The sequence below is a fragment of the Bidens hawaiensis genome, unplaced genomic scaffold, assembly GCF_021521415.1.
Source record: "Bidens hawaiensis isolate Kalapana, Puna unplaced genomic scaffold, B.hawaiensis_p1.1 tig00014333_1, whole genome shotgun sequence".
Lineage (NCBI taxonomy): Eukaryota > Viridiplantae > Streptophyta > Magnoliopsida > Asterales > Asteraceae > Bidens > Bidens hawaiensis.
Window position 1 is genome coordinate 4552 of NW_027492231.1, and position 61027 is coordinate 65578.

Consider the following 61027-nt stretch of genomic DNA (forward strand, 5'->3'; position numbering starts at 1 on the left):
GTTGTATATTTGTATGTGTTGATCATTAACCGCTTTGATCGGCCTATTCCGAAGTTTTCATTGATCCATTAGATAAACACGGGAGACCTATTGTTACGATTTTCTTGGTTTGTTTGCACATACACGAATGATTATTTGTTTTTGCTCGATTTGGAGCACTCTATGAACTATGAGCTATGATCTATTTAGGCTTGATCACAATCTGTTTACACACTATGTTGAACACCAGTTATACACATGTTGCGTGCAGTGCTTTGTTATTATCTATTTATATCTATTAAACTTGATTTCTCACCGACACGCAAGTGTTGACGTTTTATTTTAACACATGTTCAGGTTTGCTGTAGCTGCTTTTGGAAACTCGAGGAAACGTAGGATGTTTTCTTTTACTTTGACCTAGTTTAAAATATAACAAGACAAATTTATGTATTTGAATATTATGAGTTATGATATGTGATTTATGTTACTTTATGGTGTGTTATGCGCATGCGCAATGAAATGTATTTATCAAATATTGACACCCAAATAGTGTCACGAGTAATGAAACAATTCGTAGCGCCTCGATGTATAATCCGCAATCGGTCGGGGTGTTACATTGTGAGGAATAATATTATCAAGAGTTTGGGTTCCATGATGGTGAAGACTAGTGTTTGATTTTGGTATGTGGGAAGGAACCACGAAGGTGCTCATGAATTTATAGGAGGCATTTGTCCAATGAAAAATAACTATTTTTGTTAGTTTATTTTATGAAATCATTAGTTAAAGGAATATTGGATTTTAATAATCCCAACTTTGTCCTATTGGCCGGTGTTAAGCCCAACTTCAAAAATAATTTCTGATAATCCCAACTTTCAACTTATTTTCCAATAATAATCCCAAACTAACTAAACACTAACCCCGTTAGTTTTTTATTGACTTGGACTGCCTATTTGACACAAATGTTGTGACTGCTTATGTGTCCCACACATACATACACCAAAACCATAGTCTCTTCCACCACCACCCACCTCCTCCTCCACCACCACCCATCATCTCCGATTTCTACCACCCTAATCACATCCGCCTCCGCAATGACATGTATCCCTCGACACCACCATTGTTCTGTTTTCCCCACCATCACTCTACGGTGGCAACCACTAACACCACCATTGCCTGAAACGCGAACACCACAAATCAACAGCAACCTCACCACATCCATCGAACTACCGCCGCTAATAAATTTTCATACAATAATTTTGACCGTCCGCTCCAATTTTAGATTCCACTATTTCTAATTAGAGCAGATTGTAACAAAATTGAACCAAATTTGATAGTGGGTGTTTTGATTATCACAAAATTATAGTCATTTGCATCTTTGTCTTCCCTTAAATTCATTAGGGCAATTTTGATTTTACTCCGGCGACGGGAAAGAAGAGAGTTGCAGCCAATGGAAGAAAAATAGGAGAGGGGTTTTTATGGGTGGAGGTGTGTACGGTTAAGGTGACGACATTGTGTGCTCAGGTCCACGACGGCCGGCAGTTGGTTTACTGGTAGCTGGAAAAGGTCGAGGAGAAGAAAAGATGGGGGGGGGGGGGGGGGGGGTCAGGGAATAAAAGGATGTGGTGATGGAGGCATGTGGGTGGTGGTGGTAGCAGATTGTGATTTTGGTATGTATAAAATTATAATACATGTATATAATGTATTTATGTATGTATGTGACACATAAGCAGTCCATGTTAGCATTTGTGCCAAATAAGCGGTCCAAGTCAGCAAAAAACTAACGGGGTTAATGTTTAGTTAGTTTAGGATTGTTATTGGAAAATAAGTTGAATGTTGGGATTGTCAGAAATTATTTTTAAAGTTGGACTTAGCATCGGTTAATAGAGTAAAGTTGAGATTATTAAAATCCAATATTCCTTACTTAAATTGTGTACCTTCTTAAAGATTAATAAGAAAGTGGGACCATCTATAGTTCTATATGACCATTTCTACATAGTCAAAATGTCCGCAACATACAAACCAAACCGATGCACTTGAGTCCGCGTGGAAAAATAAATTTTTTGACCGTGATCTATAGTAGTCATGAACTGCTTTTAATGAGTTTGAATCTTTCTTTTAAAGCTACCCTCTTTGTTTTTAAAGTGGATTTAGAACCACATTATCGTTTTAAAATTTGAATTAACCGTTGTAAGATGATTTTTTCCTACGAGTCACTTTTTAGTAGTGTACATTATAAAGGACAATTATCAAAAGCTAAATGCGTTAGAGTTCCCTCGTTAATGGCAGTTATCGCTGAAATTCGTCAATAGTGACCTATCGAAATATGTGTGTAATTTCATTTGCGACAGACTACCAACAAATTTACTAAGAAGTATCACAGGTCGACATCATTTATTGTTAACGGATCAACGGCAACATATGCTATCAACAAGCATATATATGAAAGAGCTTACATATGAAAGTGTTTGGATTTGATTGATTGTATATCATTTAAATATATGTTTAATCAAGAAAAGTTTGAATATATGTGATGTATAAAGTGTGACCGTATATAAAGCAGTACGTACATAAAAGAATCTTGAATCCAGATTGGCATTGATTTATTTTGTTCTTAAATTAATTATAGATAATGAACAAATTCACTGCTTTATACCATAAAATATATTTGCATTAATTGTTGACCAAACCACTAAGAATGAGGAGAAAATTTGTTAAGTTATCTTAAGCCATTATGTTATTATAATCATCATTATTAGTCTCTGATACCTTATTATTATTTTATTAGCAAAACCATGAAAAAAAAAAGATAAGGATGATCATCCAACGTTTTTGACAGTCATCATAGTTTTATTAATCTGTTTAGAGTTAGCAGACTGTTCACATATCAATGAATAGTTTGGGACTAGCCACATGTTATGATAAATGTTGACAACCTAGCTAGCCATCAACCCCAAATCCCTCATGCATGTCTTTAAAATCGACCTTCTTGGATAGACATAACTTTAGTACAAAATATTATATTTTTATGGGTACAAGTGAGAATTTGTTTTGTGTGTGAATCAATTATTAAATTATTAGTCTATGAAAATCGATCTATTAAAAAAGATCAAGAGTAACGCATCATTTTCGTTTATGATCTTTGGTGACTTATGACAGTTTTATCCTTTTCTTTATATTCGGAACCTTTGGGTTTTACGATTCTTACCAATTTTATCTAAATAGCTTCTTGGTGACCCGCTCACTCCCTTTTTTGCTTAGTAGGTAAATTTACCGTTTTTATCCTAATATTTTTATATATTGTGTTTTCAGCTTAAAATTTTGACAACCCCCCCCCCCCCCCGGTTGCTTTGTCCAAGCTTTGTTACTGGTTAAGTCAGAATCATTTATGTCTTTTTACCCATTTGGATGAAATGGAAATTATGATCAAACCTCATAGATGAAAAAATAAACATTTTGATAAACTTTTAAACCAACACCTATCCTACCCTTCATCATTTGATCGCCTCCTCTTCTACATTTCCCGCTGTCTTCCCTGGAAACAATTGCCACATAACTTTAGTACCAAAAAAAAATCATATTTTTTCATTTTCAAAATTTGAAAATGAGATTGATTATTAGAACAATAACTATTTATTATTAGAACAATGAGATTGATTTTAGCGTCAGAAATAAAGATGCAATCTAATGTAGTTAAGGATTGATTGTATGAGTTGTGATTCTAGACCGAACATGGGAATGATAGGGTGCATGTGCATGGGAACCCTATGAAGCGAGTAACGTGGATGGACGTGATCTATGTTCCAAAGTCAAACTCACATCTCATCCACACGTGAACTCACGTCATTTGCTGCTTCACATATGCCGCATCTCATGCTATAATTCATTTTCTGAATTCCTTTCATTCTTTCCTAATTATTCTCTCATCAAATTCCGTTATTCTTAACATGGGCCGGGCTTACATTTGTTATATTAGGCCTTGTTTATTATTGGGCTAAGTTGGGCCAGATTATTATGAGTTAAAAGTCTCAGGTCCACTTTGATGACCCGTTGACTGGTTAGAACAAAACTTGGGTTTATGTACATAAGAATTTGTAAAAATGCCCGTGATCTAAAATAAATTTGCAAAAATCTTGCTCAAATTTGGCTTGTTTGTAAACGAGTTGAGCTCGATCCAAGGTAAGCTTGTTGTTGAGTGATTTAAACGAAGCGTAAGCAGTTATGCTTATCAATTAGAACCTAGATTGCTGTCCAACCTAAATCTTAGAAAAATTTTACATTGATCTAAAGCCGTTGGCTCATATCACTCGTTTGGCCTGTATTTAATCTACTTATGAATTCTACATGTACATAAAATAAATTATTTTTTACTACTTGCAAGTTACCAGGCAAGCCAAGTCAAACTGATTCATTTAAGTTTCAACTCAAACTCGAGTGTTTGAGTTGAAACTGACTCCTCTTGATCGTTAAGTAGCCCTACTCTCTAGTCACTAGTGATGCAAACAAATTTAAATCAAAGGTGTCAAAGAGAATTCTCCAAAATGAACAAGCTAAAACCGTATTATGAAGAACACTGGACAAAGTTTTGACTGAACATATTTTTATCTCTTTTATTTAATTTGTTTTTATCACATAAAAAGGTGTAGTCAGTTATGTTTAAAATATCAAACTTGTTAATGATGATAAAAAAACCCGAATACATTTGGTTCTTGGCCCCAGAATCTGTGAAATTTTTGAGTAGGGTTCAGCGCGTCGAACACGCAACCTCTTCAGCTTCTAGGTCCTAGAACTTCGTTTTTAGAAGGATTGACTTTGCTATTCAAAAGGGGGTTGCGGCGCAGCTTGTTGTCCGTTTGCCTGCCACTCTATTGTAATCGCTTTATAGTAAATTATAATTTCTTAAAAAAAAAATTACCTAGAACTTGTTTTTAACAGTCACATGATAAATATTGGGTTTGACATCTTACTTATCTTAAATTTGACTTATTATGATCATACGTGACTTGCACTTGGAACCTTTCGTCACATGAGATGTTATAACCATACAAAACTTTACAATTAATAGACTAAATTTAACTTATTATTTTTTTAGTTTAGAATCTAACTAATCTATTAAAGCAAAAAATGTTTCCACATGTTATTCAAATATGTCATCTACATAAGATGCCAACTAATCAATTTCTATTTATATATATTCATATAATTAACTAATTTTTTAATTACCATTCGTTTAAATTAACTAAATTTTTATGTTAAATGATATAACAATTAATGCATTTATTACTATTATATTTATTAATTAGCTCAATTTTTTTGAACGGCCAACTAAGTAACGCGGGTACTTCGTACGCGGTCCCCATCGGCTAAAGGTAGCCCGAGTCGGCCACTAGTCCGGACGGACGGAGCCCCTAGCGGTCCACCTCTTGAGGGATTCACCGGATAAACCCCGACCCCCACGCCCGCCAAACAGCACGATAGCGAGGAGCCGGTAAAACCGGGTGAGATCAGGACTCGAACCCTGGCAAGCTAGGGTCATCCCTCATATCTCCCATATAATTGGTGGTAGTGAGATTTGAACCCCCTACCTCTCACTAGTAATGTGAGTGCTCTACCATTGAGCCACATCCAATTTATATTAATTAGCTCAATTAAACAAATTATGACTTTCTTAAAATTATATTATTAACAATTTCTAGTGGTGGCAATCTTGACCCAAACCATTTCAAATATGTCAATTTAGATTGTTTAAAAATTTATATATGTTGGTTTGGGTCATAGGTTTTAATTAAATGGGTTAAAATGGGTCACTTGAAATTTCGCATTCTTAATTTCAGATCAAATGGGTCGATAAATTTAAATATATGGGTCGATATGTTTGTGTCTTAAGGAAAGTTGGCAGGTTCGGGTTGAAACGGGTTTTGGATTGGAACGAGGTCGGTTTAGGTTTTGGCTTGAATCAGGTGTCGTGCCGACACGAGTTTTCGCACTGGACAGGTTGGGTTTCGATTTCTTTCGAGTTTTCGCACTGGACCGGTCGATTTCGGATTTTTTGTTTCGTTTTGGTCGGGTTTTTCAGTTTCATTTATGTCCGGTTTCAGTTTTTTAGTTCGTTCTGATCTTTTATCGGTTTCGATCAATTCGGTTAAGTTTTGGTTTTTTGTTTTGTGTTTGTCGACTTTTCGGTTTCGGTTAATTTGTCGGGTTTTTTTTGGATGATTGAGGACAACGGTGAAAACATTTTAGTTTTTTTTTTTTTACTTTTTTCGTTTTTCATTAATATTTTGAGTTATGATTTTTTATTGTTTTTTAGGGGTTTTTGATTTAAAAAACTCTAAAAAAATTCAAAAAATTTAATAATAACTCAAAATATAAAATAAAAACAAATAAAGTAAAAAACTAAAACGTTTTGTACGTCGTCCTCGTAAAAAAACGACTCGAAACCCGTTTTGACCCCAATCCGACCTAGACCCATTTCGACCCGGACCCAATCTGACCCGAACCAAAACAACCATTTTTCAATTGACACATTCCGACCCTAACCCGTTTCGACCCAAACCGACTCATTTGCCACCCCTAACAATTTCTAATTACCTCAATGTGGATGACATATTTGAAGGCATTGTGAAAAACATGTTTTGCTTTAAATATATATTATAATTATAATTGTTTCACATTCTATAACATATACTTCATGTTTAATTTCACATATAATATGTATCGAATATGCAAACAATTTTTTATTGACATTATATCATTTTTCAGCCCGTGTAATACACAGTTACTAACATAATAATAGAATATAACTTTAGAAAAGTTTTTTTTTTTTTAACTTTACATAGGTGTCACCTACTAAAATGTTATTAACTTCCAATTTTATTAACTACACCACACTCATCATCACCGTCATATTTTATAGTGGTAGAGCTAAAAATTTTATCTTATAAATTCTGTGTATTTTTCATTTCTTAAATCTGTTACTATCTAATGTCAAAGTTTTCAGGTCGGGTTAACTTGGATTACATAAGCAAAAAATCCGAAATTGCTCGTCTTTATATTAAAAAAAATCGCTAATAACCCCTATATACACAAATTCAATACCGTCACACACATATAGTTCTAAATATAAACATATACGCCTAATGACCTAATTAAGCTTAATTAAACTACAATAGCACATAAGTGTTAAACGCAATTATATAAACAATCAAACAAACTCGAACATTGTTTTTTTTACTCATATTGGATGGATGACTGGATTTGATATCGAAACCATCTAAATGATATTACTTGCTTGATCACCTGATTGGAGGTGTGAATCATGAGGGCTAGATTTGACGAACAGACATGTCATACTCGAACAGAGATGATCGGACATCGGAACGTATTCGTCGACAATCGGGGGCGAGGCCGCTAAGCAACTTATTTGTTTTTTTTAATTGTTTTTAAATGTTAACCGGACTATTGTGTCACTTCAATCGGGTTTATAATTTATAGTATTTTGGACTTCGCTTCAATATAGTTTATGGGCAAATTCCATTAGGTTTAATAATCTATATAGATTCTTAAAAGATTTTATATAAAAAATTAATTACTAATTAATTTTCACCTAAACTTTTCATAATCATGGGTTCCAATATTTTTTTTAAATGATAAGGGGTTCACTCGCCGAAAAAAGAATGGGCTCGTTCATTAATACAGGTTATACGTTATATATAAAACCAAAAATAAAGTGCTAGTCGTTCTATATAATAGCAAAAACAGATTGTTTTCGGGCGAACCCGAACCTCAATAGGTAGCTCTGCCACTGATATTGTTCAAACCCGTCACCATAAATATAAGTGTAGCGAGAACTCATACTAAATTTATTTCTTTATGAGATGATTTATTTCAATCATAGCTAACTGAAGAAACACTAAGTGACCCCGACAGATTAAGGATAATCTTAGGGTTAAGTAGATGTTTCCCACGAGGGTTAGGTCCGGCAAAGATGGTTATACTTCTCAACCTGCAAAACAGACACCGTAAGTTCGTCACTGAGAAAGGGGGGGGGGGTTCCTCCTTGTGACCACTCTCCGGCGTGAGAATCAGACTAGATTGCTCTGAATATAAGTGTATATTGAGAGAAATAGCTAGAGAGAAGATGATGATACCGTTCCAAGGTTTTGGAGTATTTATAGCCGAAGGTAGGTTTCCAAGCAGGTACGGCCAGCTGTATATAATATTCTTTTTCCACCAACTACGGGCTACGTTCGTGCCACGATGGGAGTTGGTGGGTAGGCAGCGGCTGATAGCGACATTTTGTACTGGAGCGTGCTCCTCCTCGTACTATTGTCGGTGAGCTGTCACCCTGTGATTGGTTCATGGGTCGCTTTTATCAGATCTTGTCTATTTGTCCATACCTTGGTAGGTATAGTACAAAAGATATTCTAGAAGCGTACGGACTGGCTTTTTTGGGCGGGAATATTCCCGCCCTGCTCATTCCTTCTTCAGGTGACATTACTGAAGTATAAGAGTTAGTGCCTTATGCGGTAGCCTTACTGTTAGTGCGGATAGCCTTCTTTCTTGGCTTGTACCCACAGCTGCGGGGACAGGCAGGGTACTGTACCAAGGGAGGCTTTCCTGCGGGAACAGCTGGCTTACTGCGTGTAAGGTCTTCATCTCTCTGAGCATGGTGGATCCTGCGGATCCAGTTGGTTTTTGCGCAGACGTACCTCTTCAAGGTGAGTCTTGCGGGTCCAACTGGGCTTTGCGGGGACCTACCTCTTCACTAACGATGTTAAGGAGCCGTTCATAGAATACCATAAAAACAAAATTTTAATAATATGAATTACAATACACTAACGAAGAAAGTAGTAAATTACAATTCTTTTGGAAATAAAAGTGTTACAACTATATGAAATGAAATTGTAAGAAACAAATAAAACAAAAATTATGGTTGAGGATACTTGCTCAACATGAAGGTGCATTGTGTTTGAATAAATTATGAAGTGGTGGCTTTTACACACACTTTTTGTGGATTTGAAACATATTGCGGATCCTCAAGAAAATCCGTATGTTTCTTACTGTACAAAAGTCGAAACAGTTTGTACTGTCGGAGTCGACATGAGCACCCGATTTGAACTCGATACTAGAAAGAAAGGAAGGAGAATAATAAAGACTTTGGGGGTTATGATTGAGAACTAAAAACTGAAGTAAATTTCAGTGAACGTCTTCAACCTCGTTGTCATATTTCAACATTTAGTGGATGAGACCAACAGTTCTTTCCCGCTAAGGAATGGAAAATCTTTCACATGTTCATATTTTGGCCAATTCAAGGTGAAAGTGGGGTCTCAAAGCTGCTGCAACTCGATCAGGGGATCCACTACTGCAACAACAGGTCAAGTTAACAGAAGGTCTTTCCTCCATCCATATGATCCTCTAGTATTGACCAGATGATCTTTACCCTGATCGAATGACCCTCTAGGATCTCGCAGGTGATGCACCACACAACCAGAGAAACTTTCCTCTAGTCAGATGATTATCCTCTAATGTCGAACAAAGGATCTTTCCACCGGTAGAGGATTTTCCTCAAGCGTCTACCATAGGTTCTTTACTCTGGTCATATGACAAGTAAAAAAAAAATATTAGTGTGGCCTTTGAAACGGCTCACGCGTGCGAGTTAAGATTTCACGTGTGACTCCTTTAAATGGACATGTCAGATGATCATTCTCTAGTGTCGAACAGAGGTTCTTTCCATTGGTAGAGGATTATCCTCTAGTGTTGACCATAGGTTCTTTCCTCTGGTCATATGATGGGCTAAAAATTGCTTAGGCGGCCTTTAGAGTGGCACACCTGCGGGAGACAAGGATTTACTTGAGGGTGACTAGCTCTTTATAATCCTTTTAAGATTTAGTTTCTACACCAATATGGGACAAGTTTCCGCTTCTTCCACTATAGTATGTCAAAGTATTTGACAACCTACCTTCAAAAACCCAACTTCGAATATTAATATCTCATTCTTCTTAAATTCATTTTGGACGTAGTTTGGTTTGTTGTCGATCTCTAACAAAATAGAACTCAAACAAAATAATTAGTGTTTATATTAATTAACCATAGTTACATTTATTTTAACTATGCTAAAATGCGAAAAATACATTTTCATTCTTACCGAAAAAACTCAATTCTTTTTCACAACTTTTCCAACCAACTTTAGTCAAAACCGTTCCCCCCAACCAATAAGACACTTTAACCAGGACGTATTTTTGTCTGATTTTTTTTTCTTGACGTAACACCAAACCTTGCGCTCCGGGCAAACTAACATGCAAATGTTCATGACCTCCCACATTGATGATACTCTTAGGGGTAAAAAAAGCGTATAGAGGAAATTTAACAAGATCGGATAAAAGGACCTGCCACGCTGCAACACATCATGGACCAGTCCTTCCTTAGGACACGGTCCTTTCGTCAAAATCTGGTTGGTGTCTATAATAAATTTCAAGTTAATGCACACATCTGTACATTGCATCAATATACAAATTGTTTTTTTGTTTTTTAATTTTTATTTTTCTTTCATTTTCACTGTTATATCGAAGTTCATAATCAAACTGAGAAAGTACAATATTATTAATCTTGAACGAACACATATCTTCCACTCTATAACATGTGAACACACCACGAGCACACTATTAACTAGCCTAAATAACAATATTTTGTAACCACACTCATATAATGCATACATTACATACAATAAAGCAATCAAATATGAATCAAGTGGAAGAAATATTAGTAATGAGAGCCAACGCAATGCTTGTTAACTCTGCAACATTCACTATATACCCTCTAATAGTATCCTTCATCTCCCCAGCATTCTCTTCAAATCCGTCCATACACGTGTCTTCATCGGTCAAAGCCGCACTGACCCAAGTCCTCACATTCCCCATTTTCTCATTAAATTCGGGTCCGTCCACACCTTTCATCTCAACCATTGATTTCTTAATCTCGTCCATAGAATCACTCATGTTCTCCAAACAATCCGCCACTGCCTCCCCGTCTCTCATACTCAAGTTCGGCCCCTTGGAGAGTTCACGCACAACTTTCGAGGTTGATTTTGCACTTTTTAAGCAAACGGACAAGGCCACATTGCCTAGCTCCATAGGGTTTACATGAATAGTGGCTGCGTAAGGTGAAAGTGTTTGATAGCACAAGTCGGCATACTTTGTGGCTTGACACGAGGATTTAATGAAGTTCGTGTTGGTGTCGGGGTCGGTATTGGTTTGTGAATGTAACCTTGAAGTTGCATAAGTGAAAGTGAAGTCATGTGAAAGAAAAAAGGGGATAATGGCTAGAAGAGATAGCATGGAACAAGTGAAAGGTTGCATTTTGGGTTGCAATGTGGGAGTGGTGTGGTTTGTGTAACACTATATGTATAAAGTTAAAAAGTGTGCTACTGTCCGACATGTGAACTAGTTGGCAATAATTGGTAAAGACAACACAAGATGATAAAATAGGTTATCATGTGATTCCTTTCCTCTCATTCTGCGGTTCATCCATCTCTATGTTTATATTTTTATATTTTGTTTTTTAATTCAGTGAATAAAAGTTGGTAAAACAAACAAATTGGAAGGCATAAATAACTTCTAAAAAGAATATTTTGCTCATATTCTATGTAATTTTTAAAAGACTTTATGCGTATCAATAAGACTTATGGAATTTTATGGATGCCAAGCTCGCAGCCATATTTCCAATGAGTACATCTACAGTGAAAATGAAAAATCTTTTATCATGTCATTGTCATATAAGACCATGAGGTGTGACTCACGAAGAGTCATTGGGAGTGATAAGGTGGCACGCGTGACACCACTAGAATACCGTGCCGCTCCCTCTTTAGTCATTGGTGATAGGATGCAAATGACCATGGTCTCTTCATTCTTCAAATCCTCCGATTAGCTTTTTTTTTTCCTTTCTTTTTTGTATTTCTTTTTTATTAGAGAATATTATAGAATATATTATTAGAGTTTTAGTATTATAGTGTTATCATAGTTAAGAGATTGTATTTGATTATGTTTCCTTGTATTTATCTCTCTTGTAACTCTATACATAGTTGATCAATAATACATTACACCTTACGGGGTTTTCATTATTCTACATGGTATCAAAACCTTAAGGTTCTGGCCTGTTTCTTTCTCGTTTTGTTTTCGTCCTACCTCGGGGATATAGTACACACAATATTACTTCTCTCTCGCCCTTCTTGTCCGACTCTTCCTCAAAGGAATAGCACACCTTGATGCCTGGTTCTACAATTTTTTTTTGACACCTTTGACTTTTCTCACCAAGTAACATGGTTATTTGTTTTCCAAATAATTCTCGATTGGTCCTCTCAAACTCAACCGTAGCCACCTCAATTTCTTGTTCTTTGAACTCCTTCTAGATCGCAAATTTTCTTCTTTTCTCTTTTTTTTACCCTCACTCTTTTGGTCAGGGTCAACTATGTTTTTGAGTTTTCTTGTAGTTAGTTTTCTTTGATTCTCTTTGTTTTTCTTTTATTTTATCTATTTTCTTTTCTTTTGGTCCAATAAATTTCCTTTTACGTAATTTGATTTTAGGAAAAACGGTTCTAACCCTCATCTCCAACTATCGATTGTTTTTTAAATTGAAATTTTGTGTTTTATTTTCGGTTCTACTGATTGAAAATTATATTTATATTTTATTTAGTTTTAGTATTTTCTTTGAAAAAAAAAGTTTTTTTTATTTTCTTTTTTAGTTTTAGTTTTATTCTTCGGAATATATAATTTTTTTTTCCGTCAAGTCGTTGCTTCGGCCGACTCAATCATAGCTCCTGCCATCGCAGTCGAAGCTCCTATCATCATGCTTAGCCGCCTGACCACGGTCATGTCACCAGTGATCTTCTTAGTACCTATAACCGATCGAGTTTCTGCTCTACGTGACAGCCGATCGTATATCTTCACAAGCTTTGCGCTCAAGTCCGAGCGTCCGATTTCCTACCGCTCTGACTGCGGGGGAATATTAGATAATATTATAGAATATATTATTAGAGTTTTAGTATTATAGTGTTACCATATTTAAGAGATTGTATTTGATTATGTTTCCTTGTATTTATCTCTCTTGTAACTTTATATATAGTTGATCAATAATACATTACACCTTACGGGGTTTTCATTATTCTACATTTTTCATTACTTCTTGTATTTAAATAATATAATAAATAGAATAACAGAGAATGAAGTATAACATGAGTTGAATGATGAATGAAAAGTTGAGATGGGGTTGAATGATGAAGTATAACATGGGTTGAATGATGAGGTTGAATAATGAAGGAAATGTTGAGATGACGCTGATATGATAAATGATGGAGAATTATAGGAAGTGACTACCAATAACACATCGCCTAAGCATGAGGGCATTTTCAAATATGGTGCTTAATGGTTTTATTTGAAAATAACATTAAAAGAGAGAAGTAAAACATAATTTAGATGAAGTGGCATGATTTTAGTGGTTCAAATAAACAAACAAATAGCCCGACGTGTTTGACCAGTGAGCTCAGAATAGACCAAAACGCCTCACCCTTTAGTGGCGTGGAGGCGTTTTCTCGCAAAATAAATAAAAAGAAAAAAAACAAAAATGAAGGGGAGCAAAAGACCCGCCCCATTTTATACATGAAATCTTCAATTTTAAGTTCTTAGTTCACACTTTAGTAACTACATGTGAACATGTCACTTTAAGTTCATAGTTCACACTTAATAAGTACATGTGAACATGTCTTTTTTTTTCCCAAAGCGTGGACCATTGCATGCAACTATGCAAGTTGCCACAATTGTGGTCACATCTTCAAATTTTGTGTTACTTGAGTCTTGAGTACACTTAATGGGTTAACCTCGTTTTGGGTATAAAATTTGGGCTTCGATCCAATCTGGTCCAACATTTGGATCCAGAGTCTAGACCCAATCACCCAATACACTCTTCTATAAGGAGGACAATCTTTCAAGACTATCTTTCACTCTTCATGCTTACTGAACTCTATATATATAAGATTTATGAAAAACATATTACGTCTAGCCGTTCTAGCTCAGTTGGTAGAGCGCGTGGCTTTTAACCACGTGGTCGTGGGTTCGAATCCCACGGATGGCGTTTGCTGCAGGTTACTTTTAGTTTATATTTGTCTGCCTTCCATGAGGTTTTTTTATATCAACTTTTATTGAATATCATCACGCATTTTTATTGATTTTATATACGTGTAATTATACATTGAAAAAGAGTGTATGTTATATGTCAAAATGGGCCAGTGTCCCAAATCCAATGCCAAAATTTCATACCATCTACATCATGTTTACGTTAAATACATTTGTGTTTGAATATGCTTTGTTCTCAATCTCATAAACACAATTACACAATACAAACTATATGATTTCAAGTATGTGTAATGTATGCATTATGCATAATGTTGTCCATGTGGGAGAGAAGAAGGGAGAAGGTGTTACACAATGCACATGATGAGCCCAACACGCTATCGTCTAGAGCTAGACGATTAGATATTTCTCAAAAGAAAGATACATCCACACGATAATAGAGGTATTTAGGATCGTCCTTGAAAATCCTTAAGAATTCTAGGTCGCCTACCTCGCCCATACATTGGGGTAGGCCTGTTTGTACATTCATGCAAATATTTGTTATTGTAAATCTTTTGACAATAAAAATGTTAGAAATTAATCTGAGTAAGCGAGTGACATTAATCAATGTTCTGATTTTATAACAAATTGTTAGATCTGCTGATTTTATAAATAAATTAGGGGGTCATTAATTTAATCACCGATTTTATTAAAATACATACAAACACTAACATCATTAAATTGGTTTGACCAATCAATGACAAATTCAATTACGTACGATTTACATGTTAAACAATATATTTTTCGCCCCTCCCAGTTGCAATATATAAACACTGATCATAATTTAAAAGGGATTGCATTAAAGTTATGTTTTTGGGTTTATAATTAAAAAGGTACATATAGTCTAACCTTATGGTACGATCATATGATTGTGGGAATTGAATTAATTTCATGCACATGCTGATCAACGAATCAAATCGTTTATATCTATTTTTTTAACATATTTATAGTAACAATAATAATAATGGTAATTAATAGTAATAGTAATAGTAATAGTTAAACGCACAATTTCATATATAGCTGCAATCAAAGTAAACTAACGAGAGAAAGTGGAAAGAAAAGGGTCGCACTAGCTGCAATCAAACTAAAGCACTAACGATCAAGAATACATTTAGATAGAACATTAGTAATAAGATAGGGTTTTTTCAAAAATCGGTTGATCTCAGTGAAATGACTTAAATATGAACTACAATTCATATCAAGTCTTAGCAAAATCGGATACCCTTTCGTGCCGTATGCTTAGACTTTGCTGACTAGGCGCCACACGACGCAAAACGCCTCAATTTGTAACCCCTCAACTACGCATAACCTTACATTATGTAAAGTGTAGTGCAAAAAAGAAGAGTTGTTCCAAGCTATCATCCAACCATTTTACTTGTAATTTGAGGGGTTAACACCATAGGTTGGTTGATCTATTGTGTTGAGAAGTGAGGAATCATTATTAGTTGGTTATTTGAGAGGGGGGCACACTATCTTGATATTGTGTTATTTTGTATTGGGTTGGTAACTCTATCATAATATAGAGTTAATTAGTTGTTACGTAAAGACTCAATATCTTGAAATATCAAGATTAGAAGAAATTGCAAAGCTAAGTACTTAGTGTGTTTGGTGAAGAAGGTGATAACTTCCTTTGAAAAGTGAGACTTTTGTATTGGTGATCCCTACCATTTAGAGAGACGTTTATTAGAAAACTATCGAGCGAGGATCGGGGAGAGGACGCAGAGTGAATTAGTTAACATTCGCTTGAACCTTTATAAATCTAGCTGTGTCATCTCTAACCCTTAACTATTTACTTATGTGTTTATTATTGTAAGTTATGAAAGAAGTTTAACAAAGTTATTAGCTTGTTAATTTTACTACACCATTAATTTTTCTTTTATTTTTTTAATAGAACCGGCTAGCCGGATCATAGTCGGTAATACATGATTTTCTAGTTGTTTATCTTGTAAAATTTTTAAATACATGTATTATTATCAAATTATTATTTTTCTTTCAATATATTTTCTACTAAAATAGATATCATATGATTCATGCCATGTCAACTTGAGCACAAAAAAGCCTTTTTATAAAGAACTAATTAAGAAAAAGGTGGAAAACTCACATGGTCAGAAGAGGTTTTTGTTCCTCAGAATACGGTGTTTGAACTCTTAAAGGGGTTTAAATAGTTAACTAATTAAGTAACTTTGAGTTTACATAATTAATGATGACCTGCGGTTTTAAAAGAATATAATTAGAGAATTTTTATCCAGAATTACAAGAAACCATCATCTGTACGGAAGCTCCAATGCATCGACCACCATTGTTGCTTCATTTTACATCAACGGCCGCCAGATAATTTCCACTTCTTCATATGCTCATCCAGATGTACATCAATGAGGCTCACCCTAAGTTTTTCTTGTCTTATAATTCAAGTAATCATTAATGTTATGATACAGAGTGATATCACATTAATTTTTTTTAACGGAAAATGTTACTTCTACAATGCTATTACACCAATATATAACCGCACCCTTGTCCAGGTTTGAACACGGAACTTCTCATCTAAAAAATAATTGTCTCTATCAAATTGGCAAGCCTCATATTAATGTTAGTTGTGAATTTGACTGTTTAAATAAAAACGCTAAATCAAATATTTAGGCATTGTATTATATAGAAGGGAAAATAAATTGATCAAATAGGAACACTAGATGATGAAATTCAGGTTTAACATTTGGGATAACCGTCTATGAAATTTTTTGCTACAAGGCTATATTCTTTGAGATATTTTTATCCATTACTTATGTGTTCGTAATCCTAGGTCTCATATTATATGCACTTTTTAATAAATGTCTCATTTTGTAACTTGTTTGATTATAGATTATATCCAGGCCGGTAGTCCAAACATGAGTGCATTAACTCTTGAACTAGCTATTTATCATATAGCATATCCTGGCAATTAGGTTAATTATAAGTACTAAGTAGTACAATTATCTTAAGCTAAAGTTCATAATAAACATCATAACACTTTTATTATGTTCAATCTAGAATAGTAAATAAAATTATTGTGTAGTCAAGTATTTTATGGGCGCCGACGAAGTTGAAGACTAGCTACGACCATGCATTGGAGTTTACATGTTACAATGATGACATAATAAATGACCCATGCATTATTATAAACCCACGATTCTCTCTCAATGGAAAAATGGCAGCTCGATCGATCCGTATAACAAGGATCTCATCATTAACTAATTACACACACAATTTCTATAGGGTTTCTCAATGTCAACTTTCACTAAACTTTCATTACACTTTACATTATGTTTTTTATTATCACCATCAGACTATAAATATAAACCCCATCACATGTCATTTTGAATCCCCCTCAAATACCCTTTTCTCATTTCAAATTCCAAACTTATTAAACAACATCTACAACACAAAATCCTAGTCATCAAATGGCAAAATTCAACTTCTTTTTGCCATTTTTATTGTATGTCTTTATTGTTTTCTCTTTGGTTTCTTCGTCTTCACAAGAAGAAGAAGAAGAAACCAGAGGCAGCCTAGACTACTGGTGTGACACGACTCCTCACCCACAACAGTGCAAGTACTTCCTGAGTCGTGGGGGCTACCATACCCCACGACACAGGAAAGACTTCCGGATGTTGGTACTGCAAGTCGCCTTAGAAACGGCACATGACGCACAGACATGCAGCACCAACCTCCGAAACAAATGCAGAAGCAAACGAAAGAAAAGGGTATGGCTCGATTGCAACAAGCTCGTCAACGGCACCATTCTTCAACTCACCCAAACCCTTGACGGTCTCAAACATAACCGTAGCTCCGATTTTGACGCACAAACTTGGCTAAGCGCGGCCCTCACCAATCTTGAAACTTGCTTTTCGGGTTCTCAAGACTTCAACTTGACAAACTTAGTCTCACCACTTAAATCACATAACCTTACCGAGATGATAAGCAATAGTTTGGCTATAAATCAGTTCTTTGTTAAGCAAAAGTTAGACAACACTAACCAAGATCTAGATGGTGATTATCCGAGTTGGGTTACACCGGGTGACCGGAAACTGTTGCAATCAAATTCAATTCACATGAAGGCGGATATTATTGTGTCACAAGCTCGTGGGAGTCGGTTTCGAACCGTTCAATCAGCTCTTAATTTTGCAGCTGGTCTTAAACGTGGGAACAAGAGATATATTATCTACATAAGAAGTGGAGTTTATAGGGAGAATCTTGAAATTGGAAACAATCTAAATAATATCATGTTCCTTGGTGATGGAGCAAGATACACCATTATTACCGGCTCCCGGAGCGTCGCGGCTGGCTACACAACTTATAGCTCTGCGACCGTCGGTAAGATTGATTATAATTTAGTAATTAATAGATTTATTATTGGTTACATTCGTACGTAATACTATGATTAAAGTGAAGTAAAGTAGACGATTAATATTTGAAAGAGAAGAAAATATGCATGGTAAGTTGGTAACTACGTTAAGTTGCATGTTATTTCTTCACCATGCAGTTTACGAATCCTTTTTCATAAAACTTTTTTTAAGTATTAAAAAATACTTTGTTTTATATAAAACCAAGATTTTTAATAAAATCTATCTTGGGATGAAAAAAATCTAACAAACTTTTGTATTTAGACTTCTTTTACAAAAACAAATATTACAAGTTATTAGAAAAAAAAATCAAGTCATATAATTAATTAAAATAGAAAATAGAAAAACACAACCAATTAGTTGAATATAATTAAGTTGATCAAGAAACATTAGAATCTCCTAAACCATTAAGAAACACTTCTTATTTTCCTTAACCACCTAAACATTCAAATAAATATAATAATAAAAATTCTGCACTTATCAATTATTATGTGTTGTTATTCATGAGACCATTTTTCTAACTAAATCCGTAAAATATAGGAGTTGATGGTATTGGATTTATTGCCCGAGGTGTAACATTCCGGAACACGGCCGGGCCAGCGAAAAATCAGGCGGTGGCCTTCCGATCATCATCCGATCTCTCGGTGTACTACGCATGTAGCTTCGAAGGTTATCAAGACACTCTTTTTGTACTTGCTCAAAGACAATTCTATAGAACATGCTACATTTATGGCACGATTGATTTCATATTTGGTAACGCGGCCGTGGTTTTCCAAAATTGTATGATCATGGCGCGAAGACCAATAAAAGGGCAAGCAAATGTTATCACAGCTCAAGGTCGTGGTGACCCTTTTCAGAACACGGGAATTTCAATTCATAATTCCCGTGTTATGCCAGCACCAGACCTTAAGCCTGTGGTGGGGTCGGTCCGGACATTCCTGGGTCGACCATGGCAAGAATATTCAAGGACGGTATTCATGAAATCGTTTATTGATAGTCATATCAATCCGACAGGATGGTTGCCATGGGGCAATACAAACTTTGCACAAAAGACATTGGTTTATGGGGAATACGCAAATTTTGGTCCGGGTTCCTCTACAAGAAACCGTGTGAAATGGCCTGGATATCAAGTTATACGAAGCGCGAGTGTAGCCTCTCAGTATACGGTGGAGAGACTTATTGCCGGCAGGTCATGGCTCCCGGCCACCGGCATACCGTTCACTCCAGGACTATGACACATATTTGATTGTTACGTGTTCTTATTTATTAATTATTTGTGTACATTTTTTTGATTTGATATTGGAATTGATACAACTCGTATTTATTCAATGAACGTGTTGGGTTTTCTAGTCACTACTCACTTTTAGTGACTAAGCTTCAAATTTTCTAATTATATAAGCCCAAGTTACTTTTGCGGGCTAATCCAAAGTAACGATCTAAAATAAGCCGTTTGGGCCTTCACTTGGTGAGCTATGAGCCCACAGCCTATGATTATGTTAACGAAATATTTTAAATTAGAGGTTATTATATAATACTGACTATATAAATATTAACATGTATTTATCAAATTTTCTGTTCGTTCATTAAAACCGAACATAACCGGCTAGACCTTACAAATGGTCATGATCCTTTTAGCGTTTCATATTTCTCAAGCCAGATTAAGAAAAATAAAATCAATGGTTCTTTAGGATTCGATCCGGGATCTTTGGTAACCAATTAGCTTGTGTCATTGTTTAGTAAACTATGGTGTCAACCAAAAATTCGTGACATGCGCTCTACATACAAAACAAAAAAAAAACAAAATTTATTGGCGTCACTTGTTCCGATCTTGACTATGTGACTCTGCATTTAGAAGTGTCTAGTTTTTCCTCTAAGGTGATTTATATTGACATTAAGTGGAAATATTTCACTGTAAGTGTTAATTAAACAAATTAGTTTTAAACTTCTTTTTATTTGCTAATGTTAAAAAAAATATACGATAAGTATACCAGAAGTTGATTTTAAGAAAATTATGATTAAAGTTACATAAAGTCATAAACATTTTAAAATATTATATTGATTGTTTAGTTTTGACTTTTAAATTAGTATGCAACAGTTTTAGAAGGTGCCAAGGGGCAATTGCGGCGTCACAAAGATGGGTCCAACAAGTATTGTTGCTGCCGCAATATTATTGGTTGAGTTACGATTCAGCCATCCGCAATATTATTGGTTGAGTTATAGGTCCACCTTTCGGCCATCAATTTCCACGTGGCATTCTACTTTTAATTTTTTATTTTTCTTCACAGCAAAATTGTTTTACATTTTCACCTTTTGTCTCCTCTTAATTTACACTCTAACCAACTTATTACCTCTTAAAATAAGAATGACGGGATCCAATTTAAACAAGTATGATAAAGGTAAAAAAAACATAAAATCTTATTTATAATTGTCTTACAAAACCTATGTTTGTTATATAGAATGATTTCTCTATAATCCAAATGATAGTTTCTTGCTATATACTCGTCGCTAAATTAAGTAGAAAATTAGTAAATGAACAATCGAAGGAAATTATTAACATAAATATATAATAGTTTCGGTTTTATTTTTTATACAAACTAAATCAAATACATAAAAAGTTGTAGTTGCATACATTTTAAAATTAATATAATTATTGATTTATATTTATGATTATGACGTACTTTTGTTCTCTTCAAAAAAAAGTTAGCTTGCCTTCTTTGAGGTAACTAATATAATCCTGTGAATGCCTTTTGCATTCAACTTTCTATTAGTAGAAATGTTTATCGAATCAATTAGTTTGGATGATCCAAATTTGCGTTTTTCCAATTGTGAAATTATAAATTGACTAGGTTCAAAAAATTCAAATCGTGTTCACTTCGCATCAAAGGGTAAAAATGGAAACGACTCCCACTGCGAGTCGGGGGCATAAAACTCCTAGTCTTAAAACAACACGGCTTTACTAGCAACTACTGAATTAAATTTCGAAGAATGAACATATAAGTATGCATAAACAATATTCTTCTAATATACTTAGGACCTCTTATGTATTCATTAAATATCGTTATTAATATATTTATTTATTTATATCGCATACTCTTTTATACAAGATTAAAAAGAAAGGACAAAAAGGTATTGCGGAAAACACTATACACGCACTAAAGATCGAGTCACATATATATTAAATTGAAAATCAATTTTACAAGTTACTCAATTCGTCTCTCTCTACTTTTTGTTAAATTAAATATACTAATTCATATAATATGTGTATTATTTAAATAATTTATTAAAAAGGACTATAATAATAATAATGTAACATAATTTTAAGAATGATGGCCGCACGGGGTGGGAGAATGATTACCGTCGGTGGTGGAGACGAGGCTTATATGTGACGACCTGCACAACGGGGTCCGTTAATCATGTTCCGTGTTCCATATGTTTACTCATTTGTTAAAATAATAATAATATAACAATATATATCTTCGTAAATTTTATTCATATGTTTACATTATTTGTCTTTTACTAAAATGTTATTTACAATAAACCGTAGAGTGTATATAGTTTCCACAGAGACAATCTACACTATACTCTAATACAAATATACAACAAACTCATGAGATTTTTTGTAGATAAAAGATAGCTTATAAGTTCATTATAGAAAATTCGATTTTCTTTTATATACAACAAAAAAATCCGTCACTATATACACACACCAACCGTTGGTGAAAGTTTGTCCGAAATCTAAGCATGAATAACTGTTTTACCCGTAGATTTTAGAGACATCTTACTAAAGACTCGTTGGGTCATGGAATACAATGGAATTGAATGCATGCAGGCGGTTGAGTTATATGATAATATATCCAATTCATGTATATTGACAATCTTCTTTAATTCAAAATTGGATTTTGTGAGTCTAGCTAATATACCCCAAGTCTATGAATCCGGTTTGATAACAAGCGAAAAAAACTTCAGAATGTCGCATCCCAGCCTCCGGTTATTGGCAGATCACCGACGAAGTATGTACCATCTGAATCCAAATATTTTATGTTTTATTTTGTTTAACAAGATCAAACTGGAACGTGAAGTTGAAATGAGACAATTAAGATCGACTAATTAAGGTCTCAATCAGTTGCTGGTGTTAGTCGCCAGAGAGTGATAATATAAGATATTTAGGGCAAAATATCTAGCTTTGGCACCAATTCAGCCCCACACATCAGACAGTGACAGTGAAAGACAAAGATTGCCTACAACAAACATCTCTAGACTTTACTTACCTTTATATCCCATATTATATGTCATCATCTCTCATCATTAGGGTTTCTGTCTCTCTCTATACATACCTCCTTTTAGCTCACTTCTTCTTCAAACTCTTTCCCTTGGGTTATTGAACCACTTCGGAGGACAAGATTCGGTTCGACTCCCAAGGAACACGAAGCATCTTATTATTGTGTGTTCTCAATCGGATCAGTCAAATTCCAAATGCATTTGAAACTCTAATTTCTTTCAAACTTTGTGTTATCATATCCTTGGATCAGATTTTACTCAAGTTGCCCGCATAGATTTCGATTATTGTTCGTAAGCATCCTCTCGATCTCTAGTTCTTGAAACTGAAGTCTCATATCAATGATCATGTGTGTTTTGTAAACTGGCAATGGTGGTTTATTTATGCTATCAAGTGCTACATGTCATTAACTATTATTCCATTAATATTTTTTTAGTAACTTTTGGAACATTTTCATCATCATGAAAGTTCTAGCCTTTTTTACTTTTGTTTATAAGTTTTTGGTTGAGGTAAACCAAATTTCTCTATATATGTGAAATGGAAAAGGTGAATATCATTGAGAAAGCATTATATGAATATTATTGAGAAATGTGTTTCCTATTCTACATGCTATGGTAGATGAAGATAACCATATACAAATTAGCACTAAGTGTGCGTGTGTTTTTAGGTGTGTTTTATTTGCAAACTAATGTTTGAAGTATGCTTAATTAGTGACTAGAGCTTGTCATAGAATTAGCACTAAGCTTAATCATGATATCTTTCTTTGTTTCTTTCTATTTGAAGGTTTAAGTTATACACCGAAAGGGGAAAACATGAATACTTTTTCGCATGTTCCGCCTGGCTTTCGGTTCCATCCCACTGATGAAGAACTTGTGGACTACTACCTTAGGAAAAAGATTAACTCGATGACAATCGAATTAGATGTCATCAGAGATGTGGATCTTTACAAGATTGAGCCATGGGATCTTGAAGGTATACACTATACTAACAACACCATAATTAACTAACTACTCATATAAGAATGTGAAATTCAGGTAAACGTATATACATGAACTATGCAGAGTTTACCAACAGCTCTTCATTAAAATCAGATAATTAGTTAATTAATTAATATTGATATCCGAAATGGTTTTCAGTACACAAATATTATTATTTACCAATATCGCTTTGTTCCTTGTTTAAATTCTATCAAACAGAGCTTTGCAGGCTAGGCACGGAAGAGCAAAACGATTGGTATTTCTTTAGTCATAAAGATAAAAAGTACCCAACAGGTTCTCGCACAAATAGAGCTACAGTAGCAGGATTTTGGAAGGCAACCGGAAGGGATAAAGCTATTTACTCTAAGCAAGACTTGGTCGGGATGAGAAAGACTTTGGTCTTCTATAAAGGTCGCGCGCCTAATGGAAAAAAATCAGATTGGATCATGCATGAATATCGACTAGAAACAGATGAAAACGCAACAACACAGGCAAGTATTAAACAAAAGCCATTATTTTTTTTGGGAAAATCATGAAATTAGTGTTGTTGATCAACTAACTTACCAAAATGCTTATCTTTTGCCCAATTTTATTTTATTTTTTCTATTTGAAATCAGGAAGAAGGGTGGGTGGTATGTAGGGTATTCAAGAAAAGACTACCCATAGTGAGGAGAGCAAGTGAACATGAACCAATGTGGTATGATGATCAAGTCTCATTCTTGCCAGAAGTCGACTCACCGATACAAAATCATATTCTATCCAACTTAGGCAACAACGCTTACCAATACTCTTATGGTCCTTGCAAGAAAGAACTAGATCATCAGCAAAGTTACCAGATTACCCCTGGTCACCACCTCCAGCTCCCTATTCTAGAGGCTCCAAAACATCATTCAATTTGCAATTCTTCCATGCCCATTTACGGTATTGACATAAACCAAAGAAACATTAATTTGGAACCAGCTTCCTTGCTCACACAAGGCCAAAATTTTAATGATCAACTAGCGGATTGGCATGTTGTTGACAAGTTTGTTGCATCACAATTACTTAACCAAGGAGATGTTTCAATTAAGGGAAATCACAATCAATCTTGCCCGAATGCGGAGGAACGAATTGTTGTACCAGAAGATGCATCAAATTCCATCTATGGTTGCCATATAGATTTATGGAAATGATGGAATTATAATCTCCTCTCTCTTGAAACTATTATTAACACCTTATTAGTTCTTGTAGATAATAAGACGACCTAAATTGGCACATGTTTACGTAACCTTATTAACACTTGTACCTAGTTTCGATTCGCATAGTGATGTATTATTCCCTTGATTATATTTAGCACCCTTGGTCAATTAAATTATTTTGATGGGTATTATTGTCCTTGTTACGAGTATAGAAAGTACAGGGGTCACTTTGTAATTTCATGATAGTTATGACAGGGGTCGTTTTGGTAATTGTTGAATAGTTGGTGTCTGTTGTAAAAGAGTTAGTTGAGTTGTTAGCTGTTAGTTGTTAGGTCGTTAACAATTGAGTCTGTATAATAACGAATAGAACGACAATAATGGATTACGCTTGATTTGGTTGAAACCTTCCTCTCTCTCTTTCTCTGTTTCCTCTCAGTTTGTTGTCTTGCCAACATGTATGCTTCAGGTAAATTCCTTGGTCTCAAAAGTTTTAGTGGATTGCCAATCTCTGGTTTAAGAGCATTTAAGAAAAGGCTTGTGGCATATTCGTCACAAAGGGAAACTCTAGTTAACGCCAAATCAAATTCTTGACACAGTTTATTTAAGGAATCAAGTGTCAAATCATATTGTCTAAGGGATGCTAGAGCTGCCATAGCATTTTGATCCATTACCATAGCAAATCTAGTGGATATTGAAGCCTTTTATTCATGCCAAGTCATACCCTCAATAGTCCCTCCCATAGATTTTACAAAAGATTGATGCCATAAAAGTGCTAAATCCTCAAGATAGATTATAACAATTCTAACCTTAGCATTTTCAGGTGTGGCATCAATAGAAAAGAAGTGTTCTACCTTACACAACCACCCTTCAACATTGGTACCATTGAATTCTGAGAACTCAACCTTAGTGAACCTATTAAAGCCACCAAGATTATACCTCTGATCGACTGCATTTTGATGATTATTGAACTGATTAAGTGGTTGTTGTTGCGCTCCATTGTTAGCCGTCTGACTTGCTTTTAATTCTTGTAGGGTTGCCAAAACTTCAGCCATTTGTAAAGAATTTTGATTTAATTGACTCTTGACAGAATCAATTTCCAAATTGATTGTTGACAGTTGATTCATATTCATACCGGCTGTGGCTTCCAATCGTTGCAGAGCCCCATCATGAATATTAATGCGTTGTTCAAGGGATTGATTTCGAGTTTGAGTCGCCATGGATGACCTAAGTATGAATCAAGAAGGAATTGAAAAGAAACTGATTGAATTAGAAACAATTGACCAAACAATTGATCAATTGGACGGAACTGAATCGAAATTGAGCAAGAACGAAGTGTCTTCAGCAATGGAATTGATCGAAAAAATGATCAACTCAAAGAATTGAAATGAAAAACGGACTTGGGGATTGTTGCAGTGAATTAGGGTTCGTAACAACGAATTTAGGGTTTGAAATCAAAAGCGTCCAAGGAAGGAAAGCTCTGATACCACTTGATAGAATTGAAAAGAAACAGAGAGAGGAAGGTTTCAACCAAATCAAGTGTAATCCATTATGATCGTTCTATTCGTTATTATACAGACTCAATTGTTAACGACCTAACGACTAACAGCTAACAACCCAACTAACTCTTTTACAACAGACACCAACTATTCAACAATTACCAAAATGACCCCTGTCATAACTATCATAAAATTACAAAGTGACCCCTGTACTTTCTATACTCGTAACAGTCCTAAATCCATCAAATATATAAGCATGGGGCTGCTGTTGCATTTTATGATTACTTGGATCACAACAATTTCTGTTGTGTAATACTAATGGGCTTCATTATTATGCCTGTGATATATATTTGCATCTGCGTACGCTTCTATTTCATTAAACTGTTGTTTATTGATTAAAAAGAATTTTTGACTTTGTTAATGATGCTTAACGGGTTAATTAGAGTTTCTACCGTCTATTGTTGCAGCTATTAGAAGATTGATCGCTAGCTAACGATGCACTAATTATAGTTTTAGCTATTTTGAAAATTTTTTGTTTCGAATTTGGATTAATTTAAACTATTCCATGCTGCCCTTTTAGTTCATTATTAATAAAAAAGAAACACAATATGCTTGGAGATGAAGTTTGCCTCACATGTATGTGTGTGTGTGTGGCTGAGGTAGTGCTTGACAGTTACATAAAATTAATCTATAGAACTTTCTTTTGAACACAAAAGTTCATCTTCACAAATAGTTATGCATTCTTTTACTTAATATTACAAGGGAAAGCAGGTCTTGGCGGTTCTAGCTAGTTCGCCTAGGATGGAGAAGTGTTTATAGCTTAACCAAGGCCGACCCAGCCAATCTGCGGGGTGGGCAACCCCAGAGTCTCCATTTTACCGTGTTAGATTTTTTGGTGTGTGTAACTTGACTTGTTGACCATTGTTATCATAATATTCAATCAAACAAATTAGGAGGTGCGGGATGCACGCTTGTTTAAATTTATTATGATTTTAGGGGCGGAGTCCCTGTGCAATGGGGGAGCTAAGAGGCAACGCCCTCTTATCAGCCCCCAGAAGCAAGGTCGTGAATATTTAGAAATCATAAAAGAATATTTTGAGATAACATATTTACTGAAACCAAGTAAAATATATATAACATTTATTACTATTGATTTTTTAATTAACTTTTATAAATTAAGAAACAGAATGATAACAAGCAAATAAGAAAAGGCGGAGAAAAAAATCGTTGACACACAGAATTAACAGGTACATTCAGTTGCATATTATTAAGAATAAATCTGGGTTGTAAAAGAAAAGGTGTAACGTCCCGCTCATTAAAAATTAAAAACCTATATAAATGATCGATAAGTTATAAACATAAATCGGTTCCTTTCATATAAACAAGTTAAAATATGTTTTTCACTTTGTGAAAACACAAAAAGACCATATAAATTCTTCCAACAAAACTAACACTGGTCTCTTCAAACCACTTACATTCTATGATTCTAAAATAATGACCCAAAACTTCCCTTTTGAACAATTAACTTTGACCAGCAAATTCTTAAATCATCATCATATAAACAACACCTGCTAGTGCCATCAGCATCAAATAGTTTAACTTTGACAGTTCTTGAATGGTTGATCCAGTTGAAGACAATGTCTTTTGTGGCCTGATAATATTACATTCATACAGATTATTGATACTTTATAATATATGATCCTCACAACAAAACAAAAACACATAATAAGTAATTAAGTAAGCATGTCATACCTTTGCAAGTTTCCTAGAACACCACAGAACAAAGCATTATCAGGCACCGGCAATTCGGTTTTCTGCTCATGATCTTCAGGATTGATGATTCTTATATATGTTTCTTGACCAAGATACCATTTATCAAGATTTACCGTCCTAAGATTCCAAGCTCCAACATTATCAAGATAAACAAGAATTGCAGTCCATCCTCCAGGAAAAACCTGTTACATAAATCGTCAATCTTCACAACATTTAAATAAAACCGTTTATCTTAACACGCTTAAATATTGAGCTCGAGCTTGGCTCATCAAAAGTTCGAGCCAGCTAGTTCATTCTTTAATTTTCAAAATTTTGTACTTTTTACACATTGATGTATATAGAAGAAAAAACCTGTGTAGTAGATCGCGCAATAGCATCCCATCGGTTATATGAACCCCGACTGTTTTCTGTCCAATTCCCATATGCCATCCTGAATATTAGTAAATACAAATCCCATCAACATTTTTCAAGTCTATAAAAAGTATGCAAAAGAAGCGATATTAATGGAAAAATCAAAAATACATACCCGACAACAAAGAATGAATAACCATCCATATGAAAGCTCTGAACTACTGTATCATTATTCTGCAATATAATTTCCACAAATCCTTTATATGTTGCATTAATAATGGACTTGTCTACGCGTGGCAGTTCGTCTAGCGGCATTTTTGGGAAATCAAGTTTGTAAGCACCCTTCACATTATGAGTATCAGCAAGTCTCACTGGTGTTATTTTAGGATTAGCAAATGAGATCCCGTTAAAAGTAGCACGACGTTTTCCATTAATTGTTACAGGTGGAACGCTTCGTAACACGTATGTGTCTGTTACATTAATGGACCCGTAATGAAACGAGCCTTGCGGGTTGGGGCGGGCCCCACTAGCACTGTTGTTCATCCTGATGGAAATAATCTTTGATTAATAATGATTCTAATCACAAAGAAAAATGGTTTTTTTTCTATTATAGCTAGGGGTGTTAACGAGCTAGATGATTATGAGCTACTCAAGATCAGCCAGCTAAAGCTCGAATCAAGCCAAATTTAAACGAGTTAGAGCGTAAAAATAAGTTTGGTTAATAAGCCAGTCAGAGCTGGCTTGCGAGCCAACAGAGCCTATTATTTATGTACATTTTTGTATGTTATATTAGAAAAAGTTTTGTATAATTATAATAATAACTAGTTTTTATCCCCCGTATTACGTGGGTTCTTTTATATTGTTTGTTCTAATATTTATTTATTTTTTGAATTTATATATTTTTTATTGTATGAAAGTTAATAATATACTTATGGTTTGATAATAAATTGTTTTACAAATAAATGAGATGTTATAACCCGGTTTAAAAGCTATATGGTTTTGATGATACCCAAGATCCGTTTATATTTTTACTATAAAATTGGTTTTTTTAATTATAATTAATATTTATGAAAGTTATTAATATGCTTATGGTTTGATAAGACCCAAGACCCGTTTATTTTTTTTACTATAAAATTGGTTTTTAATTTAAGTAATATATATATATATATATATATATATATATCTTTTATAAAATAAATAAGATATTAATTTTTAGTATATCCTATTTTATAGGATTTTTACATCAACAATTTGTTGAGAATAATTTTTTATTTAATGAGATGAGAATAATTTTTTATTTAATGAGATGTTATAACCCGTTTAAAGAATAACTAGGTTTGGTAAGACTCATACCCATGAATTTGGGTCAAATGCATGAGAAACCTCCATTTAAAAATCAAGCAAATCTGGTGACTCCAAAAAAATGGGGAGCGACCACATCGCGACACGTAGGATTTTTATGTTTTCGTTTATATATTATAGATTATTATTATATATAATAAATAAATATTACGATAAAATAACAAAATAATATATATTATGTTTAATAAAATCATAGTAAACTATGGTTTTAGTCCCTCTAGTTTGGTTAAGATAACAATTTTAGCCCTATAGTTCTAATTTGACCTATTTAGCCACCGTTGTTTCGGTTTCAACTCAATTAACTCCAGCCCACTAACTTCATCCAAATTTTCTGTAAGCTTTTTGTGAAAAGACAAAAAGGCTTCCAAAGTATAAATAATTACATAAGTGGTCCTCTTGTGATGTTGGGGTATTGTTGTCTTTTCACCAAAAGTTAATAGAAAATTGGGATGAAATTCAAACTATAGTTACTAAAAAAACAAATTAGATCTATTAGACTAAAATAGTTATTTAATCAAAGCACAAGGACAAAAGGCGTAACTTATTCGATAATTATAATTATAATCACAGTATATATAAAAAAGAATTAAAAAAATGTGTTCAAATTGACTAATATATAAATGATAAACGAGCCAAGCTAGCTTAAAAAACTACTCACAAGCCAAGCTCAAACTCAAGCTCCTGTAAGTTAAATGAGCCAAGCTGGAGCATAGTCAAGCTTGGGCTCAGCCCGGCCCTGCCCATTTACTCCCAAGATTATACCTGACTGATAAGGCTTGATTCAATGCAAATGAATGATCATATAAGTCATTTGGAGGGTCGGGTAGAGGACCCGAGGCAGGTCCTTTGGAATTCGAATAATGCAAAACAGCAACACCCGTCACACGTTCCCAAACCGATTGATTAACGAATCTAGGACTTGCAACAATGTAATAATCACTGCTTGCATCTTGATCCATAGTAACTAGAAAGGAGTAAGACTGTCCCACATGAATATCAAAGCTACTATAGTTTTGTTGGGATGTATAATGTCCCTCAACTTCCGCAAGCAGCAAATTATGGTTTTGAATCCGGAAATTCAAAGATGTTGAAACTCCAACGTTGATCACACGAATTCTGTAAGTTTTTCCTGTATTATATATAAGTATTTGTTACAAAAGAGCTTCATATGTAATGTTTCATATTATAAACTAAAACCAATATATATCTACCTGGATCGACATTAAGCGTTGTATGATTAATACCATCTGGAACAATTGAACTATACTTAAAAGGTCCTTTTCCATTAATCAAAACTCCATCTGGCATACCGAGTTTCTTTCCAGCATTAAGGGAGGCTCTTAAGACCTTGATACACAAAGATAATAAAACTAACCATATGTTAGATACTGTATATAAACATATTAATATTTATCAGAAACAATATCGAAAACTAACCGAGTGATTTCTTGTATACCAATCACCAACTGTAATCACTATATCTCCATCAGGAGTATCAAAAGGCAGCGATATAACTTTACGGTTTGTGACAACAAAACCACCAAATCCACCTGCTGCTCTTTGAAAATTAGTACTTGGAACATAATAGTAACTACCAATCTGATCCTTAACTTGAAACCGGTATGTCCAGTTCCAGTTTGAAGGAATGGGACAATTGGTGCCAAGCACCCCGTCTTGCCATGAAGATCGACGCATTTCTATACCAGGCCTGTTTAACATAAGTTCACATGTGAAATACATACAAAGTTATAATATTTGGATTTTGGATATTTAATTTAAAGCGGCTAATCTATACATACCATGTAACGAGGAGGCTTTCATCTAATCTGTTCTTGACGTTCACAATCACGTTGTAATTAGTGGTCACATTAATTATTGGACCTGGAAATTTCCCATTTACTGCTATAACCTGTAATCAGAATTTAAATATAAATATGTACACTTTTGGAGGTAAACTAGCCAACCCGTTCGTGAGCTACTCAAGATCAGCTCATTAAAACTTGTACCAAGCCGAGTTTAAACGTGCTCGAGCCTGCGGAGCTCAAGCCTAAAACTAAACTTGTTTATTAAAGGAGCCCGAGGCTGAACATTTATCGAGCTCGAACCAACATGCAGCCTAAACGAGTCTATATTTTTTTTAATTTAAATTTTTTTCTAATATACCAAATATATATTACATATTAATATTTTATACATGTGAAATTATGATAAAAATAACTATATAATATATATTCTCTTTTATATAAAATTAAACTAAAATACATATAAAAATTAAATATAAATGTACAAAACTAAATATACAATAAGCAATAAACCAGCCAAACCTAAGCCGAGCTAGAAAAACTACTCAGGAGCCAGCCTCAAGCTTTAGAAATAGAGCTAGCACCGAGCTGAGCTTGGGCTTGGCTCAGCTCGGCTACTAATTACGTACATTAACATATCACAAACATCAGAAGCATAAACATTATGAAGAAATAATCCACCTGTTGAGGAACACCAAGTGGAGAAGCAGTAATATACGAGAACTCAAGTTCATAACTTGCAGTTGGATCGCCAGCAAAACATAATCCACATAGTAACAAACCAATGTGGAACCAAAACAGCAACATAGGACAAGACAATGACATGTTCAAGTTATCCTATGGTGGAATAACAAAGGTTTAATTTGGTGATTTTATAGAAGGTAGCTAGGTTGATTTAGGATTCCACTTTTCCATAAAAAAGTTTATTATGCGTGCTTTACGGTGTCATGGTGTTAGTATGTTGGCCTACAGCGATCATTAAGTGGTGCCTAATTGGCGTGATATGTGGCTGTTTAAAACTTAAATGGCGCTAAAGTCGTTACGGGTATAATTTAATTATCCATAAACAATTCATGATAATGATTCACTTTGGTTATCAAAAGTTGTGTTGTTATACTTTTTTAAAGTTTCTGATAAGATTTTATGGTTAGGGGTGTAAATGGTTGTTAGTTGCTCAAGATAGGTTTGTTGAAACTTCAAATCGAGCTCGAAATTTAGTTTGAAAGGAGCTTCTTTTTTTTTAACGAGCTCGAGTTTCATATATCGAACTTGTATAGACCCTTGAGCTTACACATTATATTTATTTAAAAAATTAAATATATCCTTACGTAATAACTATTATTTAATAATTAAATATTAAATAATTTACTTCATGTAAAGATAGATAGATAGATAGAATGAATAATTAATGAATCAAAAAACAATTTGGGTTTGAGACGGGCTCGAGTTTGAAATGCTATTTATGAGTCAAGCTCAAACTTTGGAAATAAAGCTCTAAACGAACCAAACTCGAGCACTTTTAAATTAGATGATCTAGTTCGGCTCAGCTCGGTTACCTGCCCTAATTTTATTCAACTTAATTGTGTTTACTAGAAATTACTATACTTGACTCTTTATGACATTTAAATTGAATAAAAGAAAGTGTAAATGTCAATGTAACTCAATCCTCATTAATATTAACTTCTTACCGAATTAGCCTAAAAACTAAACTAAACTTTTTAACAACTCAAAGACTAACGACTAACGAGTGAGTCCTATATAAGCGTTCCATTAACATTGATTATTGGGTCAACGGATGTTTTATGTTGGATACCAAATGTCTTTGAATTATGTATCCGTGGGCCCATTTATCTCGTTGGTTCAACTTCGTAACCCGAATCCATACCATATGTAATTTTGTATATTTGACGTCAAAAGAGATTTGTTTTAAAGGTCTTTAAATAGCTAGATTTAACTTACAAGTATTAATATTCAAATTTGTTTAAAGTTTCCTTGTTTGCTCATTGATCTGCAAGTGTATTTATTAAAGAGTTTAAGTTTATGACTTTTGGCCCGTGAACAAATGGGCTTCATGCATGCATAACTTTTCATATTTTGTATATTTTCTAGAGTTGAGAACATGTGAGGAGAAATATCAAATTAACACATTCATTTTACAAAATTGATGTTTCTTCATTCGTTTATCTTAAATTGAGAAAAAAAAGAAAAAAAAATTAAGAATACCATAATACATTAATGTGGTTGACTCTAATTTCAGTGTTGACCAAGGGGAAAATAGTCAATTTGTGCTGAATCCATATTCCACACATTTACATTTGCGGTAACAGATACTCCTGTTGCATTGTTGAAGAGGAAGATCTTTGCTGTCGAATATATTGCTTTTGTCGGATATACCCTTGATGTTATAACGGTCCGTCCACCTTGAGCAAAGCTTTCCACGATTGAATGATCAACCTGATATATAACAAATTTTAGTTTTATATTGTAACATACAAAAATTAATTTGACATGTTACCCAATCTAATCCGCCTATTTTATCAAACTTAATTGTATGTAGTCAAATTTGAAAATTAAACATTTCAAAGGAATAAATAATATACCAATAATCGCATGCTGAAGCTTTCTCCCTCTATCACAGGAACACTGCTTCCATAAACTACTTTTGTAACATCTGAAGCTGTTGATGATCTGCATACAATATTTTTTGTGTTAGTTATTAGTTTCGAATTGAAAATCTGTATATCTGGAGATGGAAATATTAAAAAATATTTACTTAGATTGATCTGCACAAAAATAAGTATGAGCAACTCCATCGGATCCTTTAGCGATGTAGAAATAGACAGGAGTTTGCTCAGTGCGTGATGTATCAGCAAGAACCACTAAACCAAATGGTCCGAAAGCTCCTCTTGAGAACGACCCGCCACTTGTGGTACAATTGTAACCCGTATCTGCCTCCTCCACTATCTGTTTGTCGATATCAAATGTTGCTACTATATCTAACTGCATTTATTTATTAAAAGAGTTTAACAATGTAAAAAGTTTACTATAATGCAAAACCACATATAACAAATTTCAAAGAGAAATGTCAAAATAGTATATTATACTAGAGAAAAAAGAGTGAATTATGTAGTTATTTAACCAAATTAATCGACAAAATTGAACCGAAATAACCGACGCTAATTTCCCTTTTGTTAGTTTTTTAAAAATCAAATATTAAGACTCAGTTTCAGATATACCTGATTCCAAAACCAAACTACAACAAACTTATTAGAATGTTTGTTATTAATTTTCGAATGACATTCATTATGTTGGACTAAATGTTTTGGGGTAAATATTAATTAATAATAAGTGGTTTAACAAATAGTTTTAGCCAAAAGTTTGAGGCCCAATGTTATTTTAGGCTAATTTTTCTAGGCCTAAACACTATAGAACCGAAAAACCAACCTATAACTGAATCGAACTCATACGTAAATTTTTAAAACAAAAAAAAACAAAATCGAACGATTTTCTAAAACCGAAGTTTCTGTTTTTCTTTTGTTTGAGCCCAAAACCGGCCCATACACGCCTCAATGATTAAATACCTGTGTAGCTAAGCCTACTTCAAGTGGAACAAGAGATCCTGGTTTCAGAATCACTTTTTCATATGCCCAACTTTTGGATCTCAACTTCTCTACTTCTTTGATTGGTCGTTGAAGAATATTCGTCCCAGTCTTTTTGTCAAACACTACTTCTCTTGGAATTGTCTATTTACAATTTAAAAAAAATCATGTTATTGCTTAATATACCATACTTACATAAACTAATATTAATTTTTATATTTAATTATTAAATAAGTTGTAATTTTCACCTGAACAGAGGACCATCCCTTCAAAATGTCAGCAGCCTCACTGTCGGTTTCTCCAATCCAACCCCAAAGAAGTCGTCTTTGTTTGTTTTGGTCGTAAAACGTCTTTGATGCATAGTACTTTCCATAATCATATCGTAACCCGATACCAACATCTAAAATCGGGTCATCAGGTGTCCACTTGTTACTAATCGGATCATACGTCCCAAGTGCATAATAATCATTTTTATCATCATCCAAACTCGATTTCAACACATGCTTAATACCAGGTCCATTTACCGACATGTCTAACCCATTTGACTCAGTTGTTGACACCGGATAAAAGTCAACACATTCCCACATACCCGTACCTGGAACAGCATGCATCACCTCATCCAACAACTCAAAGCTCGTAAAATTCGTCGTTTCATAAACTAGTGTGATACCCGTTTTATTAACCTTTGACCCTAATGCGACCCGCCATTTTCCATTTGGCCCGATCCAAGCAGTTGTCGGGTCTCTAAAATCCTTAGTGCCAATACCGGGTGGAGGGACCATAACCGGATTGCCGGAGTACTTGATCCAATCTATGAGGAGAGGATCAGATTGGTTGGCAGGGTATGCTAAGTTTTGGACCTGAACTTCCTCATCAGTGTCCCCGGTATACAACATCATGATCTGACCGTCAGGAAGGATTGTAGCGGATCCGGTCCAAACACCATTTATATCATACCATTGATCTGGGACCATAGCAAAAGGGAGATGATACCAGTTAATCAAGTCCTTAGAAATAGCATGTCCCCAAGTGATGTTGCCCCAAATTGCGGCATCCGGATTATATTGATAGAACAAGTGATACCACCCCAAGTGATACAATGGACCTGCGTTACATGATACGCCATTACTATCAACTATTACACAAATGAATATTATCAACGAAACACCGACGAAATCTAACAAAAAAAAATTAATGAAAACACACTAGGAAGATTGACAATTACCAACAGACTCTCGACAACAAATCTAGCCGGTTATTGTGGGACCTTATCGTTGGTAACATGTGGATTTGGCTTTTATAAGTTTACGTTCAAACTTTTCCAGTCCTTTGTCGGTACGAGAGCCAATTATGACAATATGTGTAACATCCGGCCCCTCGCAACACCAATATTGTCCGCTCTGCCCACGAAGAGCTCACGGATTTGTTTTTGGTTGCCCAAAACGCGTTGGTGATTGAAGAGGCAGGACATTTACTTATGAACCAAGGATCTCTCTTGTCCACGGCCGATGTGGGATTTGCCTAAGAGTGGGACGATGTTATGTTTACCAAGGGTGTTACAGTATGTTTATCGATAATCTCATGAAAACAAACTACTCATTTTGTGATCTTCAATGGAATACCTTTAACTATGTTCTAAACTGTTTAAAAGAATGGGTTTTGCAATTCAAAATGAAGTAGCGACACAACTTGTTACATTATATTTTCTTTTCTGATGTAATTGCTACGTAAAAATTTAAAGCCATATTTATTGACAATTAAATTATTTAATTAGAATAAAAATACAAAATTAGTCAGAAATGGTTCACATAAAAGTCTAATATTTTTGGTGGCGTCGTGTTATGTTGTGGTCCGTGGCAGGCTAAATAATTATGTAAAAGTAAAACACATGATCCACGATATAACCCTATTGCAAAGCTCTGAACACTCCACGTCAGCTCTGATTCGAATCCACGTGGTGGGGCTCCATTTGATTTTTACTATTATGTTTGAAATGTCCATATTTGTCGTAGCACGCGATATGATTGGATATCAACTTTCAATATATACCCCACTTTCCCAAAATATTACCCAAAATATAATATAATATGCAAAATAATAATCTCCACAAACAAATATATCAAGTATATCCAGCCAGTTTTCTTGAAATTACTAACACATCTTTTAATCTAGTGACTCGTATGATGATCCTAGTACTTATCTACTATAAGTCTATATCAGCCAAGCACTACGTATAAATGATTGTATGATTTTTGTAATTCTCTAATCATGATTTTTTATATTAAATACAATCAAATATATTTGGATTTTTCTTACTAACAACTAAGACCGGAGACCATCCATAATGAGGCATTATAAGGGCGAATAAAGCCCTTCAACACCCCCGGGCATTATTACAGCGTGAAGGGACGTGGACGTTTCTATAATAACGTCATATGTAGTAAAGAGACATTAACTATATATTACGTATGTTATAACTAAAAAGAGTGAGGATGATATGAACAATGCATCCTTAGAGGGCATTAACCATTATGTATTGTCGAAAATTAATATTAATTTGGGCCACACACTTCATCAATTCATAAACCTTGCTATAGCGACATTTATCTGTCCATTTAATGACTACAATAATTCTCAAAAAAAAAATACAACAACTATCTATTAAGTCCCACAATTTTTTATTTTTTATTTTTGAAAGGCAAATCCCGCAATTGTTAATATTTCTTACCATTACATATATCGAAATTTGTATGCTATTAATTCACTACTTTTAAATGGTATGACTAATTAGTTTCTTGTTTTATGTTACTGATTTAAGGGGGTGTTTAGCATTCCTTATTTTACTTCCTTGTGACTTATTTAAGTCATAAGTTATAAAGTTGTAACTTATGAATTATACACTCATAAAATTTAACTTTCCAAAACACCTTATAATCTATACATTATAAAAATATAAAAAGATAAAATAAAGAATCCCAAAGATCTCCTAAAAAGATAATAATATTTATTTTTCTTGAACCATTTTTCATAACGTGCCAAGTGGTTTCAAAACTTTTTGTTTAAAATATCAATCATGTGTAAAATTAAAAGCCATTTTTTGTTTAAAATAATGGATAAGGCAGCTATTCATTTGCGTGTGAATAACTAGAAATTATATCTTACCTTTCCACAAATATTGGTAAACAAGAGTTGACCACGTAATATTATTATTATAATACAAATAACTACTAATCGAATGTTTTAATCTTTCTTTAAGTTGCAATACCTCAAATAAATAAGTAAATAACTAATGAATTATTAAAAATGATCAAAGTTATAGGAGAACAAACATACCGTTTGGATCTGAAGAACAAATATATGGATCAGCAGAATTCATCGATCCGAAATTAGCATCAAAGGTTCAAAAACACAGATCAGTTATCGAACATTAAAAAAGTAATATGAATTTACATAATATTAAAGGACAACTATGCACACACCATCTTACATCTAATTTCACGTCGTTTCAAACTGCTAAGATTTTTCAAAGCTTTATTGTCTATACTCAGAATGGCCGGCGAAATTTTTCAAAAAATAAAATCACAATTTTGTGAAATCACATGGAGGTGGTGTAGCTGTAGCATGACCCTTTTATTAATTATGTCGAGTTTAAGGTTTCATAATTATATTACCGTTCATCCAGTTTTTGGGTGGTTGAAAATGAAAACCGGTTCTTTGCCAAGAGAGCATAGCATTAGTCCAAGGATACACCTCCTCCACGTCGGATGATAATAAGTTACTCTTCTCCGACACACCTTGCAGCACCCCTCTTGAAATGGGCATAGCCCGAGTCGAATTTAGGCGGTCCAAGTCATTGTCAATATTAATATTATCCGGTTGGTTGTGGTTGTTGAAAATGATAGCTATTAGTGATGAAAAAAGTAACATGGAGAGAAAGATTGCGGATAAGATGGTAAGGGGCCGCAGGCGGTGAGACAACGGTTGGTGGTGGCGGTTTTCGGCATCTGGCAACGGGGAATATAGGGTGGAGGTGGCATGTTCAAGATCGGTAGCCATATTGTAGTGAAGGAGGGAGAATAAGTTAGGAGTATTTATAGCAACAAATAGACATTTCTAGTATGTTGATTTTTATTATGGATAATGAATGGGTCATAGGTCAAGCTCGATAGTTTTGAATTCAAGTACTTTCACCGGGTGGTATTAATTATCAAATCGGATTCGTATTAGTCTTGTATGTTAACATCAAATATATGTCAAGACTCCGTAAATAGAAATGTAAATAGTCTTGTTACTTAGTGTGAGTATCGACACACAAAGAAAGAAAAGATGAACACGATATAATGGTTAATGTAATATATGTCCATGGCTACAACTATGGTTTATATTTTATTAGCTCAAGGCGTGAAGATTACAATTACAAAGCAATGTAATATGAATAACCACTAATAAATATTTTAACCCGACCCAAAGCCTTCATAACCCAACATTTGTTTGGTTAACAAAACCTCAATTTCATCTTGGTGTGTTTGTTTGAAGAATAAATCAACATTATAATTTGAATAAGCTACATCTATTAGTTTCATCAAGAAATTTAACATTTCTTTTAAAATGTAAAAGAATTAAGTCGAAGCAAAATCACTTACAAGTTACAACTAATGTCATTGTATTGCCAACCCTACTAGCGACACCGATCAACTTTATTTCAAATTTAATTTTTATTTGGAAGATGTCAATTCATTCAAGTTTTAAATATTTTTGGTAAATTTCAAAATCAAATTCTAATTACTTCAAATTTCAATTAGACTGACAAATTTCAATTAGCTTAAAAAATTTATAGGAATCAAGTGTAGGTTTAGATATGAAAGGGTTCGGTTAATTATAATTTAGCATTCTAAGTTTTAATTTTCTTCGGATATTTGAATTCTTTTGAAGACTTTTTTATTTAAAATTCCTTGTGTTTATAAGTTACTCGTATTAAATATATATGGCCATATTTTTGGTCGTTGGTTATTTGGATTTGGGTTACACAACAAATTAGTCACCTAATATAAAGTTACATAATAAAGTTGAATGGTAAATAAGAACACATGTTAATCATGAAAGAAATTAAAGAAGGTAAGGTTGGTAATAAGAAAACAATATGACAAATAGAGATTATGCTATACACTTTGCATAAAATTTACCTAACAAATATCCACAGTAACTTAGAAACGTCGTGTTTTTTTATCATAAATTTAATTTTATATATCATTTTATAATTACATGGTCTCCTTTTCTTTTTGACGTGCTAAAATGTTGATGTGCGTACACTGTACTAAAATTTCAGTTAATGTATTGTCTTCATCCGATATAATGCATGCCTATGCAAAGTTGTTTTCCTTCACCTGCCCCTATTCTATTCTTAATCAACAATGCATCCAACAACTATAATTTATAATAATAATTATTATAATAATACAACATAAAAACACATAACCATCAAATTAAATAACACAATTTTTTGAATATTTGTATGCAATTTGTTTGATAAGGAAACAAAATATACAAGATATATACAAGATTTGAAGCAAGCTAAGAGTCATGATATGATTTCCTTGGATATATTAATTTGGAGGTTTTTTTATCTTTAATTTCTTATAAGTTAACATCATAAATAAATATTCATCATTCGCAATCAGTCATCACTCATCAAATACCTTTTACCACCATCTTCACAAATTATTTTACAACAAATAATATATGTTACGTATCACTTGATTTATCTTTTAAAAAAATAATACTATATAATAGCTTTAAAAGTTAAGCTAAACGTGTAAGTAATCTTGTATTTTGCAGATTTCACGAATTCTTCTTTTCTTATAAGATATTTTGTTTATATAAGATTGCACAAGTGTTATTTAATTAATTTTCAACGCATACGTGTATTTCTTAACTATGTTCACCAGTTTGAGCTATAAATGATGTTGCCATCGACACATGCTTCAACCTAGTGACAAAAAAAAAGTAAAAACTTAGGAATATATATTAAGCATTATTAATCAATATCTGTCATATTTCGTACGACATTTCCTTAATAATTCAAGTTTGTAACAATACTTGGACAAATTTAACCTCTGTGGCTCTGTCTATAACTTGTTTGACTTTTCAATGTTCATAATTTGGTTGCTTATATTAATTAAATTAATATTCAAGTTCACGTTATTTTAAACAAATATTAAATGGTTAAATTGGCCGACTTTGAGTTTTGTAGGTGATATGCCGTGTGCGGAATTACCTATCGTTGATCAAACCTTTTTAAATGAATGCATCCAATAAGATAAAAATTGTATTATTAAAGTATGTATAAGTTAAATATGTTAGAGAATATTATAAAATAATATATTATTAGAGTTTTAGTATAATAGTGTTACTATAATTAGGAGATTGTATTTGATTATGTTTCTTTGTATTTATCTAATTGTACATCTGTATATGGTTGATCAATAATACATTACACCTCACGGAGTTTTTATTATTCTACATGGCATCAAAGCCTTAAGGTTCTGACTTGTTTCATTCTTTTCTTCTCATTCTCATCCTGCCCCAGGACGTTTGTACACACAATATATTATTTTCTTGCTACCGATCTATCTCATATTTATACGTCTACGGGCCAAAGTAAACGACACCGCTGCAACCGGTTTTCTTCCTGTAATTGAGCGAGTAGAACCCCTCTTTGGTTGGAGTTGATGCATGTGCAGCTTCTTATTTAATCATTATCATTTATTTTTCACTTTTAATAGATATTTTTAACCTTCTTTTTCTATTCATATTTTTCTGTTTTTTAAGTCATTTGTAAAAAAAAGGAACAAGAGAGAAACGTTAGAGTTTTTTGTTTTTAACGAATGGAAATTTTTATTAATGTTTTATTTAGTTTTAGTTTTAGTTTTTTTTTTCTTTAAAAGAAAAAAAAGTTTTTTTTATTTTCTTTTTTTAGTTTTATTCTTCGGAATATATAATTTTTTTTCTTTGCCGTCAAGTCGTTGCTTCGGCCGACTCAATCATAGCTCCTGTCATCGCAGTCGAAACTCTTGTCATTATGCCTAGCCACGCGACTACGGTCAAGCCGCTGCCGATCTTCTTAGATCCTCCTATAACCAATCGAGTTCCTGCTCTACGTGACAGCCGATCGTGTATCTACACAAGCTTTTTGCTTCAGTCTGAGCGTCTGATTTGCTCTAACTGCGGGGAATGTTAGAGAATATTATAAAAGAATATATTATTAGAGTTTTAGTATAATAGTATTACTATAATTAGGAGATTGTATTTGATTATGTTTCATTGTATTTATCTAATTGTACATCTATATATGGTTGATCAATAATACATTACACCTCATGGGGTTTTCATTATTCTACAAAATTTCTACATGATTGTATTTGATTACTGGAAATTGCTTACGTTTTTATTTATTTGATTATTTTGATTACACGGTCAGAATTTGATTAGTTTCTATAAGCATAAACCTGAATTTCTTATTTTTCACTCATTATGTGATTGCTATACGACCAGACACGAAGAAGAGGGAATGCTTGAGTGTTTGGTAGATACTGGCGAGGTTAGTCATCTTTGCGCCACCCTATTTGATTCTTTGAAAATTTTTACTTTTCTTTTTATGGATATTCGAGCAACAGGTCAGATGTCGTCGAACACTTTCTCTAGCCGAATACTCCTTACTTTTCATGTGATATCGTTAGATGATTTTTGATGTTCTTATTTTGGTCTGACTTATCTTTTTTAAGGTTACAAGATGTCTGATTTCGAAAACGTTTGTGTTCTGAGTATATTAATTTTGTATAACTTGATATCGCACTACGCATAGTGACGACGGACTCAAGTATGTTGTGAATAAATTTTTTTTTTTGTAATGACATGATTTTGTGTTTTCTATGGCAGTAAAGATTCCTCCATGTTGAATTGCTTATTATAATTAGTGAAATAATGACCAAACTTGATGCTCAGTATGTATGGTGCCATGATCAAGCAGGTGTTTGGTGCCAAAATTGATTTGTTCTATTTGTTGATTGCTATAATTTCAGTTTGGTAATCTATATGTTTGTGTTTCCCACAAAATGTTTGATATGTTCTAATGGTGGTGAATGATCATACATTCATATGCCAAATGAATTTGGAATATAATTTCATCTACTCAAAATGTTTTTGTCCTGTAATATGATCATTTACTGAAATACAATTTGTATGTCCATGTAATTAAGATGGACATTGTATCTTGTGATGATAACTTAAACCATGAAAATCACATACTTACTGCTCACATTAGTAGCTTGGCTACTTAATATATTCAAATTTCTTATTATAAATGTCTGGAATGATTTAAGTTTTTATTTGATTAAGCAATTAGGTAATTTGGGTGCAGTTAGGTTTCTAACTTATACTTCTTGAACTGCATACTTGGTAAACTTTTTTGGCCATTTTCATTTATATATGTTCATGATTTCTTCTTTAGCATTATAGCATGCATAATTTCACTCTTAAGTTTTAAATGTGAATGATTAATGAAAGTTTAGTTGTGTTTTAACTTATTTTGAGTTGACAAAAACTATAAAAATTTATAAAGTTTTAACAAATTTGTCATTAATGAGTTGTTTTGAATCGATCACATTTATGACAGATGAAGACATAGCCAAGATACATCCCAAACATACTAGAAGGTCGATCAAATCACGGTTACCTTAGCTTCATTTATCTCCAGGTAATATAGCTTTTGAGTTGTGACATAATAATTCTTATTGATAAATATTGTTTATAGATATAATTTTAAGTGAATTGTTTGTGTTTAGGAAAGAACTTGCATTGCTCATCACCTTTTTGAGCTAGAAGTCGTGGTAAAGATAAAAGACATGTATTGTGATGCATTTATGACTCATTTTGAAGTCCCTGGTGCAATGTTTTATCGGCTATGGAAGCTAAAAGAAGAGGAATAGGGAGAGGGTCCACCTTAATGCACTCCAGATTCATAAAAACCGGTCACATCTTCAGTTTGTGTTAAACACGGAATCAGGAATGGTGACATCAGTTGCAGATGTTCGTCAATGACTATTAGTTGCAGATATCAGTTAATGTAATGTAATATGCAAGCAACTTATATTTTGTATTATTTTTTATGATTGACGTCATACAACACACGGGCTTTAACCATCGTTAAATTATGTAATATGCAACTTTATTTATCATTATTTTATTATTTATAAAGTTATAATTTAAATTGTTTAACCCGTGTAGTACGCGGGTACCTAATCTAGTAGTGTATAAATTAAACAAATAAAGTATTAGAATTTATTAGATATACTTAGTCAAGAAAACTAATAGTTGCATATTGCATTTAACAGAAATGATTCAAGAACACATTATATGGAATTTAGAACAAGTGAATACATCAAATGATTGGCTAAAAGTTACGTTTTATTCTCCTCTAACATATTGTTTTGGGACCATCCATCAAGCATATTCATATTTAGGTGCTGCTAAACCGATGTATTCACAAGTTGGAATGATAATAAACTTAAAATTATCAAGTAACTTGAACTGACAAACCTGGACACCCTACAAACTCGAACCTTAATAGGGTCTTGTTGCGGGTTAGATTAAAAAAAAATAAAATATACAACCAATTAACCCGAAACTCAATCTGGTTGACCCGACTAACACCCGTAATCCTTTAGCTATAAAAACATCCCAGCTAGATTATAGATGTGAATGTGTGTGTTCGGTTCGTTCTCGTTGTGGTGGGCCACTACCATGTATTATTAAGGTAGATTCAATGCCAAGTATTTGTTTTCTCTCATTAGCATTAACATATGGATCAATGTCTCTATCTTTGAATCTCACTTGCGAGAAATATGCAATCTCCTGAATGTCACAACAAATAGCATATAGACGAGAACTCAAATGAATCTTTCTCTTATCAAGTGCAACCGACCCCAAGTAAACCAATAAAGCAATATCCATGTCAAGATGCTGTCCATTTTGCCCCGATGGATTGCCTATCAAGAAAGTCATGGTTTTGTTTCATCCGACGAATTGCTCACTCAAGCAAAACACGTCTTAGTAAAGAAGGTTTTCACATTCTTATAAGAAATGTTTTGTTCTCCATCTCAGCCGATGTGGTAGTTATAACACTTCTTTATAATTCTTTTTTCTTTATTCCACTCACAAAAAATATAAAGAATATATATAGAGAATGAATGTGAATCTCTATTTTTTTAGAATCATTGTAGTTTCTCTATAACCATTTTCCATTTTAGAAATCCTGATGTAGTGGTAATTTTACTGATTTCTCTAAATATATTTCTAAAATTTGAATATATCGGTAGATATAGAAAAAACCTGCTGTGTAAGCTATTCTTTCTAAGCAAACAATTATATCTCTAAAATTAAGACAAATGATTGTATTAAGTTTACACCACAAAAATGAGAGGACGATTTAGGTGGATCAGTCATCAGTGTAAGTCAATTAGCACGTGGGCAAGTGATGTATGTATGCACGCCAAGCTGTTTATGACAAAATGTGACAACTCAGGTTGGGTCCAATGTGTTCGTGAGGACCACAACTGCTTATCCACTCCATAATAAGATATGTGTATATGGATAATATTATTTCGAAAGATTAATATTAGTTTTTAAGATTATACTGAATGGTGATTAGTATATTCATATTATTGTCGGAAATTACGTACATGTTTTTGTTCATTAATAAAATTGTTTGGTAAAAGCCCATCATACAAAAGTCTCCAACAATTGATCAACGGGTATCGGAGAGAACACTTAACATAAGTATTTATATTTATTTTGGACAGGGTGTGCCATTGGTTTTATGATGTAAGTGTTAGCCCACCCTTATGTAACTATCTAGTCACATTGATAGTGGCCTACCTTGGGCATGGACCACTCATTTGTACCATTTAAGACATTATGAAGCATTAAGTTGAGCGAGTGCCATGAATTAGTGTCGGGGAAAGTTATATATTTCATGTTTCCAATGTGTTCTGTTATGAGGACGGCTAATAGATTTAGATGTTTCGTCGGTGTCGTGGCCCTGGTATTAATGTATTATAGCAAATGTCATGTTGTGCCCATAAGTTCGTTTGGTTGGCCCAGAGATCGTCCCGTTGGCCCGAAGACGGCTCATGAGGGCGATCCATGGTTTTGAGTTTTGACCCGTTGGATTAGATCCGAGATTATGTCAATCATGCTATAGAATATTGAGATGTTATCCCTTCTTTAGTAATATATCTTTCTTTTCAAGATAACATTAAATATAACGTTATTATACTGTTTTATTTAAAGAAATAAAAAATATATAAATTGTTTAATTCCTTCTTCTCTACTGGCCAACCTTATAGTCTTCAATTGAACCTTTTATCATCTAAAAGTCACTTACCGTATCAAAATCTTAACTCAAATTCCGATATGCCGGTTCTAAACAAAATGTTACAAGCCAAGTTTAATTTGGAAAAAGTAAGGTTGAACCGAGCCATGTTTAAGCTTTATAAATTTGAAAGATTCGGGCTCAACATCAAATAGGATCTAATTCGTTTACACCTCTAAAATTAATCGGCTACTTATACATGATAGATTATTTCTTAAAATATTCATACACTAAGCTTGTTTTGCGTAAAACACAACAAAGAAGGAGGAGAACATAAAATGCCGTTTTGCTAAATAAACCTAACTTTTCAATTGACAAATAACAAAAATTTACTAAACATGTATAAGCTTGCGATATTACTTTGTTACCTAGTACACTCATTTTTTTATATTACAAATCCAAACTAATAATTAAAACGTAGTATAATCGTATAGATATTTTGTAAAACGAATGACGTAAATTAAAAACATATCCCGCAAGTTGACTAGAAAAGTTGTAACTAGAAAATGTAAAATGATACAAAAACAAAAAAATAAATAAAATAAAACACAATTATGTCACACACATAAACACAGTGGTACATTCAGTACTTTTATGTAAGACGCGTGGCCAAGATTTTGGACATCATTAAAGTCAGCTCGTTCTTGTGGCTCAAACACCGGGCTAAGTTGGAAATGCTTGAGTGGTCCAGTTGATGACTGTTCAATTGTTCCTGGTCTAAATGATTGTTATGTATTATTTTGTGTTTTGTCTGATGATTTTAGTGATGATTTTATTGTTGTTTGTTATGTACTTTTAGTTTGGGTCTAGCCACTTGTCAGAGCGCAGTTAATAATATTACCGTTTAAAAAAAATATAAAAAACTAACTTAAAATAAAAGAGAAAAAATGTCACTAATCTTTTTGTGCTTAACTCAATTCCTAGTCATCTCCAAATTTTGTAAAGTATGATAAATTAAATAAAAATATACACTATGGATTTTAATTTCATACTTCAAAACTAAATTGTTACTTTTATCAAACCATAGAATACAATTTTTCAAAACTATAAGTTACAGAAATACGATAATCAAATAAGAAATTAGTATATATACATATTTTTTTTTCAAAAGCATCAATTGGGTTTGTGATGGGCCATCTTAGAGCAACTACATCAGGCTACTAGTCCCGAGGTTTGGATCCATTAGGCTGCAGCAAATTTAAATTCCACAGGTTGTGGAGAAAAAATGGTGTGGTTGAGTTTGTGCAACCGGACTACATACAAACGCCACGTTGGATCATATATAGAAGCATATTTTTAATTTTTAACCCACCAACAAATAGGAAGTTGGGCCCCTTGATCCACCAACAAAAGGAATTAATTTATATGAATAAATATTTACTAGCCACAAAATTACCATAAATGTATAAAAAGAATACATGAATAATTGTTCAACGACCTTATTTTTTTTTTCAAAAAGTTAAAAACAAAAATAAAACATTAACACTTACGCACAAAACATACATCAGAAAATCAAAATCTTCACCAAAAGTTCACACTTTCAACCGCAAAAAAATGGAAGATAACACTCCGTTTCAACAACTTTTACGTAATAACTCAAAATTTGTTTAATAAAGATATGAACATTTATTGATGGATCGATCAAAGATGGACCCGAAAAAATTGAAAACTCACTTAAGATTATGTGAAAAAAATCAAGAAAAAGCGTAATATTTGAGATTAAGTTTGTATTTTATCTAATATTTAATCTTAAGTTTGTTTTATAACAAGCCTACTAGCAAGAAGATGAGAAGAGAATTAGGGAGAGAATAAGCTTATATTATTAATTGGTGTGTCATATAATGAAATACCAATAGGTATTTATAAGGAGAGGAAAACTTAAGGAACAAGCCGATCTATATTTAGTAGATAATAATCATAATAATAAACACAATAATATCTATATTCATAACACTCCCCCTTGATTATCAACTTCATACCCTTTATGCTGCCTCATTAAAAACCTTGCCAGGAAAACCTAGTGGGACAAAACCTTAGCTAAGGGAAAAATAGTGCAGCGCGTATTTTCTCCCTCTGATGAGAATCAATTAAGCTCCTTGAGTCGACGCATCCCGATCCCATGAACCAGTTTCTTAGATGTTGAGGTCGGGAGTGATTTGGTAAACAAATCCGCTAAATTGTCACTGGAACGAACTTGTTGGACGATAACATCTCCACTCTTTTGCAAATCATGTGTGAAAAAGAACTTTGGCGAAATATGCTTGGTTTTGTCACCTTTGATATAGCCCTCCTTAAGTTGAGCAATGCATGCTGCGTTATCTTCGTGTAAAACCGTCGGCCCCTCGTCTTCGGAAGAAATAGCACAAGATCCACGAATATATTGTATTACCCTTCTTAACCAAAAACATTCTCGACTAGCTTCATAGATTGCTATTATTTCCGCGTGATTAGATGAAGTAGCAGTGATTGCCTGCTTTACTGAACGCCATGAAATTGCAGTATCTCCATATGTGAACAAATATCCAGTTTGAGATCGACCTGTATGATCGGAAAAATAACCTGCATCTGCAAAACCAACCAAACTTGTTTTCGATTGGTTAGTGAAATACAAACCGGAGGCAAGCGCGGGTATCTTTTCTAATACATGCTTTTTACCCGATTTCATACTTGTGATTTGAATGTACTCATTATGCCCCTCACTTATTGTCTCAACATGATATCCATTTAGACGAATATCTTTAAAGCTTATTAGATTTCTTTGAGACAATGGGGAATATAAAGCATTGTTAAATTTAAATTGTGTTCCACCAGGTAACACAACACAAGCTTCTCCAAAACCTTCAATTAATTTTGTACTACCAGATATAGTACTAACGCTTGCTTCTTTTATAACTAAATTAGAAAAATAGTTCCTTGAGAATTGTATGTGTGGTTGCACTGTCTATTAAACATATATCTTCACCATTAATAGAGAGTTTAGTTAACCACTCCATATGCTTCAAAATAAAATAAAATAAAGTTGCATAAATTAAACATTCAAGATACTTCAAGCATAAAAAAAATCAAAACATAACGTCTAGTGTGCTTCAAAACAAAAACATAATCTCAAACATAAAGTCTAAAATAAACATTAAGTAAATAGCATAACTTAAATCAAATCATTCATATGTGAAAAAATCACAAGCATCCAACTGGGTTGTATAAGCCAAAATATCACCAGAATCCAAATTAACTGGATCAGCAAGGAAATCATCATAATCCAATTTAGTTGCATCATTAGAAAAATCACCAACATCCATGTGAGTATCTTCATTAAGGTTTTTATGACCACCGAGGATATCAACACTTCCATCATCATATGTGAAATGTGTCTCAATTTCTTTTCCTTTGCCTTTGATGGATTGTTGGTAAAGCTCCACCAAGTGTTTGGGCGTACGACATGCACGAGCCCAATGGTTATTACTTCCACACCTATGACATGAATTTGGTGTAGTTTCGCTTTTCTTTTTACCCTTTTCATCATTAGATTTCTTTTCATTACCATGCCACTTTTGGTGGGCTTTTGGGTTTCTAAACTGAACACTATGATGATTCCCCCGGTTATATCCACGTCCACGACCACGTTGGTAATCACGACCACGACCGCGTCCACGATTTCCACTTTGGCCATTAAATGTTTCCACATTCGCTTCTGGGAATGGGGCTGTACCAACTGGACGAGTCTCATGATTTTTCATGATGAGCTCATTGTTTTGCTCGGCCACAAGCAAACAAGATATAAGCTCAGAATACTTGGTGAAACCCCTTTCACGATATTGTTTGTAACATCCCGAAACTTCTAAAGTAATATTTAATATATTATTTTGTCGGGTGAAATAAACGAGTTAGTGGAACGATAATAATAATAATAGCAAAATATGAAGACTAAGTAGGATAATTAGATGGGATTAGTTATGGACCAAAAGGAAATATGGGCCTTAGGTCCATGGGCTTAAGGGAGTATAAATACACCCTTAAACCCTAATCCTTTCCATTCCATCCATCTTATCCATCCTAATCTCTACACACTCAAAAAACACACACATACCTCCTACACCATATACGGCCGCGAGCTAAGGAGCAATCCGAGACCAAACCGAGCCTATAACTTAATAGATCTTGAGCGTGCAAGCAAGATACAAGATTTTAGTTCATCACCAAGCTAACCGTAACCTTAAAAACACGTAAAGGTATGTCCTTTATCCTTAAAGTTTACGTTTTTATGAACGGTTATCCGTGAAACTCGAACCTAGCAAAGATCGGGTATAAACGAGTATTAAAGTAGCAAACTTGACGTTAAAACAAACCTAACGAGCCTATAAACATGTACGGTTCGTTTAAGATAAACCGTAGATCTTGTATTGAACGTTCATGAAATTAAAGGTCCAAACTTTACGTGTTTTCGGGTCAAATCTTATCCAAAAACGACCATAGGAATGATCGCGGGTTAGTCAAATACCATACACATGGATCTCTCAGTAAAACGATGATGATTTTGGGGGATTAAGATTGAACAGAGGCGCAGCTGGGCAACTTCGCCTGTAAGCTTAACTTCGCTTGCAAGCAAGTTCGCCTAACTAATTAACTTCGCCTGCCAAATAAGTTCGTTGGTGGCCAACTTCGCTTGTATAAGTTCGCTTGTATAAGTTCGCTTGTATAAGTTCGCTTGCATAAGTTTGCTCGTATACAAGTTCGCTTAATGTTAAGTTCGCTTATTGTTAAGTTCGCTTAATGGTAAGTTCGCTGGAGTTAGCAAGTTGGAAAATAAATTAAAAACCTAATGAAAAATGTGTTAAGATAGTTAATGGAAATAAAATTTTTCCAGACTGACCTGACAGCTCGACCCCAGCCAGGGCAGAGCCCTTGGACCCTGCTAGGGGCTGCCGCCCCTAGACCCCACTGCCAGGGGCGCTGCCCCCGGACCCCCGTTCGTTGTGGGTTATATAAAGACAGAAATACAACATGAGTAGTAGTAGTCAATTGATACATGTAAATATTATACAGTTAGCCGTGCACAGCTCAAGAAGGGAATAACGATTAACGGAGAGCGTAACAGGATTCAGGTGAGTTTCTAACCCCATTTCCTTGTTATGTTTTCGGGGCTGTGTGCATACTCGATGTGAAGTGTGAATACACTTACCTTAAGTGGTAAGTGTATGCTATAGATGTTATACGAGGTAGCTATTATATAATGCTTGTCGGTACATGAACGATCTTCGGATATTGCACATATCACCAAGGATAGTAAATTCCAAGTGGTTATTAGTGTCTATGAATGCTATGATGTGACCTGCTTATTACGTAAATAATGAACTGATATGAAGTGTGATATAGGCAGGTAGAGGTAGAGTGTGTTAGAAGTGACAAGAGTCTAGTAAGGGTGTTAGTGGCATAACGTGAGTGCGTGATAGGGAAAGCCTATACGTGCCCTCGTTATTAAGTGGCATAACGTGAGTGCGTGATAGGGAAAGCCTATACGTGCCCTCGTTATTAAGTGGCATAACGCGAGTGCGTGATAGGGAAGGCCTATACGTGCCCCTGTTATTAAGTGGCATAACGTGAACACGTGAGAGGGCAAGCCTCTATGTGTTTCCGTAAACAAGTGGCTAAGTGGTTAGGGGCAGTTAAGTGGTTAAGTGGTAAGGTGGACATGTTAGACAGTGGATTATGTGTCTTCGGATACATACATATTGTATGAAGTGGTTGTATGGTAAGTTGCTTGATTAACTAGAACTCACTCAGCGTAGCTGACTTTTAGTATGGACGCAGGTGAGCGAACTAAAGAGCCGGCATGAGGATGGCACATGGCATGGATTGAACGGCTGGCATCTGAAGATGGAAGAAACGATGTGTTAAATATATGTTATGGTTTTAAAGAAAAGATTAAATGTTTGTAATAAACAGTTAAAGTTTTATATTCTGCGAAAGTTTTAATTAACTCTGATTTGTAGAACTGTGTTTATGAGTAAATCCGACGCTAAAGTAGGGCTACCGGGAACGGGGCCTTACATTGTTGTTGCAGCAACATATTTGAAGCATGAAAGGTGGAGAATGTTTTTTCCAACATCTCCTTATCAGTAATGTTTTCACTACACAGAATCAGTTGTGACGTGATTCTAAACATTGCCGAGTTATACTCGGTTATAGACTTAAAGTCTTGCAATCTTAAGTGAATCCACTTGTAACGAGCTCTCGCTAATATTACTGTTTTCTGGTGGTCATACCTTTCTTTCAAATTTGTCCAAAGGACAAGTGGATCCTTAATAGTTAGGTATTCAGTTTTCAAAGCCTCTTGGATATGATGGCGTAAGAATATCATGGCTTTTGCCTTATCTTGGGTAGTTGATTTATTTCCTTCTTTAATAGTATCACCAAGATTATTGGCATCCAAATGGATTTCAGCATCCAATACCCATGACAAATAATTTTTCCCAGTAATGTCAATAGCTAAAAACTCAAGCTTTGCAAGATTCGTCATGATAAACTATATTGTAACAAAACATACAAATTAACATTTTTTTTACAATAATTATTATAAAGCTTAGAACAACAAAGCAAAATTGTAAAGTTCTCTAAAACTTTTGTATACTAACAGATTATCAAAAAAAAAAACTCAATCTAAACATATGACGGTTTTGTTTTCTTTGAATTAATACTTTATTATAACACTAAACGTATTTTTTTTCATATTGCAATAAATAAATAAATTAGATAAATAAACATGTTGATTTTAGTGCAACAAATTAAATGTGATGTTAAAATATAAATAAAAATAAAAGCAATAAGAGCATTAAATAATATATAAAAAAAACTAATTCGTTGCAAAACTAACTAAGATTTGACCAAGTAACTAACAAACTTTCTTTCAAAATATTTATGATTCTACTTGAATCCTTTAAGTTGTAAATCTTGTTTTCAACTTTCATAGTAACTTTATTAACAGAAAAGAAAAATTGCTTAATCATATTAGTCAGCATATTAAATATTAAAAATATAAATATAAATCTCTTTAGACCCAAAATCGTATGAATTACAATATGGATCAAGTTGGGAGATAGATATAAAAACAAATATTAATTTATGTAACGTACCTTACGATGATTTAACTCCAAAAACAATTCGTGCTGATAACGTGTTTTATAACAAGCCTACTAGCAAGAAGGTGAGAAGAGAATTAGGGAGAGAATAAGATTATATTATTAATTGGTGTGTCATACAATGAAATACCAATAGGTATTTATAAGGAGAGGAAAACTTAAGGAACAAGCCGATCTATATTTAGTAGATGATAATCATAATAATAAACACAATAATATCTATATTCATAATAAAGTTGATGTATGTTTTTATTTTTGGTTAATGTATGCTTTATATTCAGTTAATGTATATTTTATTTTTATGTTTAATGTGTTTTATTTTTGTAAATGTCTTTTTTTATATTTATATTATTTTAAAGTTTTTTTAAAAGTTATATTCTTTAAATGTTTAATTTTTCATTTATTTTAAATATATATGAAACATAAAAACTAAATTTGTTATAAAAGTAATTTAATTAAGTATAAGTTAATTGTAGAGGTAGGTGATGATGTGGCGGTTTGTAGAGGTTTGTTGTTGTGAAAGAAAGTGAGAGTTTTTAAGAAAAGTTTGGAATATGATGTGGCGCTGATGTGACGGTTTGTGTATGTTTGTTGTTGAGGATGCTCTTAGAAAACAGATGGGGCCTTGATTAGATTTACAAAAAGAAAAACAGTCTACACGACTACACTAACTTTTTTCATATTATGAATCAAAATTAATAAAAATAAAGCATAGAAGATATAGGGGTTATTGGTCATAGAAGATATAGGGGTTATTGGTCTAATGGCAAAGACAAAACCTTTAAATCACTAACAGATTAAGAGATTAGGAGGTAAATGCTTCATGAATAAGTACGTATAATTGATGAAACGTAGAGCTAAAGAGTGATTAATTGATCTGGAGTTGAAAGTTTGGAGTATCGAGTTGTTTTGTTTGTCCTTGGAACTCTTAACTAGAAAAGCATAAAATGATATAAAAAAATACGCACACGCACACAATATTAAAATCCAAAAATAGTGACACATATAATTAAAAAGAAGGCAGTTGAATAATTTGGTTAGAGCTTTTGGGTCCATGTCTTCACAAAATAAAAGTTGTGTTCTCACAACCAATGATACTAACATGATCTATTTTCAACAGAATTTTCTTATAAATATAAAAAAAAAAAATTAAGCTAACTAAAAGCTTTGAAATGCCATTGAGATAACATAAAGTGAACATGTTGTAAGTCTGTTTGGCCAAACTTAGCTTTTTGGAAATTCAATTTGAATCGATATGTTTCATAAAATAGCTATAACTGAAAATGTATAGTAACATAAAAAGACACAAATAAGATCTTGATAACAAAAACAAAAGATTAAAGTGTATTTGTATAATTTACTTTATCAAACGCTTCAACTCTTTTTATATGAGGTTAAATGTGACACATGATGATATCATTTCAAAACACCTTATTTTCTTATAAAACTTTGTTTGAAAGAGAAGAAGTTACTAAAGAAAGACCAGTCATACTAAAGAAGGGTTGTTTAATGGCTAGAGATTGATAAAGTGGAACTCGACACGAACTCAGAAAGTGAGAGAATCCAAAATGTTTAGCCTGGAAATTTCAAGTTTATTTTTACGTAATACTACTTTAACAGTACAAATTTAGACCCAAAAACATAAATATGAAACAATTACGTTTAAGCAGCATAACATGACACTAATTTTTCTTAACTTAAGATATAAAATAGTTTCAACTTAACTTTTGACATAAATACTCGTTTAATATAAGAATAATTCTCACTTGAGTAAACCGTGACCAACCTTTTTTAGCTAATTTTGTTAATGGGTCAAGTGGTCAACTCGAAACTAACCAAAACTCGCTTAAGCTAAACCAGACCCATGAACTTTGTCAGGTTACCCCAAATATACAAACCATCATCATGTGCCTCGTTTAACCTCACTTAAAAAGGAGTTGAAGCGTTCGATAAACTAAACTATCCAAATAATAAGAGTATAACTAATATAATCAAAAGATAAATAGATAATTAGAATGACCAAAAATAACTAAGTAATTAGTTACATGGAGTTCATACTTTAATGGACAATTAAATTTGCCATGAAAATTAATAAGATTTACAAAAATATTTAACTTAACTTTAAAAGAGAATAAAGATTTACAGTTGGCTGATAAGGGACTTTGGAGAAGCTCTCATTTCCACCAACTCCAATTCCTGTAGTATTATTCTTTATATAATGTCATATAATCCTCCTATATATATAATAAGTCAAATCAGGCAACCATCTTCATATGCATTACCAGCAAGTTGATAAATTCCATCACCTGAAATTTAAAAATAAATTTATATACTTTATTATTAACTTTTAAGCTCCAAATTTAAAAATTATAAGTTGATTTTAACAAACCTCTGATGGATCTCTGAGCGAATAATACGCATTACTTTCTTTCGGGGCAGGAGTCACCAATATGCCATAACCACGATTATCCTCTCTTAAAAACTGTTTAATACGTGCATTTATTAAAACACTTTAACATAATGCATTAGTTGTTTGGGACAACAAGCTCACATATTCGGTTATCGGGTCAAAACGGATAATTTAGTGTCAAATATGGTTACAATAGTTATATTATTTCCATCAATAATAAAAGTTTTTGGACATCATGATTATAGGTGTATATAAACCAAGCTGGCTCATGAGCGAACACGAGATTGGCTCCTTAAAAACTCAAATTGAGCCAAACTCCCAAGCTTCACTTCTCAAGATCAAGCTAGCTCGCAAGCACGAGCCTATTATTAATAAAACTTTTATTAAATGTAATAAAAATGTGTATTTATATAATATTATTTATTATATAAAATTAATTAAAAAAGTATGTAAATTAACTAATTGATAATAAACGAGCCGAGATCGTGTTTGAAAAAACGACTTATGAGACGAGATTGGGCTTGGCTCATTTACACCTCTAACGATGATTTAGGATTAGGAATACATTTGGGCTACTTTCAACCCGTTTGACCCGTTTTCTTCTATAGGTATTTTTGCCGACCCGTTCATAAGTAAATGGCTATTATGATAAAAAGATCTACCTTGAATGCATCTTCATCAGTTCTGTCATCCCCTACATATACAGGGAGCACATCATCACAACTACTTAAACCTGCAAAGACAACATTCTCATTCAGATATTATGATTTATAAACAACTTTATTAAAGAAAATAAAACTCAAACTGGAATTTTTCTAACCGAGTGATTCGAGTAAGAACTCAACAGCCTTCCCCTTGTCCCATCTAAGCACAGGGCGAATCTCTAAAACCTATGTATTGACGTTGACAAAATATAATAAAAATTTAAGGAAAAACAAGTTAAGAAATATTATTAAAATTATACCCAATTTCTTCATATCATTCGTCCATGTGTCAATCTCAGACGCGGATAGTGTTTCAAAGTGTCTTGGACATATTGTGCTACTATTTTCCAATTCTGTAATCATGAAAACATGAAACAATTAGTTTTAAAAAGTCATTTCTTAACTAATATATTACAGTCAGAAAGGAAGGAAAATAGTCAATATACTGATCGTACCTTCTCGTCTACATTACGGTAGTGCACCGATACACAGAACTTGTTGTCTTCAACTTTCGGTCCTTCTATGTTTTTTGTTATCTCAACAAGGGCCACAAAAACCTGCTTCAAACATATATACACCATTAATATTGTGTGGATGTATATATAGTGTGCTTGTGTGTGATACAAAATTGAAAATAAGTTTGAACTATGAACCTCGTTGATCATTGGTAGAAATTCACTAGCTGGCTGGTACAAGTTTCCTTCATTGATCTATGTTAAATAAAATAACAATATTTAATATTTAGATGATATGACCTAAAGATATGAAGAAATGATGAATCATATAGTTATGCAAAAATATTAATATTTGCTACCTCAGTAGTATGATCAGCTGGAGAATGAGCGGGACCCATTATGTCCATCCTGTGACTACCGGCATAATATAGTTCTTTCAGACCTACAAACTTGCGTACCTGAAAAAAAAACATTTAAGTATCCAACTGGAAACATTAAGTAAACTTTTGGTATAGCAAAATACTTCAAAAGTACCTTTTCGCGGCTTCTGCCACTAATAATTGCTGTTGGAATGCAATTTGCCACATTTCTCACAGCCGAACGCATCTGTTTACAAAACAGGGTATTAAACATAATTCAAAATTAAGATAACTAATATATTTAGAATCTCACAGCATTAGACATGAAGGCGTGATCCGGATTGTCCACGATCGGGGATAACGTCCCATCATAATCTAGAAACAAAGCAATCCTCTTTCCATTTGCATTATTCACAATCTGTTCAATAGATGTAAGTGCAGACGGATACTTAATCTGCACAACAAATAATAAAAAAAACTTTTAAAATCTAGTTTCAAATCAAGTACTAAATAAGCTAAACAAGATCATGATAAGGGAAACTAATACCATCCAGTTGCAGTAAGCAGCATCCACATCATTTGATGAAAAATCATTGCCATAATACTTAATTATATTCCTGGGAGAAGAAGATTTCATGGCATCCAACCAGCTAGTAGAAAGAACGTCATCAAGTAAACCAGGTTTTTTCCATGGAATCGTCAAAAACAGGCCTTGAGTGAAGACTTCAGAAGAGGAATATGGTAGCAATGATTCATGAATTCCTAATCTTGGTTTGCTAATTGTTATGGGATCAGTCAGTATGGGTGAAACATGATTAGATTTAAGATCCATCAAATCTCCTGAACAACTGTTTTGAGAGATTTAATTAGAATGCATACATGAAAGAAAACTAAATATGGCTATTTAGATAGTTAAAACAATAACAATGCCTGTATTGAAAGATATACACTAAAAATAAGATTTTTAAAGCAATTCTTGATTTGTTTGTCTATATATTTGGTAAAAGTTAAAACATCACCACATATAGAAGCTGGCTGGACACAATTACAAGAGCACATGGTGGGGACTTGAATGTTAGAAACAGCAATACATTATGGACCAATGTATGGGAAGCATTAAACAGGACAAGAATGCATGACAACAAAACTGATGAATCATAGCTTGCTATCTCAAGACCCAGTGTATCGATATCACATACAACCAAACAAGCATATACAGAGCTGTCTGAGCATGACTAGTCAATGTAGTTAGAATAATGTAGATTCACCTCTTACTAAAAAATAGTTATATACTTTCGTTTCTTTTTTCGTCTGTTAAATATTGCCTTTAACAGGGAAATACAGTAACATACAAATTAAGGGTTGACTGCATAAAGAAAACACCTATGACCACTGGTTATTATTGTGAGTGACATAATGAGCCAATGTTCAATCATATAGAAAAGGTGAACTGAACCTAGACAGCATACATCACACTCACATTCAGACAAGTAAACAAATGAGTCCAAACAACAGTATTAAACACACACACACACACACACAAAAAAAAAACTGATCAAGCAAGCAAACCATACTTGCACTGTTTCAAACACAGAATCCATTTTCAAGATGCAAACAGAACTTTTCTGCAATGCAATAAAAAAGGAAACTGCAACTCCTAACTACATTTAGGTGGGTGCACAGTTCGGTTTTGGTTGGTTTTGGATTAAAATTGACCCAAAATCTGAAAGTTTGGTTTTTGAATAGCTGAAAATACTTCGGTTTAGGTTTTGGTTTTTTCGGATTTCCATTTGAGCTTAAAAATTTGGGGCCGAAAAAGAAATTTGACCCAAAATCATGAATTTGGGCCTAAACTACTTCGTAAATTAACAACTAATTGATATTATACAATATACATTTAAGGTAAATTAGGCAGTCGAAGATATACCAGTTACCGGTCCCTTGGTAAAATATTATCGGTGATATTAACCGATATATCACCGATATTCCCGACATCATCAGTTATTTAAGTCTTATTCGTCAATTTGTAGTGTTTAATGTTAGTGTTTTTTAAGTCTTAATCATTTCCTACTTGCTACTATTGTTAGCATTTTGTAAGTTGCAAAAGGTTAATTTGTTAATGGTTGGAGAATATACTAAATTATTCGTGTTAAATTTCTATATATAAAATTTCTGCATAATATCGAAATTACCTATTTCTCAAATATCAGTCCTTGACCGATATCCGATATTTTTCCGCATTAACTGCATAGAAGCTAGAATATTTGACTTACATATTTATTAAACTCTTATATATCACTTAAAACAAAAAAAAAATTAAAAATGAAAATCTATAAAGTCGGTTCAATTCGGTTTCTTTGATTTAATCACATGTGAAACCAAAACCGAACCGTCAGTTATTGTAGATTCATGAAGTTTATAAAACCTCAATTATTATTATATATACAAACAAGAAGACGAACATAACTTAATCATGATTTCATGAACAACTTACTCCACAATAATAATATCAAATACAATTCCTATTAATCATAATCAACACAGTAATCAAATCATGTTAACAAACATAACGAACACTTTTTAACTATCAAACAGTAATTTCAATCGTAAGGAATCAAATCAAAATTCAAACACGAAACATGATCATAACGTAACGAAGAATGAGAATGAAGCGGCATTACCTTGTTAGTTACAGAAACCCTAGGGGATATAGATATAAACCGCTGTATGTATAATGTATACGTACGGAGAAGAAGAAGAAGAAGAAGAAGAAGAGGGTTAAGGTAAGGGTTTATATAGAGTGTAATTTAGGCGTCTTTCAGTGGGCGCGTGAAATGGAATAATAGAAGGTGACGTGATGACACGTGGAGTTAGGAGAGATCTGACGGGGCCATGACTCTGGTTACAGCTGGATTTTGACGAGCGTCGGTGAGAGACGGTTATAAACTTTGATTGGGTTACTAATTATAGAAACGTTTTCTTACTATAAATCATAAATGTTACTCCGTATATAATAAAGTTTAAAGATGAGACATGTATGGAAAGGTTTTTATTTTTTTTTATTTTTATGGTAAATGTTCATGAAACTAACGTTTATTTTAAGGATTGTTTGTATGGCAAGTTTTAATATATAGATTACTATTGTAACTACTTAATTATTGTATTCTTTAACTAGGCTAGTAACCCGTTTGATACACGGATTGAATAAAT

General features: G+C 33.5%; 5 protein-coding genes, 1 non-coding gene and 1 pseudogene across 7 annotated transcripts; 3 read left to right on the plus strand and 4 right to left on the minus strand.

Moving 5' to 3' along the window:
• Positions 1-10523: 10523 nt before the first annotated feature.
• Positions 10524-11411, minus strand: LOC143546279 (pectinesterase inhibitor 7 pseudogene; annotated as a pseudogene).
• Positions 11412-14027: 2616 nt separating this feature from the next.
• Positions 14028-14100, plus strand: TRNAK-UUU (transfer RNA lysine (anticodon UUU)). Its single transcript has one exon. It is a non-coding gene; the product is annotated as a tRNA-Lys (tRNA).
• A 3472-nt stretch (positions 14101-17572) lies between these two features.
• Positions 17573-19836, plus strand: LOC143546280 (putative pectinesterase/pectinesterase inhibitor 60). The gene is made up of 2 exons (XM_077037976.1): positions 17573-18482; positions 19052-19836. The coding sequence occupies exons 1-2, from the start codon at positions 17573-17575 to the stop codon at positions 19744-19746; spliced, it is 1605 nt and encodes a 534-aa protein (XP_076894091.1). The 3' UTR covers positions 19747-19836.
• A 3758-nt stretch (positions 19837-23594) lies between these two features.
• On the plus strand, positions 23595-25132 carry LOC143546281 (NAC domain-containing protein 7-like). The gene is made up of 3 exons (XM_077037977.1): positions 23595-23759; positions 23984-24259; positions 24386-25132. Exons 1-3 carry the CDS (start codon positions 23600-23602, stop codon positions 24934-24936), a joined length of 987 nt encoding a protein of 328 aa, XP_076894092.1. The 5' UTR covers positions 23595-23599; the 3' UTR covers positions 24937-25132.
• A 2647-nt stretch (positions 25133-27779) lies between these two features.
• Positions 27780-32942, minus strand: LOC143546301 (monocopper oxidase-like protein SKS1). Its single transcript, XM_077037996.1, has 9 exons — positions 32408-32942; positions 31724-31833; positions 31362-31632; positions 31136-31271; positions 30687-31053; positions 28738-29106; positions 28563-28641; positions 28191-28393; positions 27780-28089 (listed from the first exon to the last, which is right to left on the minus strand). Exons 1-9 carry the CDS (start codon positions 32549-32551, stop codon positions 27981-27983), a joined length of 1788 nt encoding a protein of 595 aa, XP_076894111.1. The 5' UTR covers positions 32552-32942; the 3' UTR covers positions 27780-27980.
• Positions 32943-33926: 984 nt separating this feature from the next.
• On the minus strand, positions 33927-39418 carry LOC143546302 (beta-fructofuranosidase, soluble isoenzyme I-like). Its single transcript, XM_077037997.1, has 7 exons — positions 38997-39418; positions 38659-38667; positions 35574-36430; positions 35308-35469; positions 34500-34726; positions 34327-34414; positions 33927-34180 (listed from the first exon to the last, which is right to left on the minus strand). Exons 1-7 carry the CDS (start codon positions 39379-39381, stop codon positions 33980-33982), a joined length of 1929 nt encoding a protein of 642 aa, XP_076894112.1. The 5' UTR covers positions 39382-39418; the 3' UTR covers positions 33927-33979.
• Positions 39419-55888: 16470 nt separating this feature from the next.
• LOC143546282 (trehalose-phosphate phosphatase A-like) lies at positions 55889-60535 on the minus strand. 2 transcript variants are annotated; one of them, XM_077037979.1, is made up of 12 exons: positions 60499-60535; positions 58365-58665; positions 58131-58271; positions 57993-58064; positions 57818-57916; positions 57657-57713; positions 57459-57560; positions 57279-57356; positions 57120-57189; positions 56962-57032; positions 56279-56371; positions 55889-56195 (listed from the first exon to the last, which is right to left on the minus strand). In XM_077037979.1, exons 2-12 carry the CDS (start codon positions 58647-58649, stop codon positions 56145-56147), a joined length of 1119 nt encoding a protein of 372 aa, XP_076894094.1. In that variant the 5' UTR covers positions 58650-58665; positions 60499-60535; the 3' UTR covers positions 55889-56144. The 2 variants fall into 2 exon arrangements, with proteins under 2 accessions (XP_076894094.1, XP_076894093.1); XM_077037978.1 differs by lacking the exon at positions 60499-60535 and adding an exon at positions 58766-59400 and having other exon boundaries at positions 58365-58707.
• Between the last annotated feature and the right edge of the window lie 492 nt (positions 60536-61027).

Bases quoted from the DNA above. Each gene is read 5' to 3' on its own strand.
- LOC143546282 (XM_077037979.1), bottom strand. From the start codon at position 58,649: ATGGATCTTAAATCTAATCATGTTTCACCCATACTGACTGATCCCATA. The intron at 58,272-58,364 runs GTATTAGTTTCC...TTTGTTGTGCAG, and splicing joins CTGCTTACTGCAACTGGATG to ATTAAGTATCCGTCTGCACT. The intron at 57,917-57,992 runs GTACTTTTGAAG...TTTTTTTTTCAG, and splicing joins GTGGCAGAAGCCGCGAAAAG to GTACGCAAGTTTGTAGGTCT.
- LOC143546302 (XM_077037997.1), bottom strand. From the start codon at position 39,381: ATGGCTACCGATCTTGAACATGCCACCTCCACCCTATATTCCCCGTTG. The intron at 34,727-35,307 runs GTATTTAATCAT...AAATAAATGCAG, and splicing joins AAGTAGGCTTAGCTACACAG to TTAGATATAGTAGCAACATT. The intron at 34,415-34,499 runs GTAAATATTTTT...TATTGTATGCAG, and splicing joins TTTTGTGCAGATCAATCTAA to ATCATCAACAGCTTCAGATG.
- LOC143546280 (XM_077037976.1), top strand. From the start codon at position 17,573: ATGGCAAAATTCAACTTCTTTTTGCCATTTTTATTGTATGTCTTTATT. The intron at 18,483-19,051 runs GTAAGATTGATT...CGTAAAATATAG, and splicing joins TTATAGCTCTGCGACCGTCG to GAGTTGATGGTATTGGATTT.
- LOC143546301 (XM_077037996.1), bottom strand. From the start codon at position 32,551: ATGTCATTGTCTTGTCCTATGTTGCTGTTTTGGTTCCACATTGGTTTG. The intron at 31,272-31,361 runs GTTAGTTTTCGA...TTGTGTATCAAG, and splicing joins GGTATACAAGAAATCACTCG to GTCTTAAGAGCCTCCCTTAA. The intron at 28,642-28,737 runs GTATGTATTTTT...ACTAATATTCAG, and splicing joins TATTCATTCTTTGTTGTCGG to GATGGCATATGGGAATTGGA.
- LOC143546281 (XM_077037977.1), top strand. From the start codon at position 23,600: ATGAATACTTTTTCGCATGTTCCGCCTGGCTTTCGGTTCCATCCCACT. The intron at 23,760-23,983 runs GTATACACTATA...TCTATCAAACAG, and splicing joins TGAGCCATGGGATCTTGAAG to AGCTTTGCAGGCTAGGCACG. The intron at 24,260-24,385 runs GTATTAAACAAA...GAAATCAGGAAG, and splicing joins AAACGCAACAACACAGGCAA to AAGGGTGGGTGGTATGTAGG.